The 72,089-nt window shown below is 46.9% G+C and overlaps 1 protein-coding gene across 2 annotated transcripts; it reads right to left on the bottom strand.

Moving 5' to 3' along the window:
- Positions 1 to 41,027: 41,027 nt before the first annotated feature.
- LOC119453771 (zinc finger protein 239-like) lies at positions 41,028 to 63,439 on the bottom strand. Of its 2 annotated transcripts, XM_049668498.1 has the most exons (5): positions 63,194 to 63,439; positions 63,085 to 63,126; positions 60,811 to 60,946; positions 49,838 to 49,962; positions 41,028 to 41,925 (listed from the first exon to the last, which is right to left on the bottom strand). In XM_049668498.1, exons 3-5 carry the CDS (start codon positions 60,895 to 60,897, stop codon positions 41,142 to 41,144), a joined length of 996 nt encoding a protein of 331 aa, XP_049524455.1. In that variant the 5' UTR covers positions 60,898 to 60,946; positions 63,085 to 63,126; positions 63,194 to 63,439; the 3' UTR covers positions 41,028 to 41,141. The 2 variants fall into 2 exon arrangements, with proteins under 2 accessions (XP_049524455.1, XP_037571754.1); XM_037715826.2 differs by lacking the exon at positions 60,811 to 60,946 and having other exon boundaries at positions 63,194 to 63,438.
- Positions 63,440 to 72,089: the final 8,650 nt, after the last annotated feature.

The raw sequence follows: 72,089 nt of genomic DNA, 5'->3' as shown, positions 1-72,089 counted from the left end.
TTGGGATTACAAGAAGAAGAGGTGCTCCTTAGATGGAATACATACCGAGAAAAGAAAAGGGTTGCGAGTGAGCTCGTGCAAGAGAAAATTAAATGCGCAAGTGAACTTTGGGTGCATAACATTCACAAAAGAGACAAAAGCGCCCCAAAAAGATTCTGGAACCATATAAAAGCACTCGGAGCTCCAACTAGAAACTCGCAAACGGCTATAAGGGATGAAGACGGTAACATCTATGAAGGCGATGATGCGCTGCGGTACATCACAGACGTTATCAGGCATAACTTCGGCACGAGAAAAAGCGTAGTTCAGACAACAGATCCAGCAACAACAGAGAGGGCTGAGAGATCAAAATTTAGCATAGAAAGCTTTTATTGGAAAAAGGCAGCAGAAAATGTCCCTAACAACACGGCAGCAGGACGCGATGAAATCCCAATACAGCTAATCAAAAACCTCGGTCCAAAAAGCAAGGCACTGCTGACTAATGCCATAGAGCAAGTGATTAGAACAAAGAATATTCCCGTTGGATGGCGTGAAAGCAAGATGAATCTCATCTACAAAGGCAAAGGAGATAAGGATAAGACAAGCTCGTACAGGCCAGTTACAGTAACGTCGGTGATATATAGAATGGCAATGCAAGAACTGTCGAAGTGGGTGGAGGAAAACGGTGTATTGGGGGAACTACAGAATGGGTTCAGACCAGGCAGACGCTTAGAAGACAATATGTTTGTACTAACTCAGTGCATAGAGATTTAAGTAGCTCAGAAAAGACCTTTATGGATAGCATTTCTAGATATTAAAGGAGCTTATGACAACGTCAGGGAATTGTTGTGGGGTATTCTTCAATACGAAGGCATAGATGACGATTTCGTGGAGCTGCTGAGGGAGATATATCGAGACAACCAAGTACAAGTGGCATGGAAAGGCCGAAAAGGAAATGAAATGGTGGGAATTCACCAAGGATTGAAGCAAGGATGCCCTCTGTCACCATTGTTCTTCACGCTTTACGTCAAGGGCATAGAAAGACGACTGAAAAACAGCGAATTAGGTTTTGATGTATCCTACATGCGTTATGGACAAATGGTGCAACAGAAGGTTCCTGGACTGATGTACGCAGACGACATTGTGCTACTAGCGGACAATAAAAAAGATTTACAGATACTTGCGAATATCTGTCGGAACGCAGCGACAAATCTAGGCCTTAAGTTTAGCAAAGAGAAATCAGGGATTATGATCTTTAATGAACACACGAGTAACTTCGTGGTGTCAATTCAACAGCAAGTAATACCCATAGTGAAGCAATATAAGTACCTCGGTGTACACATAAACGAAGGAAAGAATTACTCAAGCAACCACCAAGATAATCTGAAAATAAAGGGGAAGCGGAATGCAGCAATAATGAAACACAGCACTGTGGGGCCACAATAAGTATGAGGTGGTGCGTGGAATCTGGAAAGGAGTAATGGTGCCAGCGCTAACATTCGCAAATGCCATTATATGCTTAAAATCGGATATATTGGCGGGTTTGGAAGTTAACCAAATATCAGTAGGCCGGTTGGCTTTGGGAGCACACGGTAATACGACAGATGAGGCAGTGCATGGTGACATGGGTTGGGCCTCTTTTGAAGTCAGAGAAGCACAAAGCAAAATTAGTTTTGAAGAAAGGCTCAGGAACATGGATGAAAATAAATGGGCGGCTAAAGTGCACAAGTATCTCTACATGAAAAGCGTGGACACAGAATGGAGGAAGAGGTCAAGGCAGTTGGAAACCAAGTACAGGATAATCGACATTGTAAATAGACAACCAGGGGTCATCAGAAAGAAAGTGAGAGAAATAGAGACCGTGAATTGGATGCAAAGAATGGAAACGAAAAGGACAATGGAGATTTACAAGAATAAGAAGAAAGAAATTAGAAGGGAAAATCTGTACGATAACACAAAGGGCAGTGCCTTGCTATTTGAGGCTCGAGCCGGTTGCCTAAGGACGAAAACATATCGTAACAAATATTCGGAACTAGATGAGACATGTGTATGCTGCAGTAAAGATCTAGAGACCACTCAGCACATCCTAATGGTATGCGACGGGATCCACCCAGCGAGAACCGTAGGTAACGTGCAACTCCCAGAAGCGCTTGGGTTTAAAGTGGAAGGAAACATAAACAGATCATTTAGGAAAATTATAACTGCACTAAAACGAGACACGAGAACGAAGTGGACAGGACGATCGCAGACTAACAACTGGTTTATTGGAAAAGTACACCACCCTTTTTGAAACAAACTAAGCGCATGCGCAATGACAAACATGACAAGTTCCAAGACTTCTATCTACTAAAAATGAAATCGCGCTCTTTGCTGGAAAGATACACGGATGAGTCGCTGACGCACTTATCAGGCCCGTGTCTAGCTATCCAAGATGCCTCCAAGATCTCTCTTGCTCTTTGGCTCTTGGCTCGCCCTAACACCTTGGTACTGCTGAAGATGGGCTTGCATCCCTGCACGCATGCGCCACAATGAACTGGTAGATGCCTCCCACTCCTGGAGAGAACTGCTGGAGACCTACCTCACTTCTACGATTGTGAGTTTCCAGGAGAACTTTTATGTACAAAAACGAGGCATATGCATAGGGTCTTGTGTGGCGCCAGTGCTCGCCGAGATATATCTAGCTGATGTAGATTGTTCGTTGTCTCGGGTGCTTACCGACGATTACATTGTTCGTGTCTGTAGATACGTAGATGACTTTTTAATACTTGTAAAAACTGACTCTAACGATGACCTCGAAGAGACAGCGAGGCGTGTTCTTCAGTACTTTAATGCCACAGCAACAAAGTTGAATTTTACTTTTGAAATGCCTGACAATGCTTCACTGCAGTTTTTAGATTTAAAGTTGGTTTTCAATGACAGCAAACACCTGTGCTGGTCGTACTCACCACGCACGAACAGGGCCCTATTGCCTTTTGATTCCTCTCACTCGAAGCTTGTGAAGAGGGGCATAGCAGTGTCATGCTTAAGGTCATCTTTGAACAAGTCATGTCACCACAAAATCAAAGGTAGTTTTTGTTCACTAGTGAGTCGTCTCCGAAATGCAGGTTACCCGCAGACACTGCTTCAGGCTGTAGCAGAATCACTTTTGAGGGTCGTATGCCATCGTACCACGGCCGCTGACGATAACGCAAGGGCAATTGAAGGAAAAGAATCGGAGAAGAGTGAAAGGCGGAAGGTTGAAGTGATGCCGTACCTACACAAGGTATCGCATGACATTAAAAAGGTGGCGGGAAGATACGGGGTCGATTTGGTTTTTTCAGCGCCTAGCAAGTTATCGCGTTTGTGCGCCATGTCCAACGCGAGCAAAGTAAACAATGGAAGATGTGATGTTAAGCACAGACGTGCGTATGTACCCTGTACAACGGGAGTGGTCTACGAGTTCCCCCTGACCTGTGGAATGGTTTGTGTGGGGCAGACTGGAAGGTGTATTAACATGCGTTTGATGGAGCATGCTAATTCATTAGGAGACGGGAGTGGGAGGCATCTACCAGTTCATTATGGCGCATGCGTGCAGGGATGCAAGCCCATCTTCAGCAGTACTAAGGTGTTAGGGCGAGCCAAGAGCCAAAGAGCAAGAGAGATCTTGGAGGCATCTTGGATAGCTAGACACGGGCCTGATAAGTGCGTCAGCGACTCATCCGTGTATCTTTCCAGCAAAGAGCGCGATTTCATTTTTAGTAGATAGAAAAGACTTGGAACTTTTCATGTTTGTCATTGCGCCTGCGCTTAGTTTGTATCAAAAAGGGTGGTGTACTTTTCCAATAAACCAGTTGTTAGTCTGCGATCGTCCTGTCCACTTCGTTCTCGTGTCTCGTTTTAGCGCAGTTATAATTTTCCTAAATGTCTTACCAACTAGCCCCCCATCAAACGCTTCTCGAGTTCATAAACAGATCAGCCGTAAAGATCAGCAAGAGACGATTAGAGTACTGGTGGAAAAAAAGCAGGGAAAAGATGGATACGACCTGATCTCTTAAAATCATAGGCAGCGGTACAAGGTAAATTTTTGAAAAATAAAAATAATGAGAGGTATACAAAAATGCTAGATAAAGAACATGTATAGTATACCTGAATAAATCAAGCAGGCTAGGTGACTACTTGTCGCCGCCCCGTTTCAAAGGGGATGCCAGTAAATCATCATCATCATCATCATCATCATCAGCGTCTGGCTACACTGCGCAACATGGCGGCTATACGGAGGTCCCCGCGTCGCCGCAACCGCTGTGTTTGATGTGCAGTACACTGTAGTTTGATGATTTTTGTGCAGTGTGATGCCGGTTTGCGCCGTTTTGTGGAAGGAAAGCGAGTAGCTTACGCCGACCAAATCATTTTAGCCGATCTGAGAGAGGCACAGTTGGTAATGAGGCTGTAGTGGTCGCACGGTGTGTGCAAACATCTGGCGTGACAGCGGACCCGCACGATATTCTGATGAAAATCACCGATGTATTCTTTAACACAGTGGTCGTGGAACCGAAGTACTCGTGTACTGTTGGATGGTCAGAAAATTACAACCACTGCTTTGATTCACTGTTAAGGCGCGGATAGATAGTCCGGTGTTTCGAGCGTGCGAGACCGCGACCGGCGAAGTTGGATACGTCACGCTGGCCTCGCCAGGATTGCCGAAATCTTACAACCTGCTTAGTTTGGCACGTTTAACATGGCACGCAGAAGCGCACCGACTTGCTCGATTAGCTGTTGCCACTGTACATGCGGATAAATGCGCAGCCGGCACGCACTTTCTCATTGTTGTTGTTTAACACATTTTCGTTCGGCGAAGGCGCAAACTCTGCACGCTCTTTTCAGTCCAGAGAGCAAGCGAACCTAAAATCAAGCTTTGCACTTTATCGCAAGCATGCACTATGAATCTGTGGTGAACCTTTCCCGCTACTTTTGCGTTCCTGTTATCTATTTTACATTCAAGATTTGCACAACGTGACTGGTGCTTCGCTTAGCTGTAGTTATTGTAGTAGTCGGCGCATTGTTTCCCTCGTAGAGAACAAAACGATAAATAAGAAACCGAAAGATCTGATTACTACAATAAAAACATTTGCACACCATGCAAGTACAGTCAACCACAAAAGTTTGCGGACCACGCGAGCGCGTGGCCAAGAGCCTCTTCGCGACACTTCCGCTACGTCACCAGCGATCGACAGCAGCGCTACGTTGAAGACGCATCCTTCCTTAAATCTATGGCCTGTCTATTTTCGCACTGTGCGCAAATATTTTCTACCTATCTCTTTCAACGTGACGCGCTCTTTGTTAGCCAGGGCTACTTGCTTATATTTTGAGAGCAGAATATCAGTACAAGTGATCAGACAGCGTATTCTTCGGCTGTTATCAGTTCTATTTTCGCGTAGCCACGCTGTTTTTTTTTTTTTTTTTCGTGAGTGCGTGAGTGAGCGGTGAGGCAGCCATGGGACACAGATGCTTAGGCAGTAGGCAGAATTTTTCCGTTCCTCCCCCATCGCTAAGTGACAGTAGCGGCCGGGATTTGATCGCCTGCGCCCAGGTTTTGCTGCGCAAAGCCCGAACCACCGCGCTGCTATAGTGGTTACATTTAGAAAAATAAGAAATAATCGGGTGCGATGACTCTTTTTATAACCCTTTGCGACACGGCGTCCTCGTTTGGGGACTCGAACTTCGGAGGCGCGTCCCACGCCACGTGTTTCTTCAAATGACCTAAAACTCAGTGTGCACATTCGTGTCCGCTTCCTGATGGGACAACTAGCGGTCAGTTAACTTCATTGTCCTGCGTATTGCTGCAGATGATCACTTTGCTGGAGACACTACCATGTTAGACAATCGTTCGACGTGCCGCGTTCCAAGACCAACGTCAAGAGTATTTTTTTTTTCTCCGGTCGACACGAATACAACCGAAAAAGCAAGTGTGCATGCGTTTCGGGCCTAATAGTTGATTCTTTTTATGCAAGCATTGAAGCTGACGGATTTCAGAATAATTAGATAATGAGTTATACGCTAATTAATTTTTTTTACTGAAACTCGCACAAAACAGCACATTGCTTCGTCTTCTTTCTTGGAATGTAATAGTGAGCGTCTTGAAATGATGCCATGCGCATTTGACGCATTTGCAGACAGTGCATCATAATTCGTGTCTGAAGGGGATAAATTTATTCACAATACATTTACAGAAGTGTCATGAAACATAGGTCTCTCTGATCTAGTAGGAAGTGAAATGTCCGCCGTTTTCTAGCACCTTATTGATGCGTGTGGGCATCGACTCGTACAAAGATTCAGTAATCTCCGGTCGACCGCGCAGGCTTTCCCATTCTTGTGCGATCGCTTGCCACAGCGTATCGGCCGTGCGGCCGCGGTTGGCTCGTGTGGACAGCCGTTTCTTCAACATGCCCCAGACATTTTCTATGGGATTCAAGTCGGCGCCACATGGAGGCCACTCAAGCTGGCAAACAGCATGTTCTTCTAGCAATGACTGGACGATACGTGCTTTATGGATCGGGCTGCGGTCGTGTTGAAAAAAATAGCAGCCGTCGCTGAAGGGACCGTCCAGCGCATACGGAACGAGGTGTCTAGTGAAGACGTCGCAGTACCGTGACGCAGTGAAGGGCCCTTCCAGACGCACAAGGGGATCAAGGCCATCTTTGCTGATTGCTCCCCACACGCTCACGGAACACCGTCCACTGTATAGAACACTCTGTGTGTAATTAGGCAGATATCTGCAAGAAATAGCATACAATTGGGTTCCAGCGGCGCGTCTAAAAATGTTGTGATTCCTCTTGCGTATGAACTTTATAATGTTGTTATAGAGTTGCAATAGAAAACGTGCAAACATCATTAGATAGTACTGAAAGACCCACTGGCAGCTTTTAATTAGCTTCAGAGTAAGTAGTACTATGATAATTAATAATAATTACTAATAATTAGATAATTAAACAATCGTTAATGTTTTCAACATAATACCACTACAGAAAAATCTCGTAATGTCCAAAAGCTCATTTTACGTGAAACATGTTGTGATGCAGAATTAGCTTCGTGAATTAACTGCCAATACACTGTAAACACACCTGCAGTTTAGTGGACGCCAAACCCGCTTCCGTTGGTCCCAGCGCGTGGAAAAAGTTGACTCGTCGCTAAAGATGACATCGCCCCATTTCTCTGTTGTCCAATCTTTCATTGCTGTAGCGAACATGAGTCGATCTTGTAGCTGGCTGTCTGAGAGGCAGGGCTTCTGTGCTGCTACGAAAGACTGCAGGCCAAGCTCACTCAGCCTTCTTCTTACAGTCTCAGACGATACCGTGAGCGAGAGCGCTTCTCGGATATCCTCTGCACTTTGAAAAGGATCAGCCACGATGGCGGCCGTAATCAGGCGGTCCTCTTCCTCAGTCGTGGCCCTTGGACGCCCACTGCACTCCATATCTGTGAATCTGTCATCGTCGCGGAAAGCTTGAATAATCCTATTCACGGCAGTCCGGCTCCTGTTGGTTCGGCGGCAGATTTCGCGCTGAGGTATTCCCTCTATAAATAAACGCACAATGTGCCTTCTTTCGTCAAGTGGAACACGCAGCGGCATCTTTCCAAATAGGCAATCACCACGTGGCCTGAAGCAAGTCTACTACGTTTTCAGCGACTGATGCGACGATGCGCCTATGTGTGAAAGAAAATTTTCTATGCATCCGCTTTTTCTTTATTTTTGATGACAGTGAAACACCTCCTATACCCTTTCTCTCAAGACGCAGAAGCAGCAACACTCATTGGACCAAGATGCTGCCAACCAAAGTGCGCCAGTAAACGTCGCGTAAAAAAATCGTCGCAGCGCTTCGTGAAACTTATCTACCCACTGGCACACCAGTCGACAAAGGTTGCAGTGATTGCTCCGATACTGCTATCAAGCCAGATATGTGGCGGTCTTATCGCAGACAGCGCTCTGCGTCAACACAACGAACTAACAATGCCATGCACGGGAATAAAAAATTAACAGGCAGGCGAGTACCAAGAGGGCTCATATCCGGGAGAGCGCCCCTGTCGCCGCTAGGTGGCGTACCGCTAGGTGGCGCGGATAGGCAGTCTGGCACGCGCTCGCGTGGTCCGCAAACTTTTGTGGTTGACTGTACATGTATGGCTTGTGCTGCGTGGCCTGACCATGCAATGATTACTACCCGCTGTCTACGAACATGTCGCTTATGGCTGCTGTGTAAACTAATGAAATAAAACAAATGTTTCTGTGCAAATGAATGTCAACTAAGCTATTGCATTATGAATCTAATTAATTTTCCATGTTATTCTATAATTTACGTATCCTGCACTTTAAGTGGCCAAAACTGTGTTCGCCTCTGAACTGCCAATTTACTTCAGACACTGATAAGAGATACAATTGCTTTGTTAATTACGCATTTTCAAATGAGCGCCTACTAATTTGCACTAGTTACACGGGCAGCGTGTCCAGGTCGCAACGAAGGCGTACTACTATGTCACCCCATAGTTATTTTGCACGCTGGCGCGTACATGTGGTGCTTATATAGAACGATTTACCGACGTTACCCGGGAGTACCTGAAACTCCGATGTACTGATTTTCGCTGATGTACCATACTCCGTAGTTCCACGTTTTGCGCCGCATGTATCCGATATATCAGCTTTAATGAAGGAAAGCTTGAGTACCACGGCGACGTTCGCATCATAAACTGCATTGCCATGCCGGCTATCACATGAAACTGCATGTTGCAGCACGCATACGCCGACCGTTATCACGATGGCAGTAACAACATAGAGAAAGGAATTCAACAAGAGGGGACACTCGGCAAAAACTGGCAACAGGAAACACGTCACCCTACGTCACGCTATACTTTTGACACCGAACGTTAGCTGCCACGAGCATCGAAAAAAAAAAAAGAAAGTGAACTTAAGTTAACAGGTATTGATTTATTTTTTTAATTCTTTGCCGCGAAAACTAAAACGTTTTGCGTATAAATGAACTTAAGCTTTGTGACTTATTTTCCTTGCCTTACCTAGCCACAGATCAGTGACGCGCCAGATACATGCGTCATCCGCCAGACACTCCCCCGAAGCCAGCGAGGATGGCTGCGCGCGCGTTTGCGCGCTCGCGCGCGGCGACCCGTCTGTCTCCTTCTTTTTTTCTTTTTTAAATGTAACCTGGTTTATTGGGCTCTCGGCGTATTCTTGCGTTCCTTCTGCACATGGGACAAGACACCACTGCACTATTGGACTACGACAAGGTGAGAAATCATGTTTCACAGTCTACGACGCAATTAGGCTTACGGCACGGGACCGAGACTTAAGACGCAGTTAGCGAAAAACAGCTCGGCCATCCTGGCGCAGTTCATTTGAGTTAATGAATCGTGCTGAGACATGTTTCCGACGCTTCCTATGGGACTATTGTAACTTATTTCGGTTTTTGAGCCACACTGGCCGCACAGGGCGCCGTGTCGCAGTTAGCGAGAACTCAGCCGTGGTGTGTAGTCTAGTTCATCTTGCTAGGAGAAGTTTGTGCCGCTTTCTCTGACGCCAGACATTACTGAAAAGTAATTTCGTTACTTTCTGGGGTACTTTTGAGGCACGCTGGCCGCACAGCGCGCTGTGACGCAGTTAGCGATAAGCAGCTCGGCCGTGGTGATAAAGTTTGGCGTGTAATGAATCTTAGAGGGACAAGTCTGTGACGTTTTTTGTGGCTCCGAAACAACATATACCTTCTTTCGGTACTCACGCCTGTTGAAAACGCGATGGCCGATTGCCAAGAGTGATAACATGGGGTGTGCAGCTGGCGCCGGCAGAACGCGCGAACGACGAACATATCAGAAACTTGCAATTCGAAAATTACGTCTTCTAAAGGACTGAAAAAAGGCATTGCACCCACGCATTTGTCTTGAGAGCCTGTTGCGTCCGTCTCTATGTATGTAGCGTACCGTCGCGTCGCCCGAGGCCAAGTTTTGGAAACGCGAAGTCGCTCGTGTATTTGTGCTGCCAAAGTGCAGGAAATAATGCCCGGAAATGGGGGAATGCTTGGAAATCAGATGTTTTCATATATGTTTGGGATGAGTCGGGTATTTTCTACGCCATGTATGTAAAAGCGAAATGCTTTTTGTAAGGCCGCCCATGCACCGCTTTCGCACGTTTCGCCTCTACACGCAGTATTCCTATGTCTAAATACCAAAATGACTCATGCTTGTAACATGCTGTTACGTGCTTGCAAATGTAACATTCTTGTAATTTACTTTTTTTTTTCAGCTGGTGCCGTCCGGTGGAGTTTCATACAGGAACTACTGCCTTACCTGCTGGTGTCACAACGTTGGATGAACGCAGAAAAAGCGCGGAACGAGCTTTTATATAGAGCAAAATAAATATTTCCTCATTGCACAAGAGGTCTTGCGTCTACTTTGTGAAATTGCACGTGGCACAGATTCGATGGGACTTTGCGAGATCGTTCGCAATCATTTTTACTAAATAATAAACCGATTCTGCACGAAGAGCAAAAAAAAAAAAAAGTGGGGGGGGGGGGGGGGGGGGCGCAGCCGGCGTGCTAGCTTGCGTTCAAAATGCGCGCGCTCAAAACCGAAACCGGAAGTGATCGACACCGACCGCTGGGCACGCTGCAGTCAATTCGGCCGCTGGGCCCTATGGGAGTGTCCCCTCTTGTTGAATTCATTTCTCTATGATTGACCTGTGGCTAGGTAAGGCAAGTAAAATAAGTCGCAAAGCTTAAGTTAATTTATACGCAAAACGTTTTAGTTTTCGCGGCAAAGAATTAAAAAAAATAAATGAATGCCTGTTAACTTAAGTTCACTTTCTATTTTTTTTTCGATGCTCGCGGCAGCTAACGTTCGGTGTCAAAAGTATAGCGTGACGTATGGTGACGTGTTTCCTGTTGCCAGTTTTTGCCGAGTGTCCCCTCTTGTTGAATTTCTTTCTCTATGGTAACAGCCTCAACGCAAACTTCCTAAAGTTCGCTGTAGCGCTTTACTGCAAACATAGTACAAGCAACAGGATCGCGTTCTCTTCACACAAACAACAAACCGACCCTCGCCGGAAAAAAAAAAGAAAGATAACTTTCTAGAGCAAGATGTTGGGAACACAGCTATTGCCGTTGTCGCAGCTTTGCTGTGATAAGATTCGCAATCCATGTGGCTCTTCGGCGCCGCAAAACTGCAAAACGCAGTATAATTCCAAGTTTCGTAGATGGTAGCACGCACCCGATCGCAGTGCGAAGGCTACGGACGGAGCGCCTGCTCCGACGCTCCGACCTCCGTATGGGGTTTCCGGCGCTCGCCGCTAGGTGTCGCATAAATTGCTGGAGTCGCAAAGAATGGATGCAAAGAATGGAAACGAAAAGGACAATGGAGATTTACAAGAATGAGAAGAAAGAAATTAGAAGGGAAAATCTGTACGATAACACAAAGGGCAGTGCCTTGCTATTTGAGGCTCGAGCCGGTTGCCTAAGGACGAAAACATATCGGAACAAATATTCGGAATTAGATGAGGCATGTGTATGCTGCAGTAAAGATCCAGAGACCACTCAGCACATCCTAATGGAATGCGACGGGATCCACCCAGCGAGAACCGTAGGTAACGTGCAACTCCCAGAAGCGCTTGGGTTTAAAGTGGAAGGAAACATAAACCGATCAGCCGTAGAGATCAGCAAGAGACGATTAGAGTACTGGTGGAAAAAAAGTAGGGAAAAGATGGATGCGACCTGATCTCTTAAAATCATAGGCAGCGGTACAAGGTAAATTTTTGAAAAAGAAAAATAATGATAGGTATACAAAAATGCAAGATAAAGAACATGTATAGTATACCTGATTAAATCAAGCAGGCTAGGTGACTATTTGTCGCCGCCCCGTTTCAAAGGGGATGCCAATAAATCATCATCATCATCATCATCATCGCGAATATGCCTCGAAAGATAGAATATTTTCAGTGTTTATAGCGATGCCTAATTTTCGGAACGTAATTTCGAAGTATTTCTTTCTCTGGATTGCGAATCGACGGCAGTTTAATAAATAATGATCAATGGCTTCAGGTTCATTGCAGAAATGACATAGAGGGGACATCGCCAGACCAGACCTGTGTTGATAAAAATTTAGGGGTGGAATACGGCATCGTAATTTTGTAACTGAGATTTCCAATTTACGCGTGGGACACCATTGATGCTTTAAGACTGTGGTTTGGAATGTCTGTTTTGCAGAGTAATTTAAGAGACATAGCTTTCTAAACCTAGCCGCGGTGATATAAGCAGAAGTCGGCAGAACATGGATGACTGGTCCCTGTAGGGATGTACGTGCAAGTGCGTCGGCCATTTCATTTAAAAACAAACCATGGTGACCTGGTACCCATATTAAACGCACCAGACGTAAGGTCGAAGGGATTAATCTTTCTAGTTTGTTCAAAACTGTATTGTCTGAGGATGAGGTGAGTGCTGTGCAAACTGACAACGAATCAGTTACTATTATGGCACGTACAAACTAGCGGCAAAACGCGCGCGGCGCGCCGCCGGCGGCAAAACGCAGCAGCGGCAGGGCGGCCACACCAACCGGCGGCGCGCCGCTGCGGCAATCACGTGACAAACTAGACTCCTCTCCCCTTCTCGAACGATCCTGGAGCTCACGCGTGCAGATGATAGTGCGAAACGATAAACAAGCGGTCAGGCGGGTCCGCATGGCACTAGTTTCCCGCGCGCACGTCACGGAACCGGGCCGCTCTCATTGGTCTCCTTCATCCGCGGCACGCGGCAAACTGCAAAAAATCGGTCCAGGAGCGATCCCTGCCGCGGCAACAAAAACCCGTATCGCGGCTGCTTTCGCGGCACGCGTCTTGCCGCCGGCGGCGCGCCGCGCGCGTTTTTCCGCTAGTGTATACGTGGCATTACAGCTGTCGAAGAATTTTGAGGAAGTTTACGAAGAGCAAATATAATTGCTAATAATTCTGCCAGAAATATAGGTGTAAAATCAGGCAGTCGCATTGAATAAGACCAGGATAGCGCCTCAGAAAAAATCCCTATACCCGCTTTCTCGTCACACACTGATGCATCCGTCGCTATTACAGTATTGATTTTCATTTGCGTTAAATGATCTTGCAGTAATCCGCTTAGATATTTAGTTGGCAGGAGTTCAGCGTTGGAAGGAAATATGTCATCAAATTCAATTCTAATAGCATTTACGGGTTTTTTGAGGGGAATGATCTCGCCTATCTGAACCATTAATGGTTCTAGTTGAGTTCGCACAAAAAGAACCTGCGGTCGAGCAGGGAAGGAGCGCGCGGTCTTCTTTGTTCTCTTGGGCTCGACTCACTGTTGCCCTCGACCCACTACCTACAGGTGGCAATATGATTTCTCTTCGATGATGCTCGCATATGTGCTTCGCATGTTCATCATACTGACACGTATACATGTTTATCTTTCACCGGTGGCCACTTTCCACCGGCTAAGAAATGTTAAACGTTATCGGTCGGCGCAGGACGCGCCTGTATCGGAAGTTTCTAGAACGTTATCGATGCTTCTTTTCGTTGCCTGTTTTCACCGACGCTTATGTTATCTGATCGTATGACCGACGCGAATTGTCTAGAACTTTATGGAAGACCCGCGGGCATCAGGGATTAATCTGGAACCTTCGGTGACTCAGGTACAAAAGCCGACGCGTTTCGCCGCTGATCAGATTTTCGACGACCGCCGACAGTGTTCACCGCTTTCCTTGTGCTTTGAGTGTAGCTTGCTTTTGTTGGCACAGGTTCGCCCAATAAAGAATCAGTTTCGTCATACACAGTTTTACGACTGTTTACTTCAGCGTCACTACTACGTGACATCTGGTGGAGGTGCTTTTGTGTCCATGCAGCGGACGTCCCCGAAAAGCCGTGATCCAAGCCCGAACCACGAAGAGAGTACCAACGTTGTCCCGGAGCATCGAGCTAGCCTCAGGCTACAAAACCAACCCCCGAAGTCAGACTTCTTCCCGAGAAGACCAAGAGGACAAAAGTCACGACCTCGGCAGCAGCTACCTTGACAGCCCCTGCGCCAACATCTGCAATCGTGATGCAACAACCCAGGGAGCCGCCGACTTTCCGCGGTTCGCCATGTGAAGACCCCGAAAGCTGGTTGGAGGCATACGACAGGGTCGCTACGTTCAACAAGTGGGACTGCGACGACAAGCTGCGCCATGTTTACTTCTCGCTTGAAGACGGCGCCAGAACCTGGTTCGATAATAGGCAGCGTGCACTAACAACCTGGGACCTCTTCCGAGCCGCAATCCTGGACACCTTCACTAGCGTCGTCCGTAAAGAAAGAGCTGCAGCCTTGCTGGAAAACCGTGTACAGCTCCCGAATGAGAGCATCGGTATGTACACTGAAGAAATGACTCGATTATTCCGGCACGCCGACCCCGCTATGCCAGAAGACAAGAAAGTTCGGATGCTCATGCGGGGAGTTAAGCAGGAGCTATTCGCCGGACTTGTGCGGAATCCACCAACGACAGTCCAAGACTTTCTCTCGGAGGCTACGACAATCGAGAAAGCACTGGACATGCGCAACCGGCCATACAATCGCCGTTCGACGCCACAGTACGCCGAAGTCCAAGGACTCTCCCACGACCTACGAGACACCATCAGGGCGATAAAACGCGAAGAACTGCAGAAGTTGCTACCGTCGTCGCAGCCTCAAGTTGCTTCCATCGCCGATATCGTGCGGGAGGAAATCCAGCAATCGCTAGTACTTCCCGAATCACCGCAACCCCAGCCGGAAGCGATGACCTACGCCGCCGTCGCCCGTCTTGAAGGCCCTGCACCGCGCTCGCGCCAGGGAACGCCGCAGTTCCGTCGTCCACCGCAGCCGCCGCCAGCACGCCCGCCCGTCGCCCAGCGCAGCTACCAAAGAAGACAGACATTTGGCGCGCCCCCGACCACCGCCCGCTCTGCTATCACTGCGGGGAAGCCGGCCATGTCTACCGCCGATGCCCATACCGCGAGATGGGCCTGCGAGGGTTCGCCGTCAACGCGCCGCGTCCACAGCTTGGCGAGCGACCACGTGACATCGCCGACTACCTCGCCGGAGCCCAGTGGCAACCACGACGACCCTCACGCTCGCCGTCACCGGGCCGCTACATCTCGCCGCATCGCCGTCAGTACACCGGTCCCACCCGGGGCCGATCTCTGAGCCCTTACCCGGGAAACTAAAGGCAGCAACCGATGGAGGTGCGGTTGCTGTACGACGCAATGCCGAAGATCCTCCGCCGCCGCCGACGACGACGACGATTCACGAATCATCACGACGAGACATCAGCACTTTGCCCATAGAGAAAGAAAAAAAAGTTAACTTTTTTTCTTTCTCTATTTATTTGCCGCAGAAAGAAGACCTTCCGACGCGACGTAGCAGCAGCAGAGCAAGCCGACGCAGCCGTGATCCAACGCCACGAATTAACCGCAACGCCAGACGCCGGTCTACTGATCTAGACGTGCTCATCGATGGTCATAACGTCACCGCTCTCGTCGACACTGGCGCGGACTATTCCGTCTTCAGTGGCGCGTTCGCCGCCAAGTTGAAGAAGGTGAAAACAGCCTGGCAAGGACCCGATATCCGGACAGCGGGAGGCCACCTAATAACGCCGACTGGAATATGCACAGCGCGAGTCACGGTAAACAACCGCACTTACCCGGCGAACTTCGTAATCCTGCAGCACTGCTCCAGGGATGTCATCCTAGGCATGGACTTTCTAAATCAACACGGTGCAGTCATCGACTTAAGGTCCAAGTCGATATCGCTTTCAACACACAACGCGATACCACCGGATACAAGCATAAGTTACCATGGTTTGAATGTGCTTGAAGAACAAGTCACCGTTCCGCCTCCCTCCAGCGTAATGATTTCCGTAGGTACCAAAGTGCTTGCCGACATGGAGGGCGTCATCACTTATTGAAATTTGCGTCGCTAGAGGCATAGCTGAGCTACGTGCAGGGAAAGCAAGGGCGATGCTCACGAACTTCAGCCCCGAATACAAGCACATTAACAAAGGCACCACGGTCGCCTACATCGACGAAATAGTACAAGCCAGCAGTGCTTTCGCCTTCAAGGATTCCAGTGCACCTGCAACGACGACTACAGTATCTGAACCAACTTTCGACGTCAACCAGAACCTTCCCAGGCATAAGACAGAACAGCTGAAAGCTCTGCTCCTGCAATACAAGGACTGCTTTTCGTCGTCGTCGAAAGTTCGACAAACCCCTGTCGCCAAGCACCGCATTATAACCGACGAATATGTCCGCCCAATCCGTCAGAGCCCGTACCGAGTTTCGGCGCGCGAACGCGAGGCCATAAGGCAACAAGTCGACGAAATGCTACGCGACGACATCATCCAGCCGTCCAAGAGTCCGTGGGCGTCCCCCGTGGTGTTAGTGAAGAAGAAGGATGGAACCCTACGTTTCTGCGTCGATTATCGTCGCCTCAACAAGATCACGAAGAAGGACGTATACCCCCTCCCACGGATTGACGACGCCTTGGATCGACTCTACAACGCAAAGTATTTTTCGTCGATGGACCTCAAAACCGGCTACTGGCAAATCGAAGTCGACGAGAGGGACCGGGAGAAGACTGCCTTTATAACACCAGACGGACTGTTCGAGTTCAAGGTCATGCCGTTTGGTCTTTGCTCGGCACCTGCGACTTTCCAACGCGTCATGGATACAGTACTGGCAGGCTTGAAGTGGCAGACTTGCCTCGTCTATTTGGACGACGTCGTTGTGTTTGCCTCAAGCTTCGAAGAACACCTGCGGCGCCTTGAAACAGTTCTTCAAGCAATCAAAACCTCCGGACTCACGTTAAAGCCAGAAAAGTGCCGCTTCGCATATGACGAGCTCTTGTTTTTGGGCCACGTCATCAACAAGTCTGGAGTGCGCCCCGACCCTCAGAAAACTGCGGCCATCTCCAACTTTCCTCAGCCCGCTGACAAGAAGGCAGTGCGTAGATTTCTTGGACTGCGCGCCTATTACAGGCGCTTCGTCAATGATTTTTCACGGATCGCTGAGCCACTGACGTATCTCACGAAGGCCGACGTCGAGTTCAAGTGGGAGACGCTGCAAGTCGACGCATTTGAAGAACTGAAGCGACGCCTGCAATCGCCGCCAATACTTGCGCATTTCGACAAAAACGCCGGTACCGAAGTCCACACCGACGCAAGCAGCGTAGGACTCGGCGCCGTGCTTGTGCAGAGGACTGACGGACTAGAAAGGGTTGTAAGTTACGCTAGCCGGTCGCTATCGAAGGCGGAAGCAAATTATTCCACAACAGAAAAGGAGTGCCTCGCCATCATCTGGGCTACATCAAAGTTTCGCCCCTACCTCTATGGCAGGCCCTTTAAAGTTGTGAGCGACCACCACGCCTTGTGTTGGCTAGCTAACTTGAAGGATCCTTCAGGTCGCTTCGCACGATGGAGTCTGAGACTTCAAGCATTCGACATCAGCGTCGTTTACAAGTCCGGGCGAAAGCACTCTGACGCCGACTGCTTGTCTCGCGCCCCCGTCGAACCGCCGCCACAGGACGACCAGGATGAGGACACTTTCTTGGGACCGATCAGTGCCGACGAATTCGCCGAACAACAGCGAGCCGACCCGGAACTAAGGAGCCTTTTAGACTACCTGGAAGGCAAGACCGTCATTGTGCCGAAGGTGTTCAGGCGAGGATTGGCGTCGTTTTTCTTGCAAAACGACATTCTCCTAAAGAAGAACTTCTCGCCTCTCCGAGCCAACTACCTCCTCGTGGTACCCTCAGCATTACGTACAGAGGTTCTGCAAGCTCTCCATGACGACCCAACGGCTGGACACCTCGGTTTTTCCCGCACGCTCGCGAGGATACAAGAAAAATACTACTGGCCTCGCCTCTCTGCCGACGTCGCCCATTACGTAAGGACATGCCGAGACTGTCAGCGACGCAAAACACCGCCGACAAGGCCAGCTGGACTTCTACAGCCGATCGAGCCACCTCGCCGACCGTTCCAGCAGATCGGGATGGACTTACTGGGGCCTTTTCCGACGTCGACGTCCGGGAATAAATGGATCGTCGTAGCTACGGACTACCTCACCCGCTACGCCGAAACAAAAGCCTTGCCCAAAGGCAGTGCCGCTGAGGTAGCCCGATTCTTTGTTGAGAACATCCTCCTACGTCACGGTGCCCCAGAAGTCCTCATCACCGACAGAGGCACGGCCTTTACGGCAGAACTAACTCAAGCCATCCTGCGATACAGCCAGACAAGCCATCGCCGGACCACCGCCTACCACCCGCAGACGAATGGCCTCACCGAGCGCCTAAATAAGACCATCGCCGACATGCTGGCAATGTACGTCGACGTCGAACACAAGACGTGGGATGCCATCCTTCCGTACGTGACCTTCGCATACAACACGGCCATGCAAGAAACGACACACATAGCGCCGTTCAACCTGGTCTACGGAAGGAAACCGGCAACGACGCTTGACGCCATGCTACCGAATGTCTCCGACGAAGAAAATCTCGACGTTGCCACCTATTTGCAGCGTGCCGAAGAAGGTCGACAGCTCGCCCGCCTGCGCATCAAGAACCAGCCGAGAACCGACAGCCGACACTACAATCTTCGACTACGCTACGTCGAGTACCAGCCCGGAGACCGTGTTTGTGTCTGGACTCCGATACGCCGACGAGGACTTGGCGAGAAACTCTTACGTCGCTATTTCGGACCATATAAGATCATCCGACGTATTGGCGCACTGGACTATGAGGTCGTGCCAGACGGCATTTCGCAATCACAGCGGCGCCGCGCACAACCTGAAGTCATCCACGTGGTGCGTCTTAAGCCTTTCTACGCCCGCTGACGAACTTAAGTCCTTTGTTGCTTTGTTATTTTTGTCCATTTCTGTACGCGTGGTTTTGTTTTCGCTTTCTTGTTTGTAGTATCGCGACGATGCTTTTTAACGGGAGGGTATTGGCACGTATACATGTTTATCTTTCACCGGTGGCCGCTTTCCACCGGCTAACAAATGTTAAACGTTATCGCTCGGCGCAGGACGCGTCTGTATCGGAAGTTTCTAGAACGTTATCGATGCTTCTTTCCGTTGCCTGTTTTCACTGACGCTTATGTTATCTGATTGTATGACCGACGCGAATTGTCTAGAACTTTCTGGAAGACCCGCGGGCATCAGGGATTATTCTGGAACCTTCGATGACTCAGGTATAAAACCGACGCGTTTCGCCGCTGATCAGATTTTCGACGACCGCCGACTGTGTTCGCCGCTTTCGTTGTGCTTTGAGTGTAGCTTGCTTTTGTGGGCACAGGTTCGCCCAATAAAGAATCAGTTTCGTAATACACAGTTTTACGACTGTTTACTTCAGCGTCACTACTACATGACAATACGTTTGACAAACTCACCATTGTATCACATGCCCTGATGCGACTTACGTCGTGCAACAAGAGCTGCTCTTTCAAGGCAAAATATTAACTTTTGCTTCACTTGCCAGAATGTTCCTATATGGAATTACTCCTTTTGATTGTTCATTTTCCCCACACTTTCCTGCACTTTCGCTTTTTTTTTGCGATAGCAATTGTATGGACACTCCAGGCGAATTTCCACCGTCGCCGTGATGTTCTGTGTATAAAGTCCAAGTGCGATAACATTGCGGCCACCCACCGTGTTATGTAGGTGCGAGCGAAAGCTTGCGAAGGTGAGCCGAGAAGGATGGTGTTTGGTAGATGCAGAAAACACGTACAATGTTCCCCGTACATTTTACTTCTTTTCATAAGCTATAACTAACATTTTTAGCGAGAACCATGTCTCTATAGTATACTGCTTCTTTGAAGCAGGCTTTAATTAAACTGCGTCGACCATAAACAAGCAGCGAGCTGTTAATTAAGTCAACTTTCTTTATTAAGGATTATACCTCATCACAAGTTGTGCGACCTGGTTTGTCTTCTATCTTAATCACAGCATTCAGAACACTGCCATTTTCTTTAAATAGAGGTGGCAAGTAAATTATTTTATTCATTTATTCGTTCAGTTATTAATTTCACTTTCTCATTAGACATAAGCTAATGATTCCACTGGCCCAGATAGCACGATTCATTCACGCGACTTGAATAGAGATCGAGATTTCATTTCAGTATTGCAGTACACATGGCGACTTAAACTGGTGGCTAGTGGCCGTTGTGCACCATCATTTTGCAATCTATCAGCGCTCGCGGTTTTGAAACTACAGCGTTGGGCGCACTGTTCTGCAGACGGTGCGCCCAACACTGCAGACGGTGCCACGCTCCTCCATTGAAAAGAGCGGGTGGTCGGCCACGGCCGCTCGATGAAACGCACGAGGTGCGGCCTGCCACGTTGCCCGAAACCGGTATGAGGCGCCTAGTTCTCTGCACCACCGCAGCGGCGCCACTGCTCCGGGACAGGCGCGCGGGTGGAAGCGTTCTTTGGCGCCGTCGCACATGCTTCGCGCAGCGGCCGCGCTTCGTATTTACATTTTATTGAAGCGAGAGATATGCTTTTTGTTTCCAAAATATAAAATAAAATATCAACGCTACATGCAAGGGTATCAATATACATAGCCTAGAGTCGGTATTGGGCCGCTAATATGACAATGACTATTTCCAACAAACATTGTTGGGGGTCCTCCAGGCGAAAAGCTGCGACATCCAGCTTGAATGTGCCTGAAGGCCCTCACATGGCAGCAGTAAGTCCCCTATCGGCATACGTACAACATATCAAACACTCATTTGCTAGGATAAACAATTACAGTGTAGCAGAAAAAAAAATGGAACATGTAAAGCAACATTCATCTTTTCAGACAGTTATATAGCTTTTATATAAAAAAAAAGGCTCACATAGGCCAGGACCGCGCACTTCTGGCGCATGGTTTCGAGCCTTATGTCTATCTTTCAAGAGAACTGGCGTGTTCTTTATGGAGAGGCAGTACTGCTGATACAGTGGGCGCTTTTGTTGAGTGTGCTTACTTGCCTCGCTTGACGTGCTTGTTTGCTGGTAAAAAAAAAGGAAAATAAGAAACGTTAAATGCAACTTCTTACAAATGCGTGCATAATGGCATAGGTTTGTATAACTATAGACGAGAAAACGATCGCCTGAAGGCGCTGCTGCGCCTCCTGACAGCGCCCCCAATGTGGAAATTTCAAGCAGCGCGGTCGCTCCGCGGTGCAGTCTCCGCTTTGTTTACATTGTTTCGCCCGCGCTTTCCTTCGCTGCTCGTGCTCACGGCGCTCCGTTTTCGACGGCGGCAGATCGCCTGCTTGCTTAACAGCGATGCAAAGACTGCAGTGCGATTTCAAGACGGTTGCCGACGCCAACAGTTTTTTTCGTGGCGGCAACCTCAAGAAAGGGGAGCGTCTGCTTCCACACGTGTGTGGTGTTGAAAAATTGTGGGCGGCGATGTGACAGTGAAAGCCAAGTGTGTGTCGGAGGTGTCCAACAAGATTGTATACGACATCGAGTTAGAGGTACACACCGAGTTCAGTCATTCAGTCACTTTTATTTCTCTATGGTGCAGTCACAAAGCGGTCATGCATGCTTGCAGAGATGTGCAGAGACGGTGACGATTGCGGTTGGTTTCGTTGGTCGCTGGGCGCGCACACACAGCTGCTCTCAATTTGGCTCCCAGGGGGTGGAATCGGCACTGTCGGAACAGAAAGAACACATGCATTAGGCACCAATAAGCCAATAAAATTAATTAACGATGTAAGTACTACATATGTGTATAATGCCTTATATCATGCTGTATAAATATTTAATGTATAGTATGCCTTATTCAATGCTAGAGTCATGGCAACTCATTGCATTGTTGAGCAAGGTATCTTTTCACTGGTCATGAGAAATCACTCGTAGAAGCTGCTCCGCGAAATGAAACCAGGTAACGGTAACCAGCGATTACCTTGGGACCAGCAGCACGAGCGCAAGAATTAGCGATACATGCCTCACCAAAGCAAATCTAGTTTCTTGTCGGGCGAATGCCCCGCCGCAGCAAAGGTAAGCTCACACCGATGGCCGGCTACTACACGAAGATTCTTGGCGGGAAGGGTGAAGCAGGAAGAATGTACAAGGTGGCAATTACTTTAAAACATGCTTGGATATTGTGAACCCAGAAAGCATGGCCAAGCAACAAACATAACGCGCGCGTCTCGGGCAGCTGCTTTGCGATCTGCCGCTTACCGACGCATGCGATGACCGCAGCTTGCATTAAATACAGATTGCCACCACACAAAAGACAAGTAACGTGCGGCCCTATTTGTTGCCTGCACAACTAGTAATTTAAGTTGCAGCGTTTGGACAAAGGATATAATTATCTTGAGCCAGTCTTTGCCGATCGCGAGTGAACGAACAGTACAATCAATGAAATTCGTAGGTTTTACGTGCCAAAAGCAGAATATCATTATGAGGCACGCTGTAATGGAGGATCTCAGGAATAAATTTGACCACCGGGGGTTCTTTAACGTGCACAAAAATCAAAGTACATGGCAAGAACTGTATTCTTGCATTTTGCCCCCATCGAAATGCGGCCGCCGTGGCCGGGAATCGTGCTCGCGTCGTCGAGCTTAGCGGCGCTACACGTATGCATTTACCGCTAAGCTAACACGGCACGGCCATGCACTAAATACAGGCACATTACTATTGCGTGTTTATCGAGCGGCCGTGACATTGCACGCGAATGCGAAAGTACGTGACTTACTTGACTCGGCGCACTGCAGTTATCCACGCTTGTCGTCTGTCCTCCTCGTACCACCTCTCCGGAATTCTGTAGAACTTCACGGGCGGCTTTCGACTTTCCGAGGATCTTGTGGCAATCAACAACACAGCAGTATTGCGTGCCACCTTTCCTGGTTGAGGAGGTCGCGCTCGCCGTCACGAAAACAACGCACGCGGTCGCTCGCGCCGTAGAGAACACAGGCGCGCGCTGGCCCGGCGGCGACCTTCGACACTTATATCCTTCCGCCAGGGGAGTGGGCGGCGCTGGTGCCGTGCGGGCAAACTTTAGGTTGCCTCGTCTATTTATGCTAGATTTCTTTAGTTTCACCTTTCTAGAAAAATGGGGTAGGTAGCAGTTTATAACGGATCGTACATTCAGCCACGTTGCCGGCGTGTGGCAGATTTATGTAAAGACGATGCAGTGAAAAAAAGTTATTCAGCGTGAATAGAGCACTTGCAATGGTAAGAAAAAAATGAAAAAGGAACCCTGTAATATGAAACTGTTTACAAATGCGTGCATAATGACATATGTTTCTATTACTATTTTCTGCTAGATTTCGTTAGTTTCACGTACCTTTCTAGAAAAATGGGGTAGATGGCAGTTTATAACGGATTGTACATTCAGGCACATTGCCGATGTGTAGCATATTTATGTAAAGATGATGCAGTGAAAAAAAGTTGTTCAACGTGAAGTGAGCAATTGCAATTTCCACTCCAGGCGCATTTCTGCCGTCGTGGTTGCCGCGATGTTCCGTATAAAGTCCAAGGGTGATAACATCGTCCCTGCGCGCCGTATGCTGTATGTGCGAGTGAAAGCGTGCGACGGTGAGCCGAATCGCGCACAAGGCAGGAAAGCAGCCCGGGAAGGGGGGGGGGGGGGGGGGGGGGCTGCCTGTTCTCTCGTAGCAACTGCGTAGTTTGTGCAGCGGCACGCGCCATATTTTATAGGCTCCGTACAGTGAACAGGCGGCGCTGCTGCGCAGCAGCGGTGGCGCGATGCTCAGCGTCGCATGTGGCGGGCGGCGCGAAACTGGGAAGGGGGGAAGACCGCGAGATTTCGGAACTACGTATACACGCCTCCGAAAGCCGCACGTATATCCGCGATCCGCCTTCTTTTTTTGTGCGTGTGTGTACGTGAAAGTACAAGCGTGGCCCTCTGTGATGGCACAAATAGTTTTTGCGGGGTTCAGGCCTATTAAAGGAATAGACGATTACTTTCACGGTGCAGCGTTAACCAGCGGAGACAAGCTCTACGCTGCTTCGCATGTTGCTTGTGTGAAAGAAGTGGACGGCGTGGACGTTCACGCGAACTGCCGTTCGCAATAGGGAAAGTAAGTAAACGACGTCATCCTTCACGCGAGTAAAGCTTACTGTTATACTAAAATTGAAGTCACTAAACTGGCACCCTGAAAACGTTGTAGTTGACCGATTTTTAATCGACGCCTCACTGTTGGCAATACATGCCTCATTTCGCTCGGGCGCGTTGTACGCCGCGGCCTATCATTTGATGCCCCTGTGACACTGTTACTTTAGATTGTCATACAGCTCGATCTGGACCGCGTGCAGCTACACGCTCACTCGTAGGCTGTCGTCAGCACAGTCATGTCGAGTGAGCTAAACGATTCGGATTGTTGGATCGTGTGGCAGTGACCATGCTGTCCTCGTTGACTCATTTGGGACCCAGTCGGAGCCACCTGCTGCGCTGATAAACGAGATTTATTAACTAGGCGATCTTAATTTACATGACGCGAATGTTCGTTTTTCATCATGTACAATGATCGAGGCTCATTAGGCCCCTCTCACAAGATACGATTTCGCTTACGAATTCCTTTCCTTGCATACGCGCTTTGCTTGTATAATGATACATCGCAAGTGTATATCACAAGAAAAATCGCACCATGTGAAACCGCGCCTTTCAAGCGCCAGCGGCCGAAACGAGGATGGTTGAATTAGTGCTCGCCAGTGGCGCACCGACGGGGGGGGGGGATTCGGGGGTTGTAAACCCCCCCCCCCCCCCTGAGGCCCACTTAGCCCCCCCTTTTGTTTAACCCCTTTTCTTTGCTTACGCATTTGAGTACTGCAACTAAGATGTAAGGTGCGCAATCGTCTGAACACTCGTAAAAAGCGAATTTTTTTGACAATTTCCCGTGATGAAATCGAAATTAGTGCTGTTTAGATGGTATTGGCAAACTGTCAACCCCCCCCCCCCGCCCCCCCCCGGCAGAGATCCTGGGTGCGCTACTGGTGCTCGCCAGCACAAAATAGGCTTCCTTGGCATAAAATATTGCTCATCGCACATGCCAGTGCTATGCTGATCATACCGAATGCTAAGACAACGGCAAGCAGTTGCCAAATCAGCAAAGTCGTGACAAATTTCTTTTAAATGTTCAGCAGCTGGCCATGGCCGCTGGCGTCGCACAACGAGCTGTGAAACGCGCATGTGTAGCACGCTTTACAGAACAAAACCTTCTCACAAATATCAAAGAAGCTGACTTACTTTACTCTCCTCACAGCTGCGATTCATTTCTTTCGCCGTTCGATCTCATAAGATTTGCCAGGAAACCTGTACAACGTTATCCCGGGCTGGTCTTCGTGGTTGTGACAGCCCTTTACGCAGCAGTATCGCAGGTACCACTTGCCTTTTTTTTTTTTTTCACCTCCGACGCTTGCCGATGCAGCGCATGCCATTGCACCGTCGCAAGACGTATAAAAAAAAGGAGGTTGGCGAACAAAGCAAAACGGCTTCAACCGTGGCCGAGACGAAATGAAGCGCGCGGGAACGAATACTCATCGAGCCGGCCGAGCTGCGGCGGCCACTTCCCAACACTGTTGCGTCGCTGCGCCAGATGGCGCCAGAGCAGCCGCAAACTCGACTGTACGGAGCCTATCTGCAGATGTGATGACTTCGGGGTAGAGCGACTTGCGGTCGGCCAACCGCCGTTTGCGTTGGGGCTCCGTCGTTTTCGCATGGCACTCGGGGACTTTATCACGAGAACCTGGCACCTCGATAGTGCGCATAGAACCCGTATAATTAAGTCAACCACACTGTAATAACAGTTGCATCCTTTGGGGCGTATTTTTGCCACAGAACAATAATCGTCATCCGACTTGCGTGGCTTTCCTTTCTTTAACGCTGTACACCCGGCACTTCTCGGTCACGAACGACAAGAGTGTTTATCAGCGTGACACAGCGTTCTCGACAGGACAGTAGCAAGTGCAGAGTTTTCAAGATAGGAAACGCAAGCAAGACAGATGACGATTATTGTTGTGTGGCAAAAATGCACCCCAAAGGGTGCAACTGTTTTAGAGTGAAGCGTTCTATAAGACGCACCGACGAAAAATTCAGAAAAAAAAAAACGCGTCTTATGCTCGGGAAAATACGGTATGCTGAATGTTTAAGAAATATTTGATGAACCAACCCAGCAGATACTGCAGAAGCTTGAGCAGCTGCTGTGAGTGTTCGTTGTTTTAACTTTTAATATTGCGGACTTGAGAAATGATCAAGACATGTTTTACAAAATTGCAATATACATCTATTTGTTATAATATAATGGGTGTGTAGCAAGACTACACTGAATGGTTTGGAAATGTTCGGTAAACTTACCCAGTTAATACTTTAGAAGTCTGAGTAGCTGTTGGGAGAATTCATTGGGTTTTGTGAACTTTTTTTTGGTATTGTTGTGAACTTGCAAAGTGATCAAGGCTAGACATTATTACCATCATTGGGATATACATTTATTTCTTTTTATTTTAATGCAATAAGCCTATGCTGAATGTATTGAATATTTTTGATGTAGGCTTTCATTTTGTGTTGTGATCTTGAGAAGTTATCAAGGCTAGACATTTTTATTATAATTGTGATATACATTTATTAATTGTAAGCGCAATAAAACTAGCTATTTTTGGAAATGTTAGAGTAAAGAAATCCTACTTTGCATGACGCTTTGAGTCCTTGAAAAACCTGTGACAGGTCCTTGAAAGTCCTGGAATATCCTTGAATTGTTGCCTTGGAAACCTATACGAACCCTGAATAACAACCACTTGGTTACAGAAAATTGTCTATTGGCATATCTTCCGATTTAAGAGCTCAGTAAGGACCAACTTGGGCTATCTTTTGCTGCAATAAGATCATTTGGGCGCTGCAATGACAACCCAACAGAAAAGCAGTTTGCAGCAGCATTCAAGTGTCTGATAGTTCACAATTAGGTCAAAGACATTGATGGCGGAAATTGGTTGCCATTGGAACACATTGAAATTCTCTTTGTAAGCTCCTCTGAAAAACCATCCTCCATCGATGTAATTAACTTCACTGCCCCTCGGAGAACCCCTGCAGCCAGTGAACCAGTCACGGAAGCAATTTTAGAAGATCATGGCTACTCTGCCGACCCAGGCAGGGTGTCTGAGCTCGGAGATGCAATTGTTGTGAACATAGCCGGCTTTGTAGTTCACAGCTTACTGCTTCACCTCCAGTGCGATGAGTGTGCTTCTGCACTAAAGGTGTCAACTCCTCCATCCATGCTTGCAACTTCCCCTGATACGTTGAAAAACGCGAGGCGGACTGATCTACGCTTCAAATGATGTTCTGAACATCTGCACACAATGCAAGAAAGAGCTGCATATTGCTCTGGTGTGCTCGCCACTACCATCCCAAAGGCTTGCAGCTAAAGTTGCAGTGGCCACTATGACAACCTTTGTCAGCAAGGAATTCATTAAAGTGTTAGATCAGCGCATGCTCGAAAATGACCCGCTTGAATGCCACTCATCCCGTCTTGTGAGGGAAATCATAGACAAATGCCTAGATGTGAGACTGCCCTATGCTGCCACAATGACAACGGAACGGCTCCATCTAGAAAGAATTAGGCAAAAGCACACAAAGCTGATGCAGTTCAAGGGCCAATAAATCTAGAAAATCTTGCAAATTTTTGCACTATCATTGGCTAATTATTCACAACTACTCGAAATTCTTTATGTCAAAGTGCATGACCTACATGTAGGTTTAAGGGCAGCTAATCTTTGATTACAAAAGAACTGAATTTTAAAAACTTATGTTTCACAGGCAAACACCACGCAGCAGGTTATCAACCATGTTATATTGGAGGGCTAGGGGTTAAATTAGACCACCTGAGCTTCTTCAATTGGCAGCCAAACAGTAGACTGGCCTTTTTGAATGTTGTCACAACAATGTGTAGCCACTAAGGTAAGGATAGTGCCTGCAACTACGTGCAGAGGAGCAGGATCCCTTTTGCTCAATTCTATTCCTTTTTTTTATCATCCACTAAACGTTTAGGACAGACTGGCCTCAGCGATGTGATAGGCAGGGCTCTGCTTCGATCACTGAGAGTGCAAAATTGCATACCACTGAATCAGAATCGTTACATTATTGTGAACATGACAGCAAAGTTCCACAAGCACTGTGCCACCATTGCAGTCAATAGACCTGGTGAACCAAGCTGGTGCCTTGTGTAGAGAAATACAAACCTCGCATTCATGTTGGTCATTTGCCTAGGCTGCACACTGACAAAGCATAGTTAGGACGCAAGAAGCTTTCCAACCTGTCATTGGCAAGTAGCACTGCGGGCAGAATACGTGACTCATCACACAAAGAGTCAAAATTCCCAAGCAACACATGGGCTCTCAGAGGCGCCATAGTGGCGGGTTCTGGATCAATTTTGAGTGCCTGGAGGTTCTTAACATGTATCTAAACTCAAGTACATGATCGCATGTGCATTCTGCCCTCACAGGAATGCAACTACATCTGGGAATCAGGCCCGCAACTTTGCACTCCTGAAGCACTACTGCCACTGAGCCACCATGACTTGTCTTCTTATTTAGCTGCTGCGACTTGCAGTACATGGAAAACTGCTGCACAAGTTTCCTTGCGGGTAAATTATGTTCATGATGGCTCACGCAATGAATTTTCTTTTGTGTATACTCTTTGCAATGTACTTTATTTATATTATAAATGTGGCTAGCTTTTGTATTTGTGTAAAATCTTCTGGCTTCTATAGGTGCAATAAACATAAAATAAAGAATGAAACAATTGCTGCTATCATAAAAATGTGCTTTCCATAGTACAAGTACACCAGCCACACAATGGATCCACAAGTGAAAATGAATGGTGACATTTTTTCCCTTGCAGCTATGTACTCAGTTTTCATGCCATTTCACTAGCAGTTTCACACTAGCAGTGGAAGAAGGGTACCCCTGGCAGTGTTTGACTCTAGGACATAATTCTGCTGTGGAGCTATACTCTCATTCGAAAACAACTGAATAAATTCGACATAATGCTCAAATTCCGTCCATTTGCTTTATTATATAACGAAAATGGATCCCTAAGGAGTGTCTCAACAGCCTTGTTGCACCACACAATCTTACAATATAGTGCACGTAAATCTGAATAAGCGGCGACGACTTCGGTGTTTAGAATGCAGGCTATCAAAACAAAAGACGCACAGCAGAGCCTTTTACTAAGCGAGAATGTGAAAAAAAAAGTGTCCTTAAAAACATCTCGTTTCTTCCTAGGTGCAAGACAGCGGGACAAAAATTAGCAAGATAATACGTACCGCATTTTAAGGTGCACAACAGCTGATTTGACGAGACTTGAGGAGTACGTGGGAAAAACAGACCACACTCAGGCGTTCTGGATGGGGTTCGAGGCGAGGGCGCTGGCAACTTCACTAACTGGGGTGGTAAGCGCAAGTGACGCCTTGAAAATTTTGTGTCTTCATGAGTCGGGCCCAGTCTTGCTCCACGTTTCAAGGCATCGCATTTGAAGCAAAGAACAACGCGCACATTAGCAGAAAACCACCCGTATAAGTACCTCCAAGCCTGCGACAGCAGGCGCCACTAAAAGTTGCCACGTACCAAACAATTACGAATAGTTCGGCAACCTTGTGAGCTTACTTCTACCCAAACAGCACCGCGCACTAGACCTCAGAGAGAGGGAGGGTTGGCTTCAGAGGAGGTTGGCTTGCCGAGGCTAGCGGAGTTATGTGACGCTCCCTCCTAGTTTTTTTTTCCTTCCTCCATGGTTTAGCATGTCCAGTATTCAGGTAAACGCAAGCGCACGTGGACTGGGCATTTTACGGGAAAAGCAGAGGCGCAAACGTGAATGCTCTGCACAGTGCAGCCACCTGGTGGCACACAGCTCAACCAAACAATGAGAACGAGATAAAATGTGTTCATGAACGAGTTGATAAAATTGAGAAAGCTTGCTAAATGCTAAATGTCTTGCCCAGCTACAACTTGACGTTGACGACCTTGAGCGGTGCAGCAGGCACCTAAATATAGAATTCATCGACTAGCTGAGGAAGAGGGGGAGGATCTTCTAGCTAAAGTCAATGACGCCGCTACAAAGCTGGGCGTCGGCAAACTTGCTGGTGCAGACATTTCCTCCCTTCACAGGATGGCATCCAAGTTGGGCAGGATACAGGGTGTGATTGTTCGCTTTGTGCACCAGGACCTACGTCACATCTAGCTAGTGAAAAGCAAGGCGCTCCGGCAGTCTAGTGAGGGCCTCAATATAACAGAGAACATGACAAGGTTGCAAGGATTCTCCTTGCGACAGCAAGAGCATGGGCTACAAGGGTTGAGTGTGCTTATGCATGGCACTTGAACGGGAAGGTCCTGGTGCGGAGGAAGAATGGGGAACCAGCTGCACTCATCAGGTGTGAGGACGATTTGTCTGCCCTGTGTGATTGATTTTGTCTTTTGTCAGTGTATCTGCTTGCGTAACGTATTACACAACTTGCAATGGATGCCTTAGGATGTATTACACTAATTTAGTCTGAGAATTTGATAAGAAGCACAGTGGATTTCTTTGGTGCTTTCATTTAAATGGGCAGTACATTGGAAACAAGTTTACGGAAGTTGAATGTCTTTTTAAGAAGATGAAGTACTGCTTTGATATTATATTATGTTCACAGAAACCTGGCAATCAAATAACTTGGATGTTTTCCAAATTTCCGACATGAAAACATTCTTCGTGTGTAGGCTAACCCGACGACGTGGAGGCGTCTCTTTGCCAGTACGTAATTGCGAGAGCAATGATTTGGACACTCCAGGCGCATTTCTGCCGTCGTGGTCGCCGCAATGTTCCGTATAAAGCCAAATGGTGATAACATCGTTCCAGCGTGCCCTATGCTGTATGTGCGAGTGAAAGGGTGCGATGGTGAGCCAAATCACGCACAAGGGATGCAATCGGGAAGGCTGCACGGGAGGGAAGGGGGGGGGGGGGGTTGGCTTGTACTCTGGTTGCATCTGCATAGTTTGCGTGGCAGTGCGCGCTGTATCTTGAAAGCGATCTGCAGATGCGACGACTTAGGCCCTGTCTGGAGACTCGCAGTCGGCCTACTGCCGCTTGCGTTGCTGCTCCATCTTTCTCGTACCGTGCTTGGCAACTCGATCACGAGAAAACCTGGTACCTCCATAGTGCGCACACAATTCGTAGCAACTGCCAGGGGAGGTCAACTCAGTGCGCTTCGCGTGGCCATAGCATCTAATCCAATTTTGACGGCAGTTTTCCCGAAAAAAAAAAAGTATTTGATTCGCACCATTCTATAAGACGTACCTACGAAAAATTCAGAAAACAAATGCGTCTTATACACCGGACAATACGGTAAATAGTTCTTTTAAAGCAGTCCTAGTTTGAGTTTTTTTGTGTAACTGCCGATTACGAAGCAGTGTATGTTCTTTTTAGCAATGTCGTCACTGTTTCTTGTTACCCTCCAGATGGCAACAGGCATGCTTTTCTTGCTTTCTTGGATAACTTGCTTAAATTTGTGAATGAAAATTACTATAATGTTGTCATTGGTGGAGACTACAATGCAGATACGAATTGTGATAATGTGTGATATGTAAGAGGCCGCCGGTGGCGCGAAAAAGAAAAGGAGCACGAGAAACACGGGGTTCCGAACGGCGCGAGCGCGCGAGGCGCACGAACCGAGGCATAGTCGAGGGATGAACGGCGCTGTCCGTTGAGTTTCAACGTGGCACCGGGTCAGGAAGGTCGCATCTCCAGCTATGTTCTGGCGACGGGAGATTTGGGGGTCTGGTTGAGTCCGCGACGCTGGCCGTCCAAGGTGTGGCCGTCGACCTCGGCAAGCTCGGGCGAGGCTCCTGGACGAGCTGCAGCTTCTCACGGCAGGACCAGGCACCCCAGAGAGGATCCCCCTTCTGCGGCAGACCGGCTCGTTCGATTCTCCACGGGACGCCACGTCGGCACTCACGAAGAGATTGCGACGCATCCCGACGCTAGGCCTATCTAGGTGGGCCTAAGCAGCGCTGAGCGCCATCGCTGACGAGCACATCACCGACGAGATACCGACGAGCTCACCACCGACAAAAGAGAACGCGAGTCGTCGGCACCTACGGCAGCAACGACACCCGAATGAATACGACTTGGACCCGACGTGAGGAACGTCAAGTCGGCGGTCCGTAAGAACCCACGTTTTGATATCGACGCAGTTAGGCCGGGGCCAGGGTGGTCAGACTTTTAAGAGCGAAGGCTAGGACTGACCTAGGGACTCATAAGGCGGAGCTAGGCTCCAGAAATGAGATAGTTCTTGGTTAATAGTGTTGTATTTAGTTAGTTTTGGATTTTCCATTAAGTACGCTTTTTCGTTGTGTTATGTCTAGTTTCGCGTGCCTTTGGTTTGACTTTCGGCTTTAGTGTTGTGTGTCGCGTGCGTTCATCGTTCCTGTACGTATTAAATCCTCGTTTGCCATGCCGCCAGTCGTGTCTCTCCTCCATCGAGAGTAGCGCATACACGCAACTCTCCGCACTCCCAAGTAAAGGTGACAAATATTGGCGAGCCTGCCAGGATTGAGACGGCCCAGTCACCGATACTCGGGAGTTGTAAAGATGGAATGGGAACGTTTGGCGGCGGTAGCGAAGGATTTAAATATGTCGAAGGAGGAGACGATGGCGTTTTTTGAATACACGCAGCAAGAAAAAGGAAAAGAACACGAACAAGAGCGCGAGAAGCACGAACGAGCACGCGCGGAGCAGGAACAACAGCGCAAAAGTGAAAAAGAAATTTTATAGTTGAAGATTAGACTGGCGGAGATGAACGCCAGGTCTCGCAAGGGGTCGATTTCCCCCAGGTCGGCGTCATCCGACTCTACTTCGCCCAGACCAAAGCAGATTTGCCCCAGGAAGTTAATGGCTCCATTTGACGAGCGTCGAGACGATTTAGATGCGTACTTGCATCGCTTTGAAAGAATAGCGGTCGGGCAAGGCTGGGCAAGGAATGAGTGGGCTAGCGCCTTAAGCCTGTGTCTAGTTGGTGAAGCTTTAAGTGTGTTTGGACGGATGACCGCCGAAGAGAGCTTAGACTATGACAAGGTGAAAAACACTTTATTACAAAGATTCCGGCTAACTGCTGAGGGTTTCCGCGAAAAGTTCAGGTCATGCAAGCCGGAAGACGCGGAAACTGGATAACAGTTTGCATGTAGATTGACAAACTACTTTGAAAGATGGATGGAGTTGTCAGAGGCCAACAAGACATATGAAGGGGTGCGAGACAAGGTCGTAGGAGAACAATTTCTCGCCAGGTGCAGCGACAGTCTGGCGATATTCCTCAAGGAGAGGAAATTAAAAACAGTAGAGGAAATGGCGGCGCACTCAGATCAGTTTGTAGAGGCGCAGGGACTAAGGAATTTAGGAAAGAGTGGCAAGGACACGCCAATGGCAGCAGTAGGTGAGACGAGGAATCGGGGCCCCATGAACAGGCAAGGGACGCCCCAAAGATGTTTTCTTTGTAACCGGCTGGGACATATAGCAATGAACTGTCGGGCGAAGGATAGTAGACGTGGTCCACCAGTGGTTTGCCAGCTATGTCAAAAGAGAGGGCATGGAGCGCACGAATGCAGATCAGGATACGCAGACAAAGCTGCATGTATGAAGAAAGGTAAAGAGGGTGAGCCGAGAGAAAAGAACATGCCCGTGGTGGAGGGAGAAGTTCAAGGACGCAGGGCCATGGTACTGAGAGACACAGGGGCGAACACAGTCTTAGTAAGGGAGAGTCTGGTGCCGTCAGAGAACATGACCGGCTATTTCAAACCAGTCATTTTGGCAGACAGGTCCGTTAAGTATTTGCCAGAGGCGCAAATTCAAGTTTCGGCACCATTTTTTACGGGATTGGTCACAGCTAGGTGTGTAGAAGATCCTCTGTTTGACTTGATTTTGGGGAATGTATCAGGGGTGAGAAGGGCGGATGACCCAGACCCTAACTGGAAGAGGACAGAAGATTTAGAGAAGAGAGAAAAGCCAGAAACGCTAGAAGAGGAGTCACCTGAGGTAGAGGTAGCAGCGGCAGTACAAACGCGAGCCAGGAGTAAGAGTTCTAAACCCTTAAAACCATTACCGGTCACGAACATTAAAGGGTTGAACATAACGGTCGCTGAGTTCAAGGAATTAAAGGAAAAAGACGAATCATTGCAGAAGTGCGTACAGAAGATAGGGGAAGTAGTACGAAGACAAAGAAGTCGAAACGTGGCGGAGTTTTTCAAGAAGAAAGACTTATTATACCGGAGGTGTGTGTTCAATTCAGGAAGAGAGGTTCAACAATTAATGGTCCCAAAGGAACTGCGAGAAACAGTAATGAAGATAGGACATGACAGTGTGATGGCAGGACATCAAGGGATAGGGAGCACGTTGGCGAGAATTACAGAGGAGTTCTTCTGGATTGGAGTACTAAGCGACGTGAAGAGATACGTCAGGTCCTGCGATATATGTCAAAGGACGGTGGCGAAGGGTCGTGTAGGAAAGGCACCGTTAGGAAAGATGCCTATTGTTGAGCTACCATTCCACCGCGTAGCGATTGATATTGTAGGACCCATTAGTCCCACATCCGGGAAAGGTAACAGATATGTGCTCACGTTAGTGGATGTTGCCACTAGGTATCCTGACACGGTAGCACCTAAGACGGTAGACACGATTCAGGTGGCCGAAGCATTATTAGAAATGTTTTCCCGGTACGGCGTTCCAAAGGAGATTTTAAGTGACAGGGGCTCTAACTTTACATCGGAAGTTATGAAAGAGATAAACAGGCTGCTATCCATAGATCAAAAGCTAACTACCCCGTACCATCCAATGGCCAATGGGTTAGTGGAAAGGTTTAACGGGACATTGAAAACAATGATCAGGATGATGTGTCAGGAGAGGCCAAAAGACTGGGATAGATACTTGCCAGCGCTCTTGTTCGCGTACCGAGAGGTACCACAAGCCAGTATAGGGTTTTCTCCATTCGAGATGATTTATGGCAGAGCAGTCAGAGGGCCGACAACTATTCTCAAGGAGTTGTGGACTAAAGAAGAACTGGGTAGTGAGGAAAAGACGACCTATACCTACGTATTGGAGCTGAGGAACAGGTTGGAGGAGACGCGTAAGTTGGCCCATGAGAAGTTAGCGCAGGCTAAACAAACTCAGAAGAAATATTATGACCGCAAAGCAGTGTCTAGGAGATTAGAAGCGGGAGATAAGGTGTTAGTGCTGCTCCCCACAGACCATAATAAAATTTTGATGCAGTGGAAAGGACCTTTCATGGTGACGCAGAAGAAGAATGAGTTGGATTATGAAATTGACGTGCAGGGTCATAGAAAGGTGTTTCATATTAACATGTTGAAGAAATATGAAGATAGAGAAGAAACCGGAAAAGGGGAGGATGACGCAGGAGCTAGAGTTTGTAGGGTAATCGCGGAGGAGAATGACCATGGCGAGGTACCAACGTATGTTGATAAGAAGACTATGGGTGTGGAGAGCGTCAAGTTAAATCCAGCCCTAACAAATAAACAAACAAAAGAGCTGAAAGCGCTAATACACAACGTTGAAGTAGTGTTTTCAGATTTACCGTGGCGGACGAATGTAGTACAGTGTGAGCTACAGTGTTCCACAGAAGAGCCAGTACATGTAAAACAATACCCTCTACCGCTGACAATGCAGGAAACCATAGAGAGGGAGGTTGAAGAGATGCTGAAACAAGGCATCATTGAAAGGGCAAACTCTCCCTATAACGCACCTCTAGTGGTGGTTAAAAAAGCAGATGGCTCCAACAGGGTATGCGTGGATTTCAGGCGCCTGAATAACGTGCTAGAAACTGACGCGGAACCAATACCCAGAATAGATGTAGTGGTGGCAAGGGTAGCTAAGAAGAAATATTTCTCAAAGCTCGACCTGGCAAAAGGGTATTCGCAAATACCAATGGAGGAAACGTCCAAAAGGAAAACGGCATTCTCATGTTCGAAGGGATTATTTCAATTTAGATATATGCCGTTCGGATTGAAAACTGCAGCAGCTGTGTTTACGAGGTTGATGAGACAAGTGTTGAATGGTGTGCCGCATGTCGAGCACTATATTGACGACATCTTAGTTGCCACAGACACGTGGGAAGAACATTTACTAGCCCTGGAACAGTTATTAATAAGAATCAAGGATGCAGGATTGACAATCAAACCCACCAAATGTGAGTTAGGTTATGCTGCTGTAGAATTCTTAGGGCACAAGTTAGGAATGGGCATGGTTGAACCCAGGGAGGATACGCTGGAGAAGATTCAAGCGGTATGCAGACCACGGACTAAGAAACAGGTGCAATCATTTCTAGGTTTGACAGGGTTCTATAGAGAGTTCATCCCACATTACGCGGAAGTGGCAGGTCCTCTGATAGAACTAACAAAGAAGGGAGCGAGCAACATAGTAGAATGGGAAGATAGACATTAGAAGGCCTTTGAGATGTTAAAGAACAGTTTGGCACATCCGCCGGTTCTTCTAGCACCGGATATACAGAAAGAGTTCGTGCTTCGCACAGACGCATCAGACAAAGCGTTAGGAGCAGTACTTTTGCAAGAGAAAGAAGAAAAACTCCATCCCGTGTTTTTTGCTAGTAGGCGACTTAAGGCTGAGCAAAATTATTCTACAGTCGAAAAAGGAATGCCTAGCTCTCGTTTGGGCTGTGAAAAAGTTTCACATATATCTATTCGGCAAACAATTTCGGGTGCAAACAGATCACCAACCACTACAGTTTTTGAGCAAAGCTAAACTGACAAATGGTAGGTTAATGAGATGGAGCCTCACCTTGCAAGAGTATTGCTTCCATATACAATATATCAAAGGCAGACAGAATGTGGGAGCGGACTTCATGAGTAGGGCGATTGACAATTGAGACTGTGAAATATAACGCGGACGGGACTAAGGTGAATACATAGGTGAAATGTGCACAAAGTGAACTCTTAAACGTGGTGAACAGTGCAACTGGTGAATTGTGCGGTGAAGTGTGTGGTGGTGTTGTGTAGTGCATCAAGTCTTCACACGAACCGGCACCAATGTCACTACGAGGAGTCACAGTCATCACCCGAACGTCACCCCCTCCCCCCACAGATCAGGAGTAAGCAGTTTTTTGAAAAAAAAAACTCTCAAAAAGGGGACCCATGTCATATGTAAGAGACCGCCGGTGGCGCGAAAAAGAAAAGGAGCACGAGAAACACAGGGTTCCGAACGGCGCGAGCGCGCGAGGCGCACGAACCGAGGCATAGTTGAGGGATGAACGGCGCTGTCCGTTGAGTTTCAACATGGCACCGGGTCAGGAAGGTCGCATCTCCAGCTATGTTCTGGCGACGGGAGACTTGGGGGTCTGGTTGAGTCCGCGACGCTGGCTGTCCAAGGTGTGGCCGTCAACCTCGGCAAGCTCGGGCGAGGCTCCTGGACGAGCTGCAGCTTCTCACGGCAGGACCAGGCACCCCAGAGAGGATCCCCCTTCTGCGGCAAACCGGCTCGTTCGATTCTCCACGGGACGCCACGTCGGCACTCACGAAGAGATTGCGACGCATCCCGACGCTAGGCCTATCTAGGTGGGCCTAAGCAGCGCCGAGTGCCATCGCTGACGAGCACATCACCGACGAGATACCGACGAGCTCACCACCGACAAAAGAGAACGCGAGTCGTCGGTACCTACGGCAGCAACGACACCCGAATGAATACGACTTGGACCCGACATGAGGAACGTCAAGTCGGCGGTCCGTAAGAACCCACGTTTTGATATCGACGCAGTTAGGCCGGGGCCAGGGTGGTCAGACTTTTAAGAGCGAAGGCTAGGACTGACCTAGGGACTCATAAGGCGGAGCTAGGCTCCAGAAATGAGACAGTTCTTGGTTAATAGTGTTGTATTTAGTTAGTTTTGGATTTTCCATTAAGTACGCCTTTTCGTTGTGTTATGTCTAGTTTCGCGTGCCTTTGGTTTGACTTTCGGCTTTAGTGTTGTGTGTCGCGTGCGTTCATCGTTCCTGTACGTATTAAATCCTCGTTTGCCATGCTGCCAGTCGTGTCTCTCCTCCATCGAGAGTAGCGCATGCACGCAACTCTCCGCACTCCCAAGTAAAGGTGACATAATGTAAAAAAAATTTAGTTTGGAAATCTGCTTTCGTGCCACAACTGTGCAAACATTGTAAATACGGTATTCCTACAAGGGTTACCACGTGCTCGGAGACTGTTATTGTTTTGTTTATAACAAATTATAATACGCCCTTGGTTACAGCCAGAGCTCTTTTATACCCTATCAGCACAATATGCTGTTGTATTAAGACCGACAGCCCTAGAGAGTACACTGACGTTGCTTCTGGTTTCCAGCGTGTCTCTGGATGCTTCCAGTGTGGCTCTGGATGCTTTCTATTTGGATATGAGTAACATGTGTTGGGACAATATTTTTCATTTTACTGGTGCAATTGTTGCTTATGATACTTTTTTGAGTTGTTTCGCGGCAGTGTACAAAAAACACTTCATTTACGAACGTTTGGAAAGGGTGAAAGGTTTTTGAAAGTCATGGATGACGCGTGAGCTTTTGCGCAAGATTAACAAAAAAGACAGTTTATTTAGGAAGTTTATGCGCACGCGTGAAGAAGTAGACCTAAATGCATTTAAGCGGTTTCGAAATGCTTTAGATAGGGAACTTAAAAAGTCAAAGGAAATGTATTACTTTCATCTATTTTCTTCCCCTTTAAGCAAACAGATGTTTTATGGTACAAACTGAATTCACTTATGGGACGGAACACCACAAAGGAACCGGTGACGGAAATCTTACATGGTGGGGGAACGACTGTGGAGATCTTATGGTAAACGTGTTTTAACGACTATTTCGTGTACTGGGATTTTGACACTGGGCCACGCGCATCCTACACAACTCTAGATCCTGATAATGTAAACACATTCTTTTTAGAAGCAATAGTAGAACTTGAAGTTCATGTTGTTTTCCTGGGCCTCAAAAACAGCAGTAGCTGTGATGCTGATGGGCTGCAAGTAAGGCCAGTCAAATAAGTAATTGATAAAATTGCTCCAGTGATGACATATGTATTTAATGTGTGTTAACTTGTGTATTTCAACGGGTGTTTTTCCATCCAAAATGCAAGTAGCTCGTGTAGTCACTTTATATAAAAAAGGAGACAAAAAAGATATCTGGAATTATAGACCAGTGTCAATATTGCCTGTGTTTTCCGAAGGTTTCAAGAAAATGATTTATAATCAATTATGTCCTTTCTGTAACCCTAATGGTCCACCGGTTATCCATCCATGGATACCAAGAGAAGGGAAGCGCAGTCGAGGTCGGCAGAAAACCAGATGGGATGATGAAGTTAGGAAATTTGCAGGCGCAAGGTGGAATACGCTAGCGCAAGACAGGGGTAATTGGAGATCGCAGGAAGAGGCCTTCGTCCTGCAGTGGACATAAAATATAGGCTGATGATGATGATGATATCCTTTCTATACCAAGTACGTGATAATGAAATGTCAGTACAGATTTATAGAAAATTTATCAACAGAACTTGCTCTTCTAGACCAGAAAGAATACATATTGGAGAAATTTGAAGAGAAACAATTTGTTCTAGGAATTTTTTATTTTATGGAAGCCTTTCATTATAGAAATCATAAAAATTTTATTTCATAAATTAGGTCACTATGGCATCCGTGGGCTTCCCCTGATGCTACTCAAAAGTTATCTTTCAGAAAGACGTGTCAATTTGTATTGATGAATAAAATAGTATCAGACAGAAAGCAAATAATCTCAGGAGTACCTCAGGGTAGCATTCTTGGGCCTCTGATCTTTAATTATACATACCAATGACGCAGTCCACATTTCTTCAGAACTTAAATTTGTAATTTATGCTGACGACACTAGCATATTTGTTTCGTCTTCATCAGATGCCAATCTTTTTCATAAAGCTAATACTTTTTTAGAGGAATTAAGCATGTGGCCAGCTAATAGCCAATTAAAGATAAATAAAAAAAAACAAAGGCTGTGATTTTTCATTCTATCAGTTAGTAGGTTTCTGAAAAGGTAACCTTGTTTTTCGCTGCTCAGAGATTGAGCTAGTTAGCTCTATTCGGGTACTTGGTGTGCATTTTTCAGAATCACTGCAGTGGGATGAGCATGTCAATGCGATATTACAAAAGTTAGACGCGACACTGGGAATTCTGAATCGAAACGGCCACTTAATTCTGAAGCCAGTATAAGTATTTATTTATAATGCCCTGTTTGCTTCATATCTAAACTACTGTCACTTGGCCTGGGCGACTACTACAGAATCAAACCTCCCGCAGCTATTAGTAATGGAAAAAAGATTTTTGAGACTAATTGAGAATATGGCAATTCTGCATCCTAAAGTGCAGCTCTTAAAAAACTTAAAATAATTAGAGCACAAGACACATATGAGTACAAATTGATGCGTGAATGTCGCTTAAATTATGAGTGTCATAATTCTCTCTTCACGGAGTTAGTAAATCTCTATCCAAAAGAAGTAACACATAACACAAGAACAACAAAAATGTGGAATGTTCTGTATTGTCGCACTGGTTATGGTCGGCAAATGCTTCACAACAAACTTCTGCATTTACTAAATGACTACAATAAAAAAAAAACAATCGATACTCGCGTAGTAAAATTATCCGACTTGTATGCATTCTGTCTAGCCTAAAATTGACCTCTAGAGCTGTGTTTGATTTGTATTTAAGTATATTCTTAAATGCCACTATTACAATGTGAACGTTGCAATGAAGTGTTGTGCTGGTGTATGATGCTGATGTGAAGTGATGTATGCTAATGCATGACGCTCTGTGTAGGGCAATAACTAGTGATGTGTTTAATTTGATGATTTCGTCATAGTGTACGACACTGCTGTGTTTAATATGATGGTTTGTCAATGTGTACGACAATGTAAACTTGTGCCTCTGCTGCTGTCGTTGCCAGTACGGGGGCGAAAAACTCTCTCAAGCCATCCTTGAATGGCTTTTCTCTTCGCCTCCCAACACATGCGTTGTGATAAACCAATAAAGAATCAATCAACATGTTCATCACAGACCTTAGAGATAAGGCAACCCAGATTGCTGTTCAGGAGTCTCAAGGAACACCGAACAAGTGTTTTGACACCACGACGAAGGTGTTCCCTATTCTGCATCGCCCACACGTGCACGGTTGCAAAGGCCATGGCTCCCCACTCGGCTGTATGTCCTAAGAATCTTTCCTGCCCACGGCGTGCAGGCGCTGCTCGGTGAGAGAGACACCGCCTTGGTGCTGGGATTCTCTGCGTAGTGTGCCCTGTGCACGTGGCTCATAACATTCTCATGCCGAGCAAATTTCTTCAGACAAAGTTGGCACTCGTAGGGTTTTTCTTGCGTGTGCGCACGGATGTGAGTGTTGAGGTGACTCTTTTGAGAGAAAGTGGCTGGACACAAGTGGCAGACGTACGGCCGCTCTCCGCTGTGCAACCGCAGGTGGCACACCAGGTTGGACCGGACGGAGAACCTCCTGCCGCACTCTTCACACGCCCAAGGCTGCTCGCCGGTGTGCGTACGGGTGTGGGTCACAAGATGTGATCGCGTAGCAAATTTCCGGCCGCACTCTTCGCACTCGTGTGGTCTCTCCCCGCTGTGGGTCAAGACGTGTTTGTTCAGATTGGCACTGTGAGCAAATGCCGCGGGGCACAGTGAACATTTATGAGGCTTTTCACCCGTGTGCATGCGATTGTGCAGAACTAAAGACCCTTTCAGAGCGAATTTCTTGCCACACACGGTGCAAGCATGCGGCTCTGTGCCTGCGTGCACCCTCATGTGAGCACGGAGGTACCATCTGGAGCACAGGATCTTCTGGCACACGTGGCACTCCCAGGATGTAACGGCCGCATCCTTGCCTCTTAGCTTGGTGCTACATGCTCCGATGCTGTCCGGAATCCTGCAGTAAGGAACATTTGTTGTGGAGCATAACGCTAGTTACATTGGGAGGTCAGAGATCTGAAGAAATAACTCGTCTTGTGCTGTGGTTCTATACAAGGAATCTGAATAATAATGGTTTAATGTGAAAAATTGCTAATAATATTCCACAATGGCAAACAATGTTACCGAATCACTCTTTTAGTGGGAGGCATTCACTTAAGCAACATCTTACAATGCATTCTGCTGTAGCAGAGAACACCAAAAAATATGCATAATGGCTTGTTATTCAAGCACAGCTTGGAAAGCTCAGTGCTGCAGCCGTGGCGACACAGTATCAGTCAAATAGAAAATGCCAACTGATATGTTCCGTGCATTTATACGTAGTGACCAAAATTATTTCTGGTATTACCTCTGACTATGTTCTGTGAAAATATCAGCTTTCTGTGAAAATATCAAATATAGCCATCACTGACTTGTCGGTCAGTGTTGAATGAATATTCTTACAGGACAACTTGAAAGACTCCATGCAGTGATAAGAACTACAGGAGATTGAAAGAAGAGTCGTGTGTCAACTCCTCCGAGATGGTTGCTTCGTTTCACTTCACCCACTGCCTATCCTTCTCATCAATGAAGGAGATGAAAGCCAGCATCAGAATCTGAAGATTAGATTCAGAGCTTGATAGCTAAACAAATACGCATACCAAATTTTGAATGCTTCACACAACAGGGTGAAGAAGCTAGAAAATTGCATTACATCTGACCTGAAATTTACATAGTTATTCAAACATAAGGTGAGGTTTTTTCCCCTGAATCCTGAACGTCGAAGTCATCCCTTGCCTTATATGCAAGAGTGATAGATTCAGTTAGTGTTGAAATATGGTGGCAGCAGCGGCAAATTTTTGGCGATCCAGATTTTGACGACCAGCACAACTAATAAACCTTGGCAAGTGAGGTAGTACCATAATTTTGTGGTATACCCCCCCCCCCCCATGCAAATGAATAGAATTCAACAGTAACGGTGGGGTGCATGCTATGTAGGTTATATAGTATGTACATGTAGTGCAGGTTCAAAACAGCGCGGCGCAGGCAGCCATAAATCTACACCATACTGCGAAATTTGCATTGCCGAGAAGTATGGTGCACAATAAACCTTGGCAAGTGCCAAGTACCATAATTTTGTGCGTATAATCCCCCATGCGAATTTTTAAAAATCAGCAGTAAAAGTGGGGTGCGTGCTATGGAAGATATAAATGGTGTTTCTCTTAACTTTGGCCATTCTTTAAAAATATGCAAATGCCACATAGCTGGACCGAACCAAGGTAATGTTGTTTGCCGTCGCTTGGAGATGCTCAGATTATTTTTTGCATTCCACCTAATTTGATAATTAATCTTAATTAATCAACTTCTCAATTATTATAATTAGATGAAAAGTGTAAATGAGAAAATTGTAGAGCAACATGAGAAACTCCCGATACAGCTTTCTGTTGCTCAATACATGCTACATAAGTGTTTTTCCGAGCATGAAAGATGCCCGTGAATACACGCAAAGTGCCTCTAGCGGCCAGTTACGCGACAATTTTACATGTATTTGAGGGCATCTTTCACGCTCGGAAAAACACTTTTATGTAGCACTTATTGAGCAAAAGAAAGCTGCATCGTGAGTTTCTCATGTTGCTATACAATTTTCTCATTTAAACTTTTCATCTAATTACAATAACTGAGAAGTTGATTATTTAGGACTAATTATCTAATTAGGCTGAATGCAAAAAATCTGAGTATCTCCAAGCGACGGCAAACATTACTTTGGTTTGGTCCAGCTACATGACATTTGCATATTTTTAAAGATTGACCCAAGTTAAGTCAAACACCGTGTATATGTACATGTAGTGGGGGTTGAAAACAGCACGGCGCAGGCTGCCATAAATCGACACCATAAGGTGAAATTTGTACTGCCGTGAAGTAAGATGCACAATAAACCTTGGCAAGTGAGGCAGTACCATACTTTCACACGTATAACCCCCCTCACCCCCCAATGCGAATTTAAAAAATTCAACAGTAAAGGTGGGGTACGTGTTATGCATGTTATATATGTACTATCAACCAAGAAAGCTTACGGACCAAGGGATCTTGCAAAAAGCTGAATATCTCTGTATCCTCAAAACGCAGCCTGGTATTCCCATTTCCAGCCTCTACTGGTACATGCGAACAACATTCTGATGTATGGTTTTACTGGCTGCTCTTAAAAGCTGCTCGAATATTTAGCATTTTCTGACATCCCATGGTCCATAAACGTTTTTGGTCTATAGTACATGTAGTGGGGGTTCAAAACAGCGCGGCGCAGGGTGCCGTAAATCCACACCATAAGGGGAAATTTGCACTGCCATGAAGTAAGGTGCACCTTAAGGTGATATACACGTACTATAACCGCACCAATTATTCTGATTAGTCCGGGTGCTTCCAGTTGTTTGGTATTTTGGGCAATCCCTACAGAGCTACTCTGCAACGCCATATATAGTGTGCACGCTTAAGTTCTTTTTCTTGGGTGCCCCCAACTGCACTCTCACCTTATAATTGCGACAACCTTATAATCAAATAAATACGATACTTGATGTACACTTAACTGTGGCAGTTTAACACGAAAACTTGTAGTCAATGCTGTAAAGGCAGCCTTTCACTCATAAACGTTCGTCAGCAAGAAACTACAACTAGTACAGTCAAACCTCGTTAATTCAGATCTCAAGGGAGTAAAAAAATGTCCGAATTATTTGAATGCCGAATTATCGAATGGACAACAAAATCTGCATATGAACAAGGCTTTTATTCCATACCTTCACTTCGTAAAGAAGTCCGTGATGGTTGTTTGTTTTTTCATTGAAAGCTGGGAGACAAGGACAACTTTTCGCACATGCACCAATCCGTCCAGTGCAAGCGTGCTGCGACGTGCGCCGAGACGCACGCCCTCTCTCGGCGCACGTCGCGGCGTGCCAAGACACGCGCCGCGAAACAGGTTTTTCTTGCCGCCGGAGGGATCGCTCCTGGACCAATTTTTTTGCGGTTTGCTGTGTGCCGCGGATGAAGGAGACCAATGAGAGTGGCCCGCTTGCGTGACGTGCGCGCGGGAAGCTGGTGTCATACAGACCCGCCCGACCGCTCGTTTCGTACTCACGTCCGGTGTTAGCTGGAAACTCGTTTCGCACTATCGTCTGCACGCGTCAGCTCCCCGCCACTAGAACAAACGCTACAATAACAAAGCGCGGCCGGCGTGGCCCAGACACCGCCAGACATTCAACGCGCCCTAAACGATTTGCTCCCTACGCACGTAGGAGCTGCGCTCGGCAAGGTCACTGCACCCGGTCCGGAGATAAGAGAGCCACGCTCAGCGGAGACCAGTGCCTCAAAAGTCCCTAAGCGATTATGTCCCTAGGCACCTAGGAGCTCCACGATTGCCATGACAACACATGTTAAGCCGTTAGTTCGAGAAGGGGGGGAAGAGACTAGTCTGTCATGTGATTGCCACAGCGGCGCGCCGCCGGTTGGTGTGGCCGCTCTGCCGCCGCTGCGTTTTGGCCGCCAGCGGTGCGCCGCGTGCGTTTTGCCGCTAATGTGTACGTGCCAGTACTGATTTCTGCGCTCCAAAACTCCAAAAACTCACTCCAGCGCCGGTCTAGGCCTGTCCCCACTCCGAATTAAGCGGTGCACGCATAATTTCGTGCCGATTTAACGAGAGTTCGCTGCCATAGACATATGTACATTTTTGAAGGGAGGGAATCAGCAGGCCGAATTATCCGAATTTCCGAATTAACGGGGGCCAAATTAACGAGCTTTGACTGTATAGCAGAAATTACCTTTACATACAACACGTGCGCGTGCATGCCCGCACTCACACGCACGCATGCACACAGGACGTCCTAGCTAACGTTAGCCAAGTTGTTCAAGAAAAGAAGTGGTGCAACGTGAGATTATGAGCCCTAACCAGACATACGCGTTGGAACGCGTCCGCAGGGGCCGCGCTCCCTTGACGTCGCATTGCGCCCGACGGAGGAAGAGGGCGCGCACCCATACGGTGCAGGAGTTGCTGAGCGTCTCCGCGCATTTCGTCGCAGCGACGCAGTGTTGCTAGGTTGCCATGTTCAAGGCAGCCTAGCCTTCGCTTGAACGGGCCCTGAACCACCCCTCGGGCTTGGTGAAATAACATAGTCCGCAAGTAGCATACACTGCTGTGAACATCCTAGCCAAGTTTCGCTATAGTAGGCGGTGCGTGGAGCTCGCAAGCAGAGTGCAAGGTCACCTTTCCCTCAAATGCACTTGTTTCAACAGAAGCCATGATCCTCACTCTCTTCTGTGTGCTTTATTACGTAATAAAGCACATTCCAAGACGCGGCTGCTATTGGTTGTTGTGGTCGGCTATACCGCAGCTGCCGTGGGTCCACTGGCTGCTCGATGTGGACAACTGTGTTTGGCTTACGTTTAGCGTGTTGTAGGCACCAAAATCGGAAGTTGTGACGTCTACGTTAACTAGCTGTGGACAATCGCGTTTGGCTTACGTTTAGTGCGTCGTAGGCACCAAAATCGGAAGTCCTGGCGTCTACGTTAACATACAAAATGAAATTTGAACTGTGCACCACGGTGACATTTCGAAGGCAGAGTGTTGTGGCCCCGTCTCACTCCGCGGTAGCCTTCGCAGTACAAGACATTGAAGGAGGAAGCTGAGCACAGTGGAAGCCGTGTTTGATTGCCAATAACTGCGCTTCTGCTGAACGCATTGAAGTACTTTTTGCAGCAAAGTATTTCTGAAATAGCCTGTTTTCACTACAAATGTTTTTCTCCACTTCGATAAAAAGTGGTTCAGGGCCCCTTTAACGGCCACTTAAGCAATGTGTTAAAGATGGCAATAAAACAATAAACGTTAACTTAACATTTGTTTTTATATTTCAAAAAGACATTGCAGTGGGTCAGTCAGCTCAACTGTGACTTAATGCATGTATTGTGAACCTGGTGAAACCTGCAGCAGCATTGGCATAGCATCTCTATTGCAAAACCCAGTATCAAGTGTCCACATGCCATGCCGGACTATGGGTCCAGTGTTGTGCGCTGGATACTGGGACGCCGGACAAGTGCAGCCTAATTTTTATATCTTCCTAAGGCGCAGCATACTGGTAGGCGCTGGGCGCTGGGTACTAGTGTGAAATGAAGCTCTAGAGCAAGAAATACAGTGTAGACCGCTTATAACGTAAGTCGCTGGAGCCGCGAATATCCGCACTATAAGCGGTACCGCACTATAACCAAAGCAACAATTTTCAAGGCCCGCACATATGCAAAACACATGCACCGAGCTGCCACGTGTATGCGACAGTCGAGGAATGCGGCTAGAACGTTTGCATTCAATTTACAGTCGAATCTCGTTAATTCGAACCATATCACGCGGCGGCGCCTCCGGCCGGCATTGCTCCGCCACCGCCATAGAGTAATATCTTAGGAGAAACCCCCCAATGTCGGGCGCGAACAAAAACAAAAAAAAAAAACGCGGCGGAAATTTCACTCTCTCAAATGGCAAGGTCGCCGATTCTGCGTTGCGCCGGAACATGCGTGTACGTGCCGACGTCTCAACCACGCTACCGTAGCCAAGTGTAGAAAATGGCAGTGAACCCTTCTTTCTTCTTTATGCTTCCTCTACTTTCTAGTCACGTGTTGACCTTGCACGCTGCAGCTACGGTGCAGAGGGAAGCAGCGGCACTGTCCCAGGCCGGCCAACGAAACTGCCCCACGCCGGCCAAAGCCCGCTTCCCGATAACGGGAGAAAACGCAACTTCGGGGAGCTGGCGCCGCGGTGGCACCTGCACGGCGGCGGGCGCACACGGTGACAGTCGAAAGTGAGGGAGCTACGAGTGGAGGGCGAGGGGAGCCACCGAAGCGGCGGAGTTGCCGCGCTGAAATCCGCTTCCCTGCCGCCCTCCTCCCTCACATTCCACGGTCTCTGCGTGCGCCCTTCGCCGTGCCGTGCCGGCGCCGCTCGTTCCCTGAAGTTTCGTTTACTGCCGTTATCGTGAAGCGAGCGTTGGCCGGCCTTGGTAGTTTCGTGGCACTCGCTCGCTATGCGCGACGTGATATTTCACGACTCGCACTCAAGATTCTGGTTTCAGCCTCACTGGCTGTTCGTTCGCACCACGTGCCCTTCTCCTCCACTTCGTCTCTCTGTGCTCCTGGAGCACTCCTTGGGGCGCCCATTTGAGGGGAGCGTTCGCCGTCTCTGCTGAGTTCCATACTCCCAGGCAATCGCACTGTAACCAGTATTTCGTTTCCCGCAACTGCACTATAAGCGATACGTGTATACATGGAGTGCTATGGCAAAATTAACGGGAGTCTGAAAAGACCGCACTATATCTGGTCCTGCACTATAAGCGGTTACGTTATAAGTGATCTATACTGTATGTGGAGCCTGGCTACCATATATAGTTTTGTAAATACAGAAAGCACCAGAGAGCGTTTTATAGCAATAAGAAAAAAAAGAGGGAAAATGAAAAAACATGTATACCACAACTAGGATTCGAACGTCTGCCCTGCAGATGCCACGCTGCTACACCACACCGGCACGCGGTGAATAATTTGCCATGTCAACACGCAGACTCAGTTTCGCACAGACATGGCAGATGCGCTATCGCCCCACAACTAAAACTTATTCCTCTATCAGAAATAAAAAGTTGTTGTCCATATTTAATTGTATGCCTGGAAGTGCCACAACATTGATTTTCTTTTGCAACGGCCATTTTACTTCGAAAATAGTCTCAAATGAACCGCCAACCCGGGACGCTGTACGGGCTATTACTTCTAATTTTGACAGCCGTTTCTTGTTCTTCGCACAAGGGAAATGCAACATTTCCTTAGTTTGACAATGCATTTCAATCGACACGTCTGTGTAGTCGCATATCTCCATCAGAGAAGACGGCTGGCAGCCTTCGGCGACAGGACTGTTTTATAATGCGTCACATCGACGCTCAAACGCTTGTTGTGCTGACACTTTAGACATGAAAATATGGTCTATTTAAAAACAGAGATGGGAAAGCTGAAATATAGTGACTTATTCTGGTAGAACTGATTCCTGAGCCCAGACGGGCCCGACAGAGTGTAGACGAACTCGGCGGATACGGTAAGCCTAACCTTCGGCAGAAGCGATCGATCTCAGTGTGGGTACCTGGCGAATGCTACATTTGAGCCTCAGAACCTTTTAACTATTATTTCTTAGTACACTAGTGAAAGACGAAGTGCACGAATCACCTCAGCTGTGTTATCGGTGCGATAATATCAATCAGCAGCAGGGTTCCTGGGGTCCGATCAAACGCGTCTGAATGACTGCTGGGTTTCGTGTCGATTGCACAACACTATAACTCGCAGTCATCGGTTGCGTACAAACTACTAGAAAAGGAGGCTTTATCTGCGTTTACGCAATTTTCTTCAAGAATGTAGCTATCCGCACAGTCAAAAAGAGTCGATCAGGAAGTTGTGTTGGTTCGCCGTGGTCACATGAGGAGCATCGCACGCGTGACACGGTGGCAGCGGCTGGTGTGGGCGTAGAAAGTGCAAGGTGTCCGTCCACGCCGCAGCGAGTAGACACACGACACAGCCTCGGCGCCCAGGCATGGTGCGGACGCATTCCAACGCGTATGTCTGGTTGGGGCTTTACGCAACCAGGGTAATTTTTTGCACTAATTATCCAGCTAATTATAGAATGCTATTTAAACAAGTTTAAAATTTTTTTATTTCAGTGCATAGCTTCCAATAGAAAGGCTGTTATTGCATCTTAAAACAAACCATTCAATGGCTTTCATTGTGCTATGTCCTGCTTAATTATTTCTTTGTTTTACTCGTAGCGCTCAAAATACAATAAGTACTGCATGACTGGGAACCACGATGCCTGTTTCAAATGCAAGACTCACTTTTTGCTGTCAGTCATGGTGGCAGAACCTCGTTTCCTTTTCGTCCCAGTTGTTGGCAATTCTTGGCAAGAGCTAGACAGCACGGCTGCTGTTTGAGAAGTTTGCCCTCTGGCCACAGCTGGACACTGCACCAAAAAGATGCTGCCATTACTTACCACAGTTCAATAACACAGTTTTAGAATAGCGTTTGCAAGCAAACGTAAACGCATTGTCTACGTAAAGAAATAGCGTTGTCCTCACTGCGCATGCTCTTAATGTTATAGGGCTTCTGCGGCTTATGTGCGCTATGATAGCGTACATTATTTGACGAGTTGAACATTCACAATGTTTATGGATGCAAAGAAATAGCGTTGTCAAACATGGCAGCACCCATGGCTCCCGCTTCAGCGTGAATTCTTGTGATGGCTACGCTGTCACGCTCGTTGATTGCCAATAACTACTGAAATGAGCTTTCACTTCCTCTAAACTCACCTGAAATGTTAGTTATGTGCGCATAGCACGTGAAATTTCTGAGATTGTTTGGCTATTCTGGCATCCATAAGCCTAAAGCAGAGGCGTCCGCACAGCAACAACACAATGGTTGCTAATGGATTGCCTCGACTTGGGTACGTTTGGCACAACGCACCAGACGATGGTCCGTCTTCTAACATCTTCTAACTGGCAGTTCCAAAGTCCTCAGCGGGGGCATTAAATACAATGTACCTACACGTACTGTTACATGTGTTATACTAAAGAATGTGATCCAAAGACTACTGACAGAACATAAAATTATTATTAAAGAGAGCTCCAGCTGTTGTTTACAATCTGCAGTAAATTCATGGTTATAATCTCAGCCTTCACAACTCTGTCCTTAACCCTTCTTCACACTTACTTGCCTTCTAACATAGAAACCTTTAGGCGGTTGGCTAGGGCAAAAACCAAATAACTGCTCCAGGAAAGGCACAGGTAACATTCATATCAGGAGCCTGCCACCTGAAAAACATGGAAAGTGAGCCAGCAATGCCTACCCAGTTTATGTGTTCCTCATATGGCACCATCACAGTTGGCAACATCACATTCCATGCTGTTTCAATAATTAAATTACCAAGCATGGTGTCACGCAAACATAGGCTCACTGAGCTCACTTGATGACTGTGAACACTCGCTGTCACAATGCTGGTGTAGTACGAAGCGCCGGTAGCGGGGAGTGAGCCTTTCATGCTGCCTCTCGCTTCAACGTGTCGCCGAAACTTGCGATTAGGTGACCTCTAACACTAGGTGCACGAGAACACAGTGCAGAGAAAGTTACCAGCCATCTCCACTTGCTTAGGCTTTGCACCCACTGCAGACCATCTCCAAGATAGGGAGCGTGGGCCGCATAGGCACCCAGCCATATGGACAGCCATATGCAGCCAGGGCTGGGCTAGAGGAGGAGACGCACGCGCAGTGTTGCTTCAGTGCAGGACGGGGTAGCCCTGCACTTTGTGTTCACCAGAAGGAGATGGTGCGGTCCTCTTTTATCTCTTCCCTTTGGACTGGATCTGAACAGTCGCACGCAATGTGAAGGTTCACGCGTGAGCCTTTACCATTTCAGTAAGTGCGCCATCGAAGGGCTTTTATGGCGCGGCCAAGATGAGACTGGACGACACTTCTGGTTCATCTCTCGCTCATTTGCTGTTCTTTGCAGCAGCCACCACTCCCTCCAAGATACATCACTCACTTCCTTTCTTCAGCATTTGCATTTTTGCCAAGATATTTTATTTTTATCATAAAGAGCAATAACATATTTTCTCTCAAGAACTATGCAGCGGCTGCATCTTGATTATTCCCGCATGCACAAACACTGAGAGAAATGTGTCAGTGGCTTTTTTAAACCCATCCGGCAACTTTCACAAAAATTTATGCGGAATAACAGAAACTACCATCCTATTAGTATAGGGGTGCAAGGTCTGCATTGAACTTCAATACTGTCACACCAGATAATAGCTATAGAAAAAACAAACAAAAAAACAAACCTACAGTTCACAAAAATGCCAAGAAAATACACTGTACTTTCCAGACTATAGTCCGCGAAGTATACAAGCTTAAAAGTTAAAATTATGTGTGGTGTGGAGTAAACATGATATTTTTAAAGGTTGGAAGCACACTTGAAGAAAAGAAGTTCACACTGCATCTGCAAATTATTCCCGTGCTACAACACAGCCAAATTGAGTGCGCATGATTGTCGCTGCGCATAAGCAATATTTCCAGTCCATATAGGCAGCTCGTGATATGCAAGTGAATATGCAAGTGAATGCTACTTGCAATATGTAAAGTGGCTGCTTTTGAGTGCTTCGACTCGTGAGCACATGCACGAAACCTCATTGCAAAATGTGCCACGGATTTATACGCAACTTCACAGATGCGCAAAACCTAAGAACACTTGTGACGGCAGCAAAAAGACGTAAAGCCTTCATGGCATCGTTCAAGATCAGTGTCACCGAGAAAGCACAAGAAGTCCAATCGAACAGCAGCAAAAAAATTTGATGTCAATGAAAACAAAGTGTATGGATGTGCACTGCAGGACACTAGCTTGACCAAAGCTTGCTTCTCTTCTGTATACCGGTTAGTCCCTATGGACAATACAGCAGGTGCGGACTATATAAAACAAAACTATTTATTTTAGACCTATATTGCTCACTGTGGACTACACAATGGGTGCGCACTATAGTCTGAAAAAGACAGTATATAATATATACCAAAAGAATCTCAGTGGGCATGGTGGCTGCTGCAAAGAACAGGAAAGGTGAGAGACGGAACAAATATCTTGTCCAGTCAGTCCGATCATGGTCGCTCCACGAAAACACGACTTGTGCATTTTTATTCAGCTGCCATGACTGGTCATTAGTCGTGGCGTAGGGGTCGGGTGCCCGCCTCGGCTGCGGCTTCAAAACCACGCTACCACTGGTCATTCAAATAAGGGCCCCCATCTCACCTCCTGATGCTTGGCTGTCTTTAGAGGTGAACTGTCCTGGGGGAGGAGCCTGCGCTGTGTAAATCCCGTCGGACCCTGCAGGCTAGACCCACACTTCCGCAGTCGTGCTCCAAATGCGGAGCCGATTCATGCTCTTTTGATCATATGCTCTGGCTGTGCCCAGCCATAGAAAACTCTATACTTGCCACAAATGAACAGTGGGAGGAGTTCCTAAGAAGCGACCACCACCACATTCAGCTCCAGGCAGTCCAGAGGGCCCATGAGATCGCAATGGGATTTCGCCTCCAGGTGGCATTGTGCGCGGAGCCACCGACTTGACCTCCCCCTGGCCAGTTTCTCAGGACCAATAAAAGTTCTTGTCATCGTCACCCTGTGAGCACAAACAAGAGCTTCTGGGGCGCTCCCACGGCGGCAATTTCCCATGTGGCACCCCAAAGCACCCATAAAGTGTGGACGCCCTTTAGTTTGGAACCGCTACTTCCAAGTGATGTCTTGCAATGGCCAAGCACCAGGCCGGGAGACATCTCTATGCATACAAAAAATAGATGGGCTTCCAATAACACCGAGATTTGAATCCAGTACCTTTTGCATACATGGCGGATGGATGGTCTACCACTAGGCCATTGCTGCAGTTAAAAAGAAGCCTGCCAGTCTCATGCTGGTGGGTGCCCTTCCCGAGTGTAGAGGTACCCATAAAGTGACCAGACACCACGCCAGAGAGCACACTTGTACTTAATTTACCTTTAAGTAACGGTGACACTTGTGTTAGAGAGTGTTGCCCAAAGCTGCAGCAGATGCTCAACCTATGGCTTTACTTGGTTGGCCACGGGGAACCCACAGCACTTGTACTCCAATTGGTGTGTTCACCCAGAGACAGCCAATATAGGCCTCTTCGAGATGTAACTGCCTTTTTTTCATAGCTGAACACCAGGCAGGAGGACATCTGTACCATTCAGTGGTAGGTGACCTGTCGGCCGTAGCCTACCACAAGGTACAGCAGCTGCTCCATCCACAGCCTTTTGTGATATACAGGCAAATGAGGCTCCAGAAGTTGTCCCCAAGTGTCAATAAAGGCAGGGCACCTGCCCAGGAGCATGCTCGTACTATTGTGCTCAGTATGAGGTTGGATAGTGGCACTGATTGGCGCCATGTTCAGACATCGTTGTTGTTTCAGACATCGCCCCTTTATGCCTGCTTTTTCCTCTCTCTTCTAAGCTTAAAAACAAAATCTGTTTCTCAAAAAGAATCAGAACAGAGTGGTGGCCACCTTTTGCACGATCTGGGTATTATACATGCTTCTGGAAATGAAATCTTCCGTCACCTCAGAATTTTAAGCTCGGTTCATCGCCCCTGACTGTGTCATCACTCAGTTTTCTGCGTTACCACTCAATGCCTACAGCTGCACTTTCTCTTTCTCCATGCAATGGCTACTCAATAAAAGGTCGTTAATTCGGCCTCCGTTATTTCGGACGAATTGGCATCCCCGCTCCCTTCTTTCAAAAATGTACATAGCCATATTATGGCAGCAAACCCTCATTAAATTGGTATAAGATTGTGCGCGCACCGGTTAGTTCGGACTGGAGGCAGGCCAAAGATGGCACTGAACGACTGTGGTTTCATCTGCAACGGTTGTGGCAAACAGCAGTTTCGTTTTGACTCGCTGTAAAGCTGTTGAGGATGAAGGGCTACATCATGAACCGAAGATCTGTTGGCAACCAGCTCTCTGTCGAAAAAAAATTATGAGAAAAAAAATTAACTGAGAAATGTGTCTCAGATGAAGATGTGTGCTGTGGCCCTACTGTGAGAGCCAGTCAGTCACGAGATGATAATAGCAGCTTCCGCACTGCTTGTGTGCAAAATAGAAACAAGATTTGCTCATTCATTCAGCAAATAAAAAAAATTATGGGGTTTTACATGCCAAAACCACGATCTGATAATGATGCACGCCGTAGTGGGGGACTCTGGAAATTTGGACCACCTGGGGGTTCTTTAACGTGCACCTAAATGTAAGTGCACGGGTGTTTTCACATTTCGCCCCCATCGTAATGCGGCCGCCGTGGCCGGGCTTTAATCCTGCGACCTCGTGCTCAGTAGCCCATGACGGGTCATTCAGCAAATAAAAGCATGTTGACATTGTAAGCATTTGCTTATTGTTCTTCTAATACCCTAGATAATTCGGACATTCCTTTTTACTGCCTTGAGATCCAAAATTATTAAGGTTGTACTGTATTTGCAATATAAATGTCGTTGCGGACTCGCTGTCTCTCATCTGCAATATTTCACTGGATGAAGTGTGTCGAACAATGATTGGCACGTAACTCTCACTGAAGGCAGCCACTGTCGGTCCTAATCGTTTTCATGAGACCAAAATGTTGCACATGAAACTGGGGGAAAGGTTGAAATAAGGAATGAAGAGGCGATGTTAGAAGCAAAAAGAGCAGAACCCTCTCCCTTTAAATCGCAAACACGGAACCCCCATCAGTACAACTATCCAACTCGGGAGAGCGCTTTGCCACATGCTTGTGCGTGGTAGCTCCTGCCGAGCACGATACTATTTTACGATACCCTGTGGACATGGCCTAACAGTTACAATGCCTCCCACGCTGTGGTGGATGCTTTGTAGTAAAGCCACCCGTAATCTGAAAGAGCAAACATGCGGAACGTCGACCAGAGGACCTATACTTTATTCTAGATGAGAACTTCCTTCACACAGCCGAGCACCAAGCCAGAAAACCATTTCATTTTCTATCCATTAGAAAAACTACTAGTAGGTAGGTAGAGAAAACTGCATAAAAGCCCTATGCCCTATGTGAGGTAGTCCAGTCCTTGGTCAAGTCCCGTTTTGGGTGCGCCAAAAGCACTCCCCAGTGGACCATTTACTGGAACAGCTGACACCCGCGCTTTAGCCTTCATATTCCACATGACTGTATAGCTTGCTCCATGTACTTCTGATGGCTGTTATTTCTATTGTTTGAAGTGGACATTTTCGTTACTGCGCTTTTGGATGCCGCGCAGTAGATGCCTACAAAAATACACGTCGAGAAGCGGAAATGCGGAAACATACCCAAGCAAAGGGCCAAAAATCTAAAATCCATCTTCTCCACATTGCTTTCTTCTCCCTCTTGTGCAGTGTAATTAAACAGACTTTCCACTGTGTGTGCAGAGAAAGGACAGCATCATGGCATACCAAGATTTGTGGGTGCCCCAACAATGTGGTGGCGCTATGCGATTGGCTACAGCTTTCTCCTGGCCATATGCTTTGATTATGCCAAATCTTGTGCTCAGAATGGTGGTGCCAAGCTCGGTTCAACAAGGACTGCTAATTAGTATATACCCTTTTCGTGGAGCAGTTTGCTTTGGAGGAACGAGATGGTACTTTCGGTGGCGCGCCGCATGTTGCCCGAGCGAAAGTGTCCAAATATGAAACCGTTACTGCTTCTGCCCTGATACTGCACGATCAGCCCTCGGGAATGCAATTGGGTGTTGTGGGGTTTCAAGTGCTCGCAACAGTTGTGCGACGCCATTCCATTGCGTTTCCGAGAGCTCCATGTCCGTCGCCTCCCTGCCTAGATGGGATGGCAGTGTGTCATAAAGCACTGTCAGTCGGCTGTCATCCCGCCCATGACAAGGTCAATGGCGGACTTCCTGGCAGGATTCAGGCCTTTCTTGCGTACACTCCAGGTGCATCTGCGCAAGGCGGGGCTTGAGGAGACCACATCCAGGCGTTGGAAGGTGCATAAGTGTTCCTCTCAGCCAGTGGCGGCCCCCTTTATTCGCCGCCGACCAATGGTAACTTCGGCTCATCGGGGTGCCGGCCTCAGCGGGCGCACTCTTCAGTCGTCTAGTCCCGAGGCAGCGCTTTCTGATCGTGCCCCCGCCTGTTAGTCTGTTTAGTTCTCTTTGAAGTTTTCGATGCTGTGGGGGTGCGCGATGGCAGGTGCTGGCCGAAGGATAGGCGGCCTCTCCTTGACCTTTGTTCTCTCTGCCGCGAAGAGCCGTTAGCGGCCACCGGCGACCATTTGGCCACCCATTTGTATAACCATTAGATTCAGATTAGGTCATGCTTTGTTAAGCTTGCGTTTGTATGAAAACCCAGAGCAATAAATGTTCTTTGTTCTTTCCGGAGAGCTTTGCCGCAGCTCTCCCTCGGTGCGGTCTCACCTTCCTTTAGCTGGGACCAGCCGGGCACGCACGCACGCATCGCCACACAGAAAGGGCCGGAGCAGGTGCGGATGTGGTACCCTGTATGCATGCCAGCTCGGAGTGCGCATGATCACATCCAGGCGTCGGAAGGTGCATAAGGGTGGGCGCCGTGAGCATGGCCGCCGTGAGCATAGCGCGAGACTAGTGTTCTTTAACACACTATGCTCCAATCATGCTGCAAAATGTGGGGCATTAGAGGAAAGACGTGTGCAGCAAAAATAGTGGCTGCAAAAATAGTGACTAGATATTAAGGAATTAATGGAATCAATCAGACTAGCCAAGTTTACAGATTGTGGCTACATAAGGAGTGCCTGTATTGCCAGTCCTTCACAATGCATAGCTTTCCTTGAGGATAAAAAGTCACTCGTCTATCAGCATTGTAAAATTAACCTTCCAAAGAAGGGACTTCAACTCCGGAACATTGGCAAGAGTGAGTACTGCTCGTTATACACTGCAAAAGGGAGTAACTGGCCTAATAAGTTTCTCACAGGTTATCTACACATACCCACTACAATTCACACGCAAGCTTAAGCCCACTCTATCACCAACGTATTAGCAATAAGGGAATGGGCATACTCTTGAATTAATGCGCCAAAGCACGGGCGAAAGACTACATAGACACGAACGTTCGAAGCTGAACGTTTCGCGACGGTCCACAGAGTAAGCGAGTGAATAGCGATAATACGTCTTTGCTACAAGCTATTACAAAAGAACATCTACATTCCAAGCTTTATGCACAGCAAGAGCAAATCGATCGGAACTGAGCACAGGTGCGAGCAATTCAGCAGAAAGACAATCCGATAGTGACAGAGCCGATTAACTTTACGGAGTCAGGAACATGACAAGCCACTACTTGAACATGAGTGGCAAATAAAGGAGGAAGAGCAAAACACACTGATCGTGATTTAATTCATAAGCGGAGAGTTTGGACAGCTTCCAAGACAATTCTAGCCCAATTTCTAGTATACAAGCATGTACATGTTGCTCTCGCCATTTGGACAAGGCATAATGAACTATGAAAGCGCTTACATGTGCTCTGAAATTGTGGCCAAAGCTTCGTGTCGTCTGCCCAGTCACCGTCTACGATATCTGCCGAAAAAGAGGTTTGCTAAGCTGCAGTGGGGTGTCATGCACATCCATTGTAAGCATGGAGGCAACAGAGGCAGCTGAGGCAAGTGATGGTCGCATCACCACGTGATCAAGCATGGTGACACCCACGGAATCGCCATGCAAAGGGTCTATACTGTGGTCGCACTGGAGAAGAGAAACTTGAATAGAACTACGCAGAATGGTGCAAGACAATTCTCCAGATAAGCAAGTTTCTCTGGAACGCTGTCAGACCCACGCTGCCTTGATGAAGGAAGAAAGGTCACCCTATGGGCAAAGTATTGGTGCTGGTGGACGAAGTGGTAAAAGAGCACTTCAAGGATCGCTTAAAGCTGGGACAGAAGTTTTGCTTCCAGCCTTGGCTAAAGCGAGTGGACCGAGCAGTCGTGTGCCAATCTGTTTCTTGCCAGATCAATGAGAACGAGCGTTCACACTGTGTCAAAGAATGTACCAATGCTGTGACTTCGAAATGCACTGCGAGTACCACAAATTATTCAAGCCATTAGTCGACTATTTTATCTACTCTATTTTGGAGCCCGTGGTCTCAGACAAGGGAGATAGTTTGTCACTGTACCAGGAAATCCATATTCAGAGAAAGCCCTTGATGCCATAAACAAGAACTTTAAGCTTGACAGCAGAAAAACAGGCGTCATAAAAAAAAGCAAGCTGTTGCTCTTTTAGAAAGACTAAATCTGGAAAGAATCCACGCAGGTGTCAAGAAGGCAAAAGAATCACGATTAGAAATGCTTTTATTTGCAACAACACACAAGCCAGACGTACCTTTTCGTCCCTTCGTCTCCGAACAAGACACTTGGCAGCACGCGATTCATAATTACCTACAAAGAACGTTGGCGACATTAGTGAGGACCCGCCGCGGTCACTCAGCTAAGGCATTGTGCTGCTGAGCACGAGGTCGCGGGATCGAATCCTGGCCACAGCAGCCGCATTTCGATGGAGGCGAAATGCAAAAATGCCCGTGTGCTTGCATTGCAGTGCACGTTAAAGTACCCCAGGTAGTCAAAATTAATCCGGAGCCCTCCACTATGGCATGCCTCATAATCAGAACTGGTTTTGGCACGTAAAACCCCAGAAAGCAGAGAAGAAGACATTAGTGAAAAGTGACTCATTCAAAGTGCTCAACTCTTTTAAAGTTACAATTTGCTAACATGAACCCAGGCAAGTGCTCCGATATCAGTGTAGACCTGCAAAATTTTTATTATGCACTTCCGCATGATGCTTCGATACAACGAATAAAGAAATGCATAACAGAAGAAATGAAGAGCTAACTTTTAAAGATAGGTGTGGAATCTTGCATGAATTGTTCATCAAAGTCAAGTACTTCCTCACCTTGAGTGTCTGTCATAGGCTGGAATGATCAAACGTTCATCCAGATATCTGGTGCATGCAGAAGATTTCCGGTGGCACCCTACTTGAGCTACCTGTTTTAGCCGAAGTAGACAGGGAACTAGACAATGATCTACAAGGTTTGGTCGTAAAGGTATGACGTTATGCAGACAACTTTGTAGTGCCACTAAAGAAACAACACTTTCTACAAGCTCCCGTGGATGTCCTGAAAATCTTTAGGGAGAGAGGAGATGGTTTGAACTTCACGTGCGAAATCCCAAGGGAAGGAAGCATACTGCTCCACAAGTGTAAATCTGCACTTCAAAAAGGAACCCATCTGTAGTGCATATATATATATATATATATATATATATATATATATATATATAAATATCCCCTTCAGTCACGGCGTACACATTTGTGTACGCGACTTATTTTCGCAATTTCTCTGCAGTGGTGTCAAGGAATAGATCGCGAACATTAAGCTTATAATAACTTGAAAATTCCGTTTACCTAATGCACCTCCATTTTATTTCTGAGTGCAATGTGTCACTATAGACGACCGCTTTGGTGAAGGCACTACCGTGTTTGACAGGCTGTTCGACGTGAAGCGGTTTGGTATCAGCTGTGAAATAACTTTTTTTTTCCTTTCTAGTAATGCTTGCAGCGAATAATTAAATTGTGCATGTAATTCGAGTGGTTTACTAAATTTATTTTATGAAGAAACGTAGTATGACTGACTGATCACTAAGCAGATATTCGATAACTCTATAATTATAATGAGTCATCATAATATGCACAAGGAGTCCTTCCACTACCTAGATTTGCTTTCAATGGAGCATGCATTACCTTGGCATAAATATTTGTAAATTTCATACATTTATCGAAAGTCTATCATAATTCGTGACTGAAGGGGATATAACACTGGAAAACATTTTAAGGAGCGGTGGTCAGAGCCCTCAGTCCAGGGCCCCACTGGCCTCTGCCGCCTGCCTGACCTAGCTAATTAAGGTCTTTTATCCTGCCAAGTCGGAACGGGCGAGCTGTGCCTCCCACTGCTCCATTGTGATATTGTTAGTTGCCCTATGAGGGTGCTTAGTGCACTACCAGGTAGCTCGTAACTTCCCGGGAGTGTCAAGCCTCTCATGACTACCGTAAAATCCCGAGATGGCCCACCTAAAATCAAGAGAAAATCGAGTGAAAATACGAGGTGGGCTAACTTTCAGTGTGGAGTAAAAAAAAGTTTAAAAATGTATAGCAGCCAAAGAATGAACACGCACTTATAGCACTGAGTTCATTTGTCATCAAAACAGTCGAACGAACAAACAGCTGTCACTTTCAAACAAAAGGTTGGCAACCTCCTCACACGGTGTTTGACGTGGTTGGCAGGGCAGTGGAAGGGGAGACCGCCGAAGGAAGCCCAGCTCATGAAGCTCTCTGTCTTCTGATCCATCGAGGGCGGTTGATATACTGCTCTGCTTGAAAGAGCGGGTGACTACTTCCTGGCTCACGGCCGCCCATGCGTTGGAAACAAAGTCAATGACATCTTGTCATGATGGCTTCTTAAGATTCTCCTCACGTCACTGCCCCAGCTCAAACAAAGCTTACCCACCGAAGGCTGTCCTTGAATGGTTTCATCGAACTGATGCCAGCTGGCTGCACTATCGGTGTGCAGCCACCCGTAACGAACACGTCGCTGTTTTTTGATGGCCAGAGTTCAGCCAGTGCCCATTGTTCGATTATCTCCTGCGCAAGCTAACCTCGTTTCCGAAGATGTTGTAACCGAAAGGGACGATGCTATTGTCAGGGGTGGGTTGTATATTGTTTTTGGAAAACTAGAAAATCGCGCCAAGAACAGGGGTGCATTATCTTTCGGGGGTAGGGCATCTTTCGGGATTTTACGGTACTAGTCAGACCGCACAAAATTGGCAAAAAACAGGATAGCAGTGTCATGTCTGAAGTTGGCTCTCACCAGATTGCGCGTTCACCGAAGGCTGTGTCAACGATCAAGTTGCAAGGCAGAACAAGGCAGGCTTCCCAGAAAACGTTTTGTGATCCACCTCTAAGAAGTTTGTAATGAAATTGAAGGTACGCCAGAGAAGGTGACAGATCGACAGAAAGTGGTTGTGCTTCATACGTGCACTGAATTTCACATGACTTGAAGAAATCTGCTTCTACTTTTGGTGTGCAGATGGTGTTCACAGCCAAGAACACGCTCAGCAAGGTGTATGCCGCCGTGAGCAGAAGGAAATGTGTGATTGCTAGAGACCACATGAGTGCGCCATATGACACCGCAGCCAGTTCACCTGATGCAAGAAGTGTGTCGTCTACAATATACCTCTGAGCTGTGGCAGCACTTTGATCGGAAAAATTGTTTGTTGCTTCAATGAGTGCCTCAGAGAGCACAAGAATTCATTCAAAGGGACACCGAATTCCAATCTTTCCGCTCATTTCCCAGAGTGCGGCTGCAGCGCAAAATTTTCAAACACAAAAGTTTGCTACAGCCTATGTGATCAGTTAGCACGGGAGATTGTAGAAGCATATTTCATCTTACAAGAAGCTTACCATCCTTGACTCATGCTTCCCCGCGAGATAATATTCTCATTGAGTCCATTCAGAGCCACGCTGCCCGTTTCATTTTGTCCAATTATTCTCGTAATGCTAGCGCCTCTTTCATGAAATCAACCCTTCGTTTACCTGACCTTGCCTTGTGGCACAAGAATTCTTGTGTATGTCTTTTTAAATAAAAATTTATTACACTAATCACAATCTTTAGGACCAACTTCTACTTCGTCCATCTAATATTTTGTCAAGCGTTGACCGCCAGTCCAAGGTTGGAGTGCCGAATTGCCGCTCGAGTGTTTACCGTAACTCCTTCATCCAGCGCACCAATATAGAATGAAACCACCTCCCTGCCTCTATCGCTGCTATCACCGACAGTACCAACTTTAAGAAAGTGTGCCACAACCACATCATGTCTTCCCACTTCTCTCTGTATGCCCTGTTGGCCTTGAGAGTATCGACAATAAATAAATAATACTGTAGAGCCATGGACAGCATATAAGAATCTGCTACACATGCGCATAGTATTCATTTTAAAATTATTTTTTGTGTGTGAATTAACACTTAAGCTGTCAGTAAGCCCACGTGTCATCTTCCTTCTTCTATGTGTGTGTGTCTCCTTTTGCGCTACCAATCACGAACGCTTACCAACTTGCCCAATATTCTATTTTACTGCAATTAAAAAGAATTTAGCACTTAACAGAGCACTTCAGCAGACGTCACGCGATAGGGAAGATATTTCCGAGCGGTGTAAATGGAGTCACGTCGTGTACTGCACAAACGAGCAACCAAAACAAGCGCAGCTGGCACGCGCGTCCCTGCCCGCCTAACCGCAAAGCACGCGGTTGAAAACGGGACAGGCAGTACTGAATAGCAAGAGGTTGGAGTAAGATACTTTACCCGCGCGTCCCTTGCACACGTAGGCGAGCGAAAGTACAGTAAAGGCAATGATAGGCGATAGAAAAGGGGTGCTCATGGGACCGCATGTACTGCAGTAGATGAAGCGACCAGCCCCTATAGTGTCACTACGTGCTCACATCTCGCGGTAGATAGCGCTAGATGTAGCCGAAAGACTTACCGCAACTTTCTCGCTCCTTTCCTGCTGCAAAGCTTCGTCAACCTGCGAACAAGTGCAGGGGTGTCAGACTCGCGCCCGATATTCACACGCAGAAACTACAATCACTCACGGCGCCACTCTCCGCAACGTCGGACAAACGCCTCGCCTGTAGTAGCTGCCGGTTCATCGCGGTGCGAGAAGTGCTCGGAAGCTAAATCGCGCTCAATTATGCAGCTTTAACGGCATTAACACAATAAGTAAGAGAACACAAGTTCACAAGATTCATGGAAAAAGCGAATGTTTACAACGAAACCACCGCCATGGGTGGATTAGCTTTGACTACATCTCGACTTTCAGTGGCTTCCCAAAAAAACGACTACTAGTGCATCCCAGTCGCTTTGCCTGTGCCGCTGCGTTTAACGTGCTGACCGCCAGAGGCGCAAGCTTCTTAGCCCTACGATCGAAAGGGGAAGCATGGTGGCTAGAAGCATGGGCTAGAAGTAGAGTGTACTAGAATATGGTCGAGTGGGACGAGCGGCTGGGGCGGCGCATGCTTTGCAGTGAGGCGCCCGACGTGGAAAAATATTTGGGCGGCGCTGCGGTCGAAGTGGATTGGGCCGCATCAAGGTCGCTCCTTGGGAAACTGCTGGCGATACTGCTCGGCAGGGTCATTCGTACTACTTCGCGCGCTGGTATTTGCGTTCATACCGATCAAATGGGGTTCATAAATGCATATGACATGTATTTATGCCTTAAGAATAAATTCCTTTCCTTTGTCTTATTTATTTATTTTTTATTATTTTCTAATGCCACTAGGTGATTGCGCGTGCATTGCGGCCGCAGTGTCGGCTTTCATTCTACTCTATTATTGTACGGTGCCCTCTGGAGAAAAAAAATATTTTTCTCGTTCTTCAAGCAGCATGTATCTCTCGTATGTATTGTTGCGCATATAGTTTTCTATCAGTAGGTCTTGCGAAAAGCAGACGAAGCAATTGTAACATATGTAACTTTCCTGCTTGCCGCTTCAAACAAGTAAAGCATATCTGCCCCATCGCGCGCTTTGTACTTAGATTTACGGGACTCATTGGTATAGATAAAAAAAAGTAAACTGCAGTGCAACATTCCAATAAAGTTTCCGCCTTTCTCGCGTAACAGAATGTGGAGTAATTGGTACGGGGTCATAAATTTATTGCAGTCGGACCTCGCGCGCCGGAAACGGTTTTAGTTAGCCATTCTATATGCTAATCTTTGGCCGTAAGCCGTACGTGGAATTTTTTTTCCAGTCGATACTTCAAGAAATAAAAAAAAAAAAGAAAGAAAGCCTGCGCGGTAGCCTAATTAGTGCCTATATCGTGGATACGGCGTTGCGCTGCTAATTCGGGAGCTCGCGGTCTCAATCCAGGTCGCGGAATTCAATGGGACCGAAATGGAAAAAGACTCGTGTACTTCTATTTAGGTTCGCGTTGAAGAACCCCAGGTGGCAAAAACTAAACCGGGTACCTCATAATCATATCGTGGTTTTGCCACGTAAAACCCAAGAATTTGCTTATATTAAAAAAAAGAAAAAAAGCAGGTGGCTGCGTTCTTCGGCTTATTTCTGGGGGTGTAAACAACATAAATTATTCTCGAGCCTGATTTCCCAGAAAAACATGTTACGCTCACCCTATATTTCATGCGTAAATGTAATGCCGTTCCCAAATGTATGACCGCTCAACTCTCCAGCTTGTATATTATAAACGGCTCCGTTCAGTTATCCCGTGCACTATCATAACGACCATAATGAAACAAAGGAACGGCATGTCTCACATACAGAGATATGTGCAGATCTGTTGCGTTCATTGAAGAAGCTAAGTGTGGTACCACGTGGGGCGCTCAGTTTTAATGGGCTGCAAACATGGTGAGACTGGACCTCCCATCCGTTAATTCTCTCAGGAACTGCGCCCCTGCGCAACAGCCACAACTCTCCGGCAGCAAAATCATTCGGAATAACAGTCCTCACTTGCATGCAGTCACTCACCTTTGAGATTTCAATAGTGCTGGCATGCGTTACATTCGAACGGAAATGACTATTCGGCTTCGTACAGTATATCAATAACACACACACACACACACACACACACACACACACACACACACACACACACACACACACACACACACACACACACACACACACACACACACACACACACACACACACACACACACACACGATGGTTTTGCCTGCTATGAATATTATTTCTACGAATGAGAGTTTTATTTCTAGTATTCACTATTAAGTGTGTTTGTTACTGCAAACACGTGCACTTATTCCCGGCCGGGAGTTCTCACTTATTCTATTATTGCATTTATAATATTTGTTATTTTTCCGCTACATATATATATCGTAAATATATATGTCTATGTACCCTTTGATTTAATTACCTAGAAATACATTGATCATTCTTCGTGCCACGCAGTTAATAAACCTGGTTTATTTCACTCTAATATTGTTTTCTTCGATTATTGTCCCTGATCAATATCCACCAACAACAAGCACGTGTAAAATGACACGATATCAATAATAAAATTTTCTTATGTAGCTTCCTGTTGCACAGATACCAGTTACTTTTGGAAGACAGTGGTAAAAACAGCAGTTCACCTGGCTAAAACTACACTTGGTACATGCCGTAAGGGGTCACGGGCGCACCGAAGCAACTAAAACATTTAAAAAATGTACTGCACAGAGGTTCTGTGAGAAAAACTGGGCGTCCGCCAGCGTCCGCGTAGCGAACGCGCGCTCGCTAGCAGACGACGCGCTTGATAACGACAGCAAAATTGAAGACGTCGCGTTGTATAATCCGTGCCTCAAATATATATGTTTGGCAAAATGGTGTAAACATACATTTACAGTTGAAATAAAGCACTATTTTAAGAGCGTATTATGCGCAATCGGCCTCGGCGCTCGCAACGAAAGTACGTTGAATATTCAGCGGAGCGCGTCTCCGCCCCAATCCAGTTCGCTCGCAGCGCCCTCGCACTATTTTTCCACAGGCGTCGCCTGAGCGCCAGAGCGCCGTTCGGCCCACTCGACCATTGTCTAGTACACTCTAGCTAGAAGGGCCACCGTAGCTATTCTAGTATAGTGCCCAGAATATACTGGCTAGTGTGCCGACCGCGGCCTTCAGGGTGGCACCATTTGCAATTAATGTCGGCGGCTGCCGCTAGGAGCGCTGCAGTGCGGGTGTAGGAGAAGAAATAGACGTAAGCACCAGGGGCAAGGTCATTCTGACATAGGGTACATTAACATGCAAGGTGGCAGGAATAGGCTGAAGTGGGAGGAGATAGACGAGCAACTAAGGCAAGAAAAGCTGATGGTATACGGGTTTGTGGAGACACATCTTAGGGACATAGAGCAACCTCCCTGTAATCCTGACTATGCATGGGAATATTGCAATAGAACAGAGGGCAGCAGAAAAGGGGGTGGAATTGGTGCATTCATTCATAAAAGTATGAACTGGCAAAGGGTCAAACAGGAATGCAAGGAGCATTTATGGCTAAAAGGGAAAGTTGCAGGAGAGCAGACACTCCTTAATTGGCTTTGTATGTATACCTGTGGACAGGAGCAAATGCCAAAGAGGCCGGAAAACCAAAAAAATAAAATGCTGGAATGCTTATCAAGTGACATTAATGAACTAGGAGAAGGGTGCGAGATTATTATACTAGAAGATATGAACGCACACATAGAAGACATGAACGGGTACACAGACTCAACAGGCAACATGATGCTGGATATGTGTGAAATGCATGACTTAGTTGTATCCCAAGTAACCACGGACATCCGGGCAACGTCCGACGGACGTCCATTTTGGATATTCCGGACGTCCGTGGGATATCCGTGAATGTCCAGCGTGCGTCCGAGGGACGTCCCTGGGAAATCCAAAGGTAACCGCTTTGGTCGTCCGTAGGACGTCCGACGTGGATATCCAACACGGATATTCACAGTACCTTCAAGGTATATATAGATTTGTGTGCGCACACCTTGAAGCATGAATAGTGGAATGCATTCAAGCACCTATATATATATATATATATATATATATATATATATAAATGCACTGGTCGGGTGCTTCAATGCATTTCACTGTCACTGCTCTGCTGTAACTAAACGTAAAAAATAGGCCCACACAAGCTTCAAAACACAATAAATATTTTATTGCTAGCTTAAACATAAGTCCAAAATGCACACATGAATAATGTTCATAACAACAAATATACTCGCCGATAAAAAAGAACATTGACAGATCCAGATATCATGACTGAAGCTAGGACAGCGCGAATACATATAAAATCAATAGAAACTCCTTTCAGCATGTTAAGCAGAGTAACAAATATGGGAAAGACAACACCATTAAATGAGGTGTCGTTCGATTATCACATTTACTTATTTGTGCTGTCAAACCCTACGACGATTCATTACAGGCACAAGCTTTAGAATAAAGAAAAGAACAGTTACAAGCAAGAATATACGTGCGGCAGAAACCACAAAACGGCAGCACAGTACATAGTGTGCGCCTACCTCCTGCTCGTCGCGCGGGACCCTGGCCGGCACACGCGTGTCACATTGCTCCCAAGCAGGGAGCGGCTTCCCGCTGGCCGACGCGCGCCGTCGCGCACTTTCTGGGGCCTGCACATTCAGTTGCGCGGTACCGACCGGCGAACACCACGTTTGCACTGCTAGGAAATAAACAGTTGTTTCTTTACGAAGATGTGTTGACTTGCTACTCGGGCCGTTGACTGCTGGCTGCCGGTGCGAGATCCGAAGTCCTCAAATACAGCATTTGTGTGCAGTGGCGCTTTCTTTCGCGTGTACGGCTTTTCACTCACTTTAGGGCTTGATGGCACCTGCAAACAAAACACATTCCGTTATTGTAATGGCTAAAATAGAGATCGATGTAGCCGTCATACCTCAATAGCTGAGCAGGCGACTTCGGCAGGCAGTGAAGATGGCAAACGAACCGACAGTTGACCGGCCGCATGGGCACTTCGCCGCCATTGAGACGATGGCTTTACCTCGGATTGGATTGGATTGGATCGCAACACGACACTGAATCGTCGCACAGCATGCTTTGCCATGAGTTTTTGACACATCAACGTCAATATAGTTTGTTGAAACATTATTATTAATATATAAAATTAGACAGTGAAACAATTACTTGTTTTAGGAATAAGTGGTGTCGTAAAACTAAACATTTTGGACGTGTTTTCAACTTCCAATGAATTCAATTAGCGAAAGCCTAGTAAACGTATAGCCTTAGAGATTGGCAACTACTACATGGCGCCTGTTTTATTTTTGCTTCTGTAATCATTCATGCAGCCAGCGAAAACATAGCCTTTGAGATCTGTTAGGCGGCTGAGATTAAGGTCGCGAGTTGGATTCAGGTCGTGGCGGCTGCATTTCGATAAGGGAGAAATGCAAAAACGCTTGTGTACTTCGATACAGGTGCATGCTAAGGAACCCCCAGGTGATCAAAATTATCAGATCATGGTCCTGGCAAAATAAATTCGAGAATTTTTCCCAGTTACAAGTTGGAGGGCGGGGCTCATAATCGGCCTTTCCGCAATGATGGATAGTTTTAGTACACTCGCTCCATGTTACACAATTAGTGATTTCTAGTGGGCGATTCAATCTTCTGCAAGTTTTCCATAAACATAATTTTAAATGTTACTGTACTCATGATCTTGGCATGTAATATAATAATGCCAATTGATGTACAGAGTAAAATTGCGCAATTTTCATGCTAGAGTGGGTTTGTCCAAATATTAAATTTTCATAATTGTCATCTTAAGTTGCAAGGATAGGTCAGTTACTCGTTTTGCCTTGCAAAAAGAACTCCAAGCATCCGATAGAGTGCAGAAACATGCAAATATTAATTGCAAACCTATACAATTTCCAACCATAATTTTTCATATTAGGACATCGATCCATCCATGTCCTAACTTATGTATGTCCTAGGCATGTACATTTATGTACAGCCACTGGACGATCAAAATCGGATGTCCCTTGGACATCCCGTTCGGATGTCCTCTGGACATCCGAACGGGATATGGACATTCCTTGTACGTCCTATGGACGTCCGTGCTGGATATCCTGATGGATGGACATTCGGACTTGTGGCGGACGTCCCACGGATATCCGTGGTTACTTGGGATATGCAACAGTACTGAGAAGTGTGAAGGGCACATAACATGGGAGGTAGGGAGCCTGCAGTCCACGATAGGTTATGGACTAATGTCACATAGGATGCACGATAGGCTAAATGTAATGAGCATAGATGAATATGGCTCCAGGAGTCTAGGTAGTGATCACAAACGTATTAAGGTGAGTTTTAGAAGGGAAATGAAAGCAGGTAGGAGGCAAGATGAACAACCAGGTGGGATATTTTACTCGGAAAAGCAGCTTGAAATAGCAACCCAGCAAATTGAGGAAGTAATTTCAGAGGATACAAAAACAGAATGGACATATTGCCACGTGCCTTATGGTCTTTACATCTGTTCCGATGACTTTCGCATGACGATTGCTATCGCGTTTAAGCACTCGCGCAAACCTACCGTGATACCAGCTTCGTACCTACGATGGGCCCATCGTATCAGGCAGGGCAACTCGCGCTATCTCTCGCGATAGTACTGCGCATGTTCCTTGGAAGCCTTTAAGTACTGCCCGCACATTGGTGATGCTCTCTGTTTTTTGCCGATCGCCGTCCGTGCTCGCACATGTTGCTCTTACTGGGCTACAGTTGGTTTTTGGTTATGCGGGGCACAAGTTCGCCTCAATAAATGTTTGTCTTGCCGTACGCTCGCCTACTGTAGTTACCGGTGTCTAGCACCACTCGTGACAATATGCAAATTTAACAGGACTATTTGAGCTAGAGCTTACTAAGGTACGAGTCAGGACAAAAGGGAACAGAAGACGTAAACCAAAGAGCTGGTGGGATGAGGAGGTTAAGAAGGCCATAGAGAAACGTCAGGAAGCATCCAGGGAACACAGATATTCAAAGCAGAGGGGTGAACCAGAAGCTGATGTAGGCAGAAAATGGAATAACTTTTTAAACTGTAGAAGGGAAGCATCCCATTTCATCAATGAGAAGATCAGAAGAAAGGGGAGCCAATGGTTGTCAGAAGTAAACAAAAAGGATAGAAAAGCAGCGAAGAAATTTTGGAAACATCTCAACTCCTTGAGTAATAAGACTAGCCTAGAGCAGAGGTTTATAGTTACAGCTCAAGGTGTTCGACTAGAGGGAGATGAGGCAATGGAACATATAAGAACAATGATGACAGAAAAATTTAAAGAACGAAACATAGCATGTGCTCAATCAGGTGAGGATGGACTGGTCAGTGCAGTGGCCCCACTGGCACAAAGCGAGTGGGAAAGGACAGAGAAGAGGGTTCCTAGTAGCACGTCGACAGGTCCTGATGGCATCCCAATTATGTTGATAAAGACATTGGGCCCAAAATCTAAGAAAGCATTAAGAGAGGCAGTGAGCAAAACGATAATGGACGGAAAAGCCTCCTACGGGTGGAGACTGAGCAGGATGAGCCTGATATATAAGGGAAAGGGGGACAAAGCCGACATAAACAACTACCGTCCCATAACATAGACGTCAGTGGTTTACAGGGTGGTGATGCAGATTATAAAGGACAGACTGCAGGCATGGGTGGAGAGCAAGGAGTAGTAGCTGGGGGAACTACAAAATGGGTTCCGAAAACAAAGAAGGTTAGAAGATAATCTGTTCTCATTGACGCAGTGTATTGAAATAGCAGAAAAGGAACACAGGCCCCTATGGCTTGCATTTCTGGATATCAAGGGAGCCTATGACAGTGTAATCCAAAAGGATTTGTGGGACATACTGGGCACTCTAGATGTGGAAGATGGAGTAAGAAATCTTTTAAAAGATATCTATAAAAGTAACAAGGTGCTTATAAAATGGGAAAACAAGGTATCTGGGCCTATAGAGATACAGCAGGGGCTTAGGCAGGGGTGCCCTCTGTCACCTCTGTTGTTCAATCTGTATTTACAAGGATCAAAGAAAAAATTAGAGAGGAGCGGACTTGGCTTCAACCTTTCCTATTTCAAGCAAGGAGAATGGATTAAACAGTCATTACCAGGACTGATGTATGCGGATGACATTGTACTTATGGCTGACAGCAAGGAAGACTTGCAGAGATTAATGGACATTTGTGGTAAAGAGGGAGATAACTTAGGTTTGAAGTTTAGTAAAGAAAAATCGGCAGTCATGACTTTTAATGATAATCAGGGCAGCGAGCATAGGATACAGGAGGTTACGCTGGAGGTGGCGGATAAGTACAAATATCTTGGAGTGTGGATAAACAATGGGGCTGAGTACCTAACGGAACATGAAAATATGTGACGGCTAAAGGTAGCAGAAATGCAGCTGTGATGAAAAATAGGGCACTGTGGAATTACAATAGGTACGAAGTGGTGAGAGGGATTTGGAAAGGGGTGATGGTCCCTAGTTTGACTTTCGGCAATGCGGTCCTGTGCATGAGATCAGAGGTTCGAGCAAGGTTGGAAGTTAAGCAGTAAGGGGTAGGTATACTGGCTCTGGGAGCACACGGAAATACACCAAATCCGGGGGTACAGGGTGACATGGGATGGACGTCATTCGAGGGCAGGGAAGCCAGCAGCAAGATAGAATTTGAGGAGCGATTGAGAGAAATGGCAGAAAAGCGGTGGGCAAGGAGAGTTTTCAGTTATTTGTACATGAGGAATGTTGATACAAAATGGAGGAAGCTGACCAGAAAACTGTCAATCAAATATTTGGACTGCAGGAGGGGTGCAAACCAGGAAACAGCGGTTAAGAAAAAGGTTAAGGAAACAGAGAGGGGTCTGTGGAAAACGGGCATGCAGACGAAATCAGCACTGGGAACATACCGAACTTTCAAGCAAGAAATTGCCAAAGAAATTATCTACGATAATTCTAGGGGAAGCTCTTTGTTGTTTGAAGCCAGGACGGGAGTATTGCGGA

The sequence above is a fragment of the Dermacentor silvarum genome, chromosome 5 (genome assembly GCF_013339745.2).
Source record: "Dermacentor silvarum isolate Dsil-2018 chromosome 5, BIME_Dsil_1.4, whole genome shotgun sequence".
Taxonomy (NCBI): Eukaryota; Metazoa; Arthropoda; class Arachnida; order Ixodida; family Ixodidae; genus Dermacentor; species Dermacentor silvarum.
Note: the sequence above shows the minus strand (reverse complement) of the source record. Positions and strands in the feature narration are given on the sequence as shown.

Excerpts from the sequence above, each read along its gene's own strand:
- LOC119453771 (XM_037715826.2), bottom strand. The coding sequence starts at position 63,250 with ATGAACCGGCAGCTACTACAGGCGAGGCGTTTGTCCGACGTTGCGGAG. Across the intron at positions 63,127-63,193 it reads ACGTTGCGGAGAGTGGCGCC|GTTGACGAAGCTTTGCAGCA; the intron begins GTGAGTGATTGT and ends ACTTGTTCGCAG. Across the intron at positions 49,963-63,084 it reads AAAGGAGCGAGAAAGTTGCG|TGTCCAGCTGTGGCCAGAGG; the intron begins GTAAGTCTTTCG and ends TTTTTGGTGCAG.